Source organism: Capricornis sumatraensis, chromosome X (genome assembly GCF_032405125.1).
Source record: "Capricornis sumatraensis isolate serow.1 chromosome X, serow.2, whole genome shotgun sequence".
NCBI classification, from domain to species: domain Eukaryota; kingdom Metazoa; phylum Chordata; class Mammalia; order Artiodactyla; family Bovidae; genus Capricornis; species Capricornis sumatraensis.
In genome coordinates, this window is record NC_091092.1 from 106,026,492 (window position 1) to 106,098,580 (window position 72,089).

The 72,089-nt window shown below is 40.8% G+C and overlaps 1 protein-coding gene across 1 annotated transcript; it reads right to left on the reverse strand.

The window, feature by feature from the left end:
• Positions 1-23,362: 23,362 nt before the first annotated feature.
• Positions 23,363-56,588, reverse strand: CYBB (cytochrome b-245 beta chain). The gene is made up of 13 exons (XM_068962167.1): positions 56,503-56,588; positions 54,627-54,722; positions 53,142-53,252; positions 46,431-46,515; positions 45,466-45,611; positions 42,854-43,044; positions 38,828-38,957; positions 36,346-36,438; positions 33,410-33,663; positions 31,964-32,126; positions 29,912-30,058; positions 27,308-27,432; positions 23,363-25,871 (listed from the first exon to the last, which is right to left on the reverse strand). Exons 1-13 carry the CDS (start codon positions 56,545-56,547, stop codon positions 25,745-25,747), a joined length of 1,713 nt encoding a protein of 570 aa, XP_068818268.1. The 5' UTR covers positions 56,548-56,588; the 3' UTR covers positions 23,363-25,744.
• Between the last annotated feature and the right edge of the window lie 15,501 nt (positions 56,589-72,089).

Consider the following 72,089-nt stretch of genomic DNA (forward strand, 5'->3'; position numbering starts at 1 on the left):
GTAACTCCTGGGTATCAACCAACATGCCTGGACTTTGAGCTTAATACTGTGACAGGAAGGAAGAACCCTGGGGTTGTCAGCCTTAGGCAAAGGTTGAGTGTATTTTGTACACAAAAAGGACCATGAAATAGTAGTGTTCTTCACAAGTACCCAGTATAACTTGTAGGCATATGGCGGGATGGCACTTTCCAGCCCACCCAATATTAGGTATAATGTTGTTGTTTGTTGTCTTGTTTAGTCACTCAGTGGTGTCCGGCTCTTTGCGACCCTGTGGACTATAGCCCCCCAGGTTCCTCTGTCCATGGAATTCTCCATGTAAGAATACTGGAGTGGGTTGCCATTCCCTTCTCCAGGGGATCTTCCTGACCCAGGGATCAAACCTGGGTCTCCTGCACTGGCAGGTGGATTCTTTACCATCTAAGCCACAAGGGAAGCCCTCATAATACCAATATTATTAGGTACAAAATCAAGAAGTAAAGAAGTGAAGCCAAGGAAGTAAACACAGTCCCTTTTAAGTCATGTTACAAAGTCAGGGCTCTAAAGCCTTGAAAAGTTTTCAAAAGAGGAAAGATGTAAGATGGGCTGACCAGAATTACATTTCCCACCAAAACTTAGAATAGGCTGTTTTATAAACAAAATCTATGCATGAATCTGATTATGTGAAATCTGATCAAAATATCCAAAAAATAACACAACACAGCATAACACAGCATGGAATAAAAGTGAGAACAGCCTTTTGCCAACCCCAAGCCTCTGTTACTTCCTCAGATTAACATATCAATATTTTGGCGTGCATCTTTTCAAACCTTTTTATACATGCCTAATTCTTTTGTGATTTGTCTACAAGCATATCTCAGGGATCTTTCAGTTACAGACCACCACAATAAAGTGAATATCTCAATAAAGCTAGTCACACACATTTTGGGGTTTCCTAGAGCATATGGGAGTTTTCTCTACATTATATGATAGTCTAATACACGTGCAAATAGCATTATGTCTAAGAAAACAATATACATACCTTCATTAAAAATAATGCTGTTGGAAAACTGGTGCTGATAGACTTGTTTCACACAGGGTTGCCACAAACCTTCAATATGTAAAAAATATAGTACCTGCAAAGCACAATAAAAGAAAATACAATAAAATGATGTATGCTCGTAATAATCCTGAAATCAGAAAACCAATAAACATTTACATTATTATGACATTATATTATGATAATATAGATCATTCAGTTAAGTTCACTCAGTCATGTCCAACTCTTTGTGACCCCATGGACTGCAGCACGCCAGGCCTCCCTGTCCATAACCAACTCCTGGAGCTTACTCAAACTCATGTCCATTGAGTCGGTGACGCCATCCAACCATCTTATCCTCTGTTGTCCCCTTCTCCTCCTGCCTTCAATCTTTCATGGTCTTTTCAAATGAGTCAATTCTTCACAGCAGGTGGCCAAACTACTGGAGTTTCAGCTTCAACATCAGTCCTTCCAATGATTATTCAGGACTAACTTCCTTTAGGATGGACTGTTTGGATCTCCTTGCAGTCTAAGGGACTCTCAAGAGTCTCCTCCAACACCACAGTTCAAAAGCATGAGTTCTGCACACAGCTTTCTTTACAGTCCTACTCTCACATCCATACATGACTACTGGAAAAAACATAGCTTTGATTAGATGGACCTTTGTTGGCAAAGTAATGTCTCTGCTTTTTAATATGCTGTCTAGGTTGGTCATAGCCTTTCTTCCAAGGAGCAAGCGTCTTTTAATTTCATGGCTGCAGTCACCATCTACAGTGATTTTGGAGCCCAAGAAAATAAACTCTCTCACTGTTTCCATTGTTTCCCCATCTATTTGCCATGAAGTGATGTGATCAGATGCCATGATCTTAGTTTGCTCAATGTTGAGTTTTAAGCCAACTTTTTCACTCTCTTCTTTCACTTTCGTCAAGAGGCTCTTTAGTTCTTCTTTGCTTTCTGCCATAAGTGTGGTGTCATCTGCATCTCTGAGGTTATTGATATTTCTCCCGGCAATCTTGATTCCAGCATGTGCTTCTTCCAGCCCAGTGTTTCTCATGATGTACTCTGCATATAAGTTAAATAAGCAGGGTGACAATATACAGCCTTGACGTACTCCTTTCCCAATTTGGAACCAGTCTGTCGTTCCATGTCCAGTTCTAAGTGTTGCTTCTTGATCTGCATACAGATTTCTCGGGAGGCAGGTCAGGTGGTCTGGTATTCCCATCTCTTGAAGAATTTTCCACAGTTTGTTTTGATCCACACAGTCAAAGGCTTTGGTGTAGTCAATAAAGCAGAAGTAGATGTTTTTCTGGAACTCTCTTGTGTTTTCGATGATCCAATGGATGTTGGCAATTTGATCTCTGGTTCCTCATCCTTTTCTAAATCCAGCTTGAATATCTGGAAATTCACGGTTCACGTACTGTTGAAGCCTGGTTTGGACAATTTTGAGCATTACTTTGCTAGTGTGCAAGATGAGTGCAATTTGAGCATTCTTTGGGATTGGAATGAAAACTGACCTTTTCCAGTCCTGTGGCCACTGCTGAGTTTTCCAAATTTACTGACATATTGAGTGCAGCACTTTTATAGAATCATCTTTTAGGATCTGAAATAGCTCAACTGGAATTCCATCACCGCCACTAGCTTTGTTCATAGTGATAACTTTGCATTCCAGGACATCTGGTTCTAGGTGAGTGATCACACCATTGTGGTTATCTGGGTCATGAAGATCTTTTTTGTATACTTCTGTGTAGTCTTGCCACCTCTTCTTAATATCTTCTGCTTCTGTTAGGTCCATACCATTTCTGTCCTTTATTGTACCCATCTTTGAATGAAATGTTCCCTTGGTATCTCTAATTTTCTTGAAGAGATCTCTAGTCTTTCCCATTCTATTGTTTTCCCCTATTTCTTTGTACTGATCACTGAGGAAGGCTTTCTTATCTCTCCTTGCTATTCTTTGGAACAGTGCATTCAAATGGGTATATCTTTCATTTTCTCCTTTGCCTTTTGCTTCTTTTCTTTTCACAGCTATTTGTAAGGCCTCCTCAGATAGCCATTTTGCCTTTTTGCAATTTCTTTTTCTTTAGGATGGTCTTGATCACTGTCTCCTGTACAATGTCACGAACCTCTGTCCATAGTTCTTCAGGCACTCTATCAGATCTAATCCCTTGAATCTATTTTTCACTTCATTGTATAATCATAAGGAATTTAATTTAGGTCATACCTGAATGGTCTAGTGGTTTTTCCTACTTTCTTCAATTTAAGTCTCAATTTGGCAATAAGGAGTTCATGACCTGAGCCACAGTCAGCTCCCAGTCTTGTTTTTGCTGACTGTATCGAGCTTTCCATCTTTGGCTGTAAATAATATAATCAATCTGATTTTTGTATTGACCATCTGGTGATGTCCATGTGTAGAGTCTTCTCTTGTGTTGTTGGAAGAGGGTGTTTGTTATGACCAGTGCATTCTTTTGGCAAAACTCTATTAGCCTTTGCCCTGCTTCAGTCTGTACTCCAAGGCCAAATTTGCCTGTTACTCCAGGTATTTCTTGACTTTCTACTTTTGCATTCCAGTCCCCTATAATGAAAAGGATGTCTTTTTTGGGTGTTAGTTTTAGAAGGTCTTGTAAGTCTTCATAGAACCGTTCAACTTCAGCTTCTTCAGCATTGTTGATCGAGGCATAGACTTGGATTACCATGATACTGAATGGTTTGCCTTGGAAACAAACAGAGATCATTCTGTTGTTTTTGAGATTGCATCCAAGTACTGTATTTTGGACTCTTGTTGACCATGATGGCTACTCCATTTCTTCTAAGGAATTCTTGCCAACAGTAGTAGATATAATGGTCATCTGAGTTAAATTCACCCATTCCAGTCCATTTTAGTTCACTGATTCCCAAATGTCGATGTTCACTCTTGCATCTCCTGTTTGACCACTTTTAATTTGCCTTGATTAATGGACCTAACATCCCAGGTTCATTATTTATTATTATTAATTTTGAGCTGAGTTGTGCTAGTATTTTTCCTTCTCTATGGCTCTAATGTCATGTCTATGCTACTAAAAACAAGATATTCCTAGAGTGATGTCTGAATTGATTCTTTTTCCCCCAAAGCTCCCATCAAATGTTTTTCCCATATGCTCAAGAAAATCAGCTGCCCATCACTTTATGTATTTCATCCCATTCATTTATTTCCTGTAGCTTCAATCGAAATACCTGCTCCGCCCCAAATATTCCACAGTCATAATCCTGGGATATTCTTTCTCTGCTCTCTTGGGTTAGAACCACTGCTTTCTAGATCCTATTTCCTCATTTGTTTCAGATTACTTCCTCATTTGTCAAAAAATACAGCCTCAGGTGACTTCTCAAGAAAGAATAATGGGAGGCTAATTTTAGTGTACCTAAACATATGAAAATGTCTTACAGTACTAATTGCCCCACGTCCCCACTAACATCAAAAGTTCAAAATTTTAGCTGTATTGGTCCATATGAGGTAGTATTGCCTTGTGACCTTAATTTGCGTCTTCCTGATGACTAACGAAGTTGAGAATTTTTCATGGCTATTGGCTATGTAGATATATTTTGTTGAGAAGTGACTGTTGAAGTGTTTTGTCCATTTTGAATATCTTTGTCTCTATTATAGATCTGTACAGGTTCTTTATATACTTGAAAAATGAGTCCTTTATGGATATATGTGTTTCAATTATCTTCTCCCCATCTGTGACTTATCTTTTCACTTTCTTAATATTTTTTGACGAACAAAATTTCCTAATTTTATAAAGTCTGATTTTTAAGTTTTTTCTTTTATGGTTAGTGCTCATTATATTCTGTTTATAAAACCTTTGCCTACCCCCATATCATAAAGATAATCTACATTTTATTCTACATGTTTTGTTAGTAACATTTTGCATTTAGGTCACTTAAGTCTATACTAATCTCTAATTTTCTGGTAAGATAGAAGTCAAGGTTTATATGTTTTCATATGGATATGTAATTGCTTTAGCATCATTTATCCTGGAGAAGGAAATGGCAACCCACTCCAGTATTCTTGCCTGGAAAATCCCATGGATGGAGGAACCTGGTAGGCTACAGTCTGTGGGGTTGCAAAGAGTGGGACACAACTGAGCGACTTCACTTCACTTCACTTAGCATCATTCATAGAAAAGACCAACCTTTCCCTTAAGTGAAACAGTACATTTGGTTTACATGAATATAGATTAACTTGATATATATTTATGATTTATATACATTTATGTTAACTTGACTGTATAAACTTGAAAAATATATAGCCTATTTTATATAATATGCCACACTGTCTTAATTATTATACATTCATAGCATGCTAGTCAGTCAGTCAGTTCAGTCGCTCAGTTGTGTCTGGCTCTTTGCGACCCCATGAACCGCAGCATGCCAGGCCTCCCTGTCCATCACCATCTCCCAGAGTTCACTCAGACTCACGTCCATCGAGTCAGTGATGCCACCCAGCCATCTCATCCTCTGTCGTCCCCCTCTTCTCCTGCCCCCAATCCCTCCCAGCATCAGAGTCTTTTCCAATGAGTCAACTCTTTGCATGAGGTGGCCAAAGTATTGGAGTTTCAGCTTCAACATCATTCCTTCCAAAGAAATCCCAGGGCTGATCTTCAGAATGGACTGGTTGGATCTCCTTGCAGTCCAAGGGACTCTCAAGAGTCTTCTCCAACACCACAGTTCAAAAGTATCAATTCTTCGGCGCTCAGCTTTCTTCACAGTCCAACTCTCACATCCATACATGACCACTGGAAAAACTATAGCCTTGACTAAATGGACATTTGTTGGCAAAGTAATGTCTCTACTTTTCAATATGCTCTCTAGGTTGGTCGTAACTTTTCTTCCAAGGAGGAAGCGTCTTTTAATTTCATGGCTGCAGTCACCATCTGCAGTGATTTTGGAGCCCCCAAAATAAAGTCTGACACTGTTTCCACTGTTTCCCCATCTATTTCCCATGAAGTGATGGGACCAGATGCCATAATCTTCATTTTCTGAATGTTGAGCTTTAAGCCAACTTTTTCACTCTCCTCTTTCACTTTCATCAAGAGGCTTTTTAGTTCCTCTTCACTTTCTGCCATAAGGGTGGTGTCATGTTGCTAGTAGGACTATATATTTTCCTTTTTTTGGCCACACCTCATGGCATGGCAGAGAAGGCAATGGCACCCCACTCCAGTACTCTTGCCTGGAAAATCCCATGGACGGAGGAGCCTGGTAGGCTGCAGTCCATGGGGTCGCTAAGAGTCGGACACGACTGAGCAACTTCACTTTCACTTTTCACTTTCATGCATTGGAGAAGGAAATGGCAACCCACTCCAGTATTCCTGCCTGGAGAATCCCAGGGATGGAGGAGCCTAGTGGGCTGTCGTCTATGGGGTCACACAGAGTCAGACACGACTGAAGCAACTTAGCAGCAGCAGCAGCAGCATGGCATGTGAGCTCTTAGTTCCTTGACCAGGGACTGAATCTGTGTCCACTGCCGTGGAAGCATGGAGTCTTAGCCAACTGGATTGCTAGGAAATTCCAGAACTATAAATTATAAATTGGGACAACCACTTTGGAAAAGTCTGGAAGTGTCTATTAAATCTAAACGTACACTACTCAGGGACTTCCCTGGCAGTCCAGTGGTTAAGACTGCTCGTTTCCAATGCAGGGGGCTCAGATTGGTTCCCTGGTCAAGGAACAAGATCCCACATGCCATGAGCCAGGGCCAAAATTAAAAATAAATAAATAAAAATCTGTAAAAACAAAACAAAATAAGACACCATATACTACTCTATGATCTAGGAATCTGACTCCAACATATATGCATATGTCTATCAGAAGATATACAAAAATAATTAGAGCAGCTTTACTCACGATAACTGAAAATTGGAAACAAACCTGAAACAAACCAGATGTTTATTAATGGAAGAATGGGTAAATGAATTTCAGTGGCATCACACAACTGAAGGTAACACCACCATAAAAGAGGACAAACTTCTGCTGCACACAACATGAATGATCCACAGGAAGACTTTTGAACAGAAGGCACAAAACTGCATATACTACAGGATTCTATGAATATGAAATTCAGAGCTTGCAAAAAACGAGTATATATTAGCAGTCAGAACAGTGATTATCTCTAAGGGTTGTGGTATTGACTTTTAAGGGGCATGATTATCTCTAAGGGTTGTGGTATTGACTTTCAAGGGGCAAGAGGGAAATCAGGTTTCTAGAAATGTTCTGGATCTCAATCTGCATGGGGTTACATGGTGCCTACATACGTAAAAAATGGCTCAAGTTGTACACTCAAGATTAGTGTCCATTATACACTTAGCTTTACAAACATTATATAATCAACAAGTGATTTGAAAAAGAAAAAAAAAAGGAAGTCATAAAATATCTTTATTCTGCCTTATAATTGAGTATTTAGCTGGGTTATAGAGAGATCAAACTAGTCAATCTTTTTTTTTCTTTTTTTCTAAAAAATTTTATGTATTTTAGTTGGAGGCTGATTACAATATTGTAGTGGTTTTGCCATACATTGACATGAATCCACCATGGCTGTACATGTGTTCCCCATCCTGAACCCCCCTCCCACCTCCCTCTGGATCATCCCAGTGAACCAGCCCTGAGCACCCTGTCTCATGCATTGAACCTGGACTGGGGATCTGTTTCAAATATGATAATATACATGCTTCAATGCTATTCTCTCAGATCTTCCCACCCTCTCCCTCTCCCACAGAGTCCAGAAGACTGTTCTACACATCTGTGTCTCTTTTGCTGCCTCGCATATAGGGTTATCATTACCATCTTTCTAAATTCCATATATATGTGTTAGTATACTGTATTGGTGTTTTCCTTTCTGGCTTGCTTCACTCTGTATAATAGGCTCCAGTTTCATCCACCTCATTAGAGCTGATTCAAATGTATTCTTTTTAATGGCTGAGTAATATTCCATTGTGTATATGTACCACAGCTTTCTTATCCATTCATCTGTTGATGGACATCTAGGTTGCTTCCATGTCCTGGCTATTATAAACAGTGCTGCAATGAACATTGGGGTACATGTGTCTCTTTCAATTCTTCAAACCAGTCAATCTTAAAGGAAATCAACCCTGAATACTCACTGGAAGGACTGATGCTGAAGCTGAAGCTCCAGTATTTTGGTCGTCTGATGCAAACAGTCGACTCATTGGAAAAGTCCCTGATGCTGGGAAAGATTGAGGGCAGAAGGAGAAGAGGACATCAGGATGAGATGGCTGGACAGCATCACCAATGCAATGGATAGGAACCTGGGCAAACTCCGGGAGATGGTAAGGGACAGGGAGGCCTGGCATCCTGCAGTCCATGGGGTCACAAAGAGTTGGACATGACTGGGCACCTGAACATCAACCAGCTTATAGAACATGAACTGTGTGCTTCCTCCTTGATTTTCTCAAATGTCTCCTTTTTTTCCCTCATGTCAGAGCCCCATCTGTGTGGGGTGGCTCCTTTCTCCCCAGACTTCAATGAAACGTCCCAATGCAAAGCATGACATCTTGTTTCTCTCATGTCACTGAGACTGGACCATAGAGTGCAAAAGCATGGGTTAGAGGCTGGGGGGATGGGAGGAGGGTGATGAAAGGGAAAATCTTTCTCCTCTATTTCACTTCTGGTTGCCAAATGTATGGATGGATTTTGCCCCAACTGACCAATTCTCTAACACCAGCGGGGTGTCCTACAACTCAATTCAGTTTTGACACCCTCTATTAATATCTGGAGTTATCAATAGAATTCACAAATTAAAGGTTCAGTCCCATCTGAAATAGATGAAAAGCATACTTTTTTAACTTGACCCAACTTCCCTGGTGGCTCAGATGGCAGAGCACACCTCTTGCACTTTAATCATTGCTTTAAACTCTGCTTTCAAGGGAACTTAGTCTGAGACCAAATAGAACTCAAAGTTGAATATAACTTGTAACAAAATTATGAGGAGCTATGGAAGTTCAGGATCTTCAAGTCTGCAGTGTTGGTAGAAACTGTGATTCTCTCTACATTATGGGTTAGCTGTGTTTTGATTTGTTTGATTGTGCTTTGTGTAGGCTGTTTCCATTTTGCTTTAACCTGATATTCTGAAATTTTGTAACACTGTGTCTAGATGTGGAGATTTGCTTACAATGGACTGGTTTATTCAGTGGAATCCTATCCGCATGATAACTTGTGTTATTTAGCTCAGAGAAATTATCTTGTCTCTTTGATGATTTTCTCCCACCTGCTATCCCTGCACTCTTTCTGGAATTTTCATTAGTTGGATGATGTTCTACTCTTTTTAGTCACAGTTGTCACTATTCTCTTCCTTTATACCTGGTATTTCCAGGTCCCTAAACCCTCTGGCAGTCCTGAATATTCATTGGAAGGACTGATGCCGAAGGTGCAATACTTTGGCCACCTGATGTGAAGAACTGACTCATTTGAAAAGACTCTGATGCTGGGAAAGATTGAAGGTGGGAGGAGAAGGGGACGACAGAGGATGAGATGGTTGGATGGCATCACCGACTCGACGGACATGAGTTTGAGCAAGCTCCAGGAATTGGTGATGGACAGGGAAGCCTGGTGTGTTGCAGTCCATGGGGTTGCAAAGAGTTGCACACGACTGAGTGACTGAACAGAATTGAAACCCTCTGGCATCATTCAAGACAGGTAGGCATCTTCCTGAGCATTAGCCTCCTCTTCACATAATTCTGGTTTTGGTTTTCTTCATCCCAGTTCATGAATTACCACTTCCTTGCCAATTACCCAGCTTCTAGGAATATACTGAAATCTTCTATCCCTTGATGGCCCTCTTTTATTCTTTTTGCATGGGTTATGCTATTATTATTTTAAAATGTACTTTATAAGTCTTGGGAGAACGGGGAAGAAAATTACTCAGGGTCAGTTCATCTCGAACTGGAAGTGTCTAAATTTTTATTATGTAGTTGAATCTGTCTTTTCCATGTGACTTGTGGGTTTCGTGTTTTTTTCCCTAAGTGCTAGGCATGCTTTGGGTTCATTTTCCCAGTTTAATTTTCACTTAGAGAAGAGCTTACCATTCTCTGCCATCTGAAAGCAATCAACACCACCTGCAGCAGAGCTTTATCCAGCAGGTCAAAACTTCCTCATTTCTGAAAATAACTAATTTTGTTTTTAAATACCAGTAAAAGAAAACGAACAGTAAAAAAGAAAGATTGGTAGTGCATCCTGTATTTTTTAATTTTCAGCAGATTTAAGGCATTATTTTCAGAAGAAGAAAACTATTTTTCTTCTTTTAATGTCTTACATATCACGTAACTTTGTTTTCCCCTCCCCACTTTGAAAGCAATCTAATTCTGTATTTTTTTCTTTAATTATAAACAAAGTTTGCTTTTTAAAGGAAAATCTACACAAGTTTTCCTTGTCTTTCTCCAAGAAATGTGGACATTCCTATAGTGGACAGGGATACACTAACTATACAAAACCCACATTAGACATAACTTGGACATACTAATAGTGCAAAACTTAAGCCATCTAGGAACACCCTGAAATGAGTCATTTTCAATGTCTGAACTTTCCAGATAACTGAAAATTTACCCTTTAAACAGAGACAAAAATCTTAACCATTGTGCATGTGCTGACTAACATGATTTAACTCTTTTTTTTTTCTTTTTTTTGAATGGAGTAGAGCTTCCTTGGTGGCTCAGATAGTAAAGAATCTGCCTGCAATGCGGGAGACCTGGGTTCAATCCCTGGGTTAGGAAGATCCCCTGGCAAAGGGAATGGCAGCCCACTCCAGTATTCTTGCCTGCAGAATCCCATGGACAGAGCAGCCTGGTGGGCTACAGTCCATGGGGTCGCAAAGAGTCAGACATGACTGAGCAACTAACACTTTCAATAAAAACATCACTGCCATCACACAGGATATTGTGTCAAATTGTAGGCTGTAATTAATATTCTCCACCCTTTAGGTTCTGGCAAGTACAATGACCAGAGAAAAAGCTTGGTGTATATAGCATGTGTTGAATATGAATGAATGAATGAAGAAATACAGTACAAAAAAAGGAATACAATACAATGATGTCTTTATGTTTTGTTGAGGTATATGGACCTCTTTTCCCCTACACTAAATGACTCCAGATTGCTATGCTTCTGAGTTTTTGACTCTGCTGTAGCATGTCTTTCTTTGCCCTTTCTTTAGGTTCTCAAATGTCACTTGATACCACTCTGTCCTGTTGTTTTTTTGTCATTGAGTCGTGTTCAACTATTTGCAACCCCATGAACTGCAGCACGCCAGGCTCCTCTGTCCTTCACTATCTCCCGGAGTTTACTCAAATTCTTGTCCACTCAGTCAGTGATGCTATCTAACCATCTCATACTCTGCTGCCCTCTTCTACTTCTAACTTGCCACTTCTCACCAACTATGGATTTTGGACCAAGATCACTAAGCTTGTTATGGCAAGTATGAAAATGCTCTGAGTGAATTTCAGATTGGCTTGGGCAGAGTAATATGTACTGCTTGTGGATTTTAGTTCTATTTTGGTGGCTCATACACTTCCTCCTGCCCTCATCCCCAGTTTTTAGTTCTGTTTCAGATAGACTGTCTGATAGCTTGTTGCTGCATAGACAGGACAAGGTGCTATCTATTGGGTTAGAACTGTCTAAAATAAACTACCTGTATTTTCTACATGGCAACACCTTTGGGATCCATGATCCCAGGGATTTTCCAAGCAAGTATAACTCCACATCAGTCATGATAATTCAGAGGATATTGTGTTTTTACTCAAAGTAAAGCCAATGTGTTCTTTATGGTAATCCCCAGAAAAAAAATTTCTCATGCAGTGTCAACAAGTATATTATCACCTTCAACTCTCATCCTAGACCTGTCTAGTCAGCAGCTTTGTCATGTAACAAATTATTCTAAAGTTAGAGGCTTAAAACAAGAACTTTTTTTACTATTTTCTATGCATCTAGAGGTCATTTGGGTGATTCTGCTGATTTAAGCTGAGCTCCCTTAAACATACACAGTCAGTGGTGGGTTTTGCCTAAGAAGTTCTGTTAGCCTTGGGCCCTTGTATGTCTGGCATCTCGGCTGGCACTACTAGGCTGGATCTGTTCTGTTCTCCACACTTGACCTTTGAGCAAGCTAGCCTGGGCATAGTGCCATGGAAAAGGCAGAAGGGCAAAAGAGAACAGAGAAGCAGGCCAGGTTTCTTGAGGCCTAGACTGCAACTCACACATCAATTTCACTGCATTCCACTGGTCAGTGTCAAGTCATAAGGATAACCGAGGTTTAAGGGGTGAGTGAATAGACTCCTGCTCTTGCTGGAAGAAACCGTGAAGCCACATTGCAGAGGACATGGGTACAGAGAGTAGCGGAAACTCAGGGCCAGATGGCAATCATTGGAAACATTTACTTTTTTTTAAGCAAGGAAAAAGAATCACTCCATTTTATTATAATATTCCCTATTTTGTTTCACTCCTTCTAATTAATGCTGGTATCATCTAGTGATGTTTCAATTATTTTTCCCCTATTTCCATCTCCACATTCTTTGATATACAATATCTTAAAGAGGAAGACTTCTTAAAATGCATTTTTCTGCCAAGCACATGGAAGGTAAAATTTGCTGAATGGTTTCTACAAAGGAAAAAGGTGCAAAACCTCATATTCTTAAAAGGAGGTTGACAGTAAAATTACGTCGTGAGTTGGATGTGGTCAAACCCACTGTTGCCTTTGAGCTGTCAAGTGACAGGCACAGTGGTCCTAGAAGAATGGAACAGCAAGTGATAAATGCACCAGGAAGCTGACAACAGAGACACTTGACTTGAATATTTTAGCCATGGGTGGGTGCTGCTGAGCTCCCAACTGAAAAACAGGATCATCAGAGAGGTCTGCTGAACTTCATTAGCTACATATGGAATAATTACTATGTGAATTGTATGCTCTGGTGATTTTCAGCCAATACAGGCACATTAACTATTCCTGGGAGATGTTTAGAAGCATGATTCTTTTTTCTTATCAACAAATGCAAGGAGATCTGAAATTTCCTCTGGAATCTCAGGAAAGATAAAGGTGGTTCATTCCTTCTGCCCTGAATTTCCCTCCATCTGATGTGAAAGAGGGATGTTTCACTTCTTCTGTGAGTGGGAGGGCTAGTGATTTTTATTGTTACTTAATTGGGAATTGCATGACTCGAAAGAGGAAGCAGTGTTTAGCAAGCAAGTGATTTAATATAATGGTAAACTTGGTGATTACTTAATATTCTCATGTGATTCTAAAACTTAAGATTTTTGAGCCTCATTTTTTTTTAGTATAAATCAGATTTTACTGTATTTGGAGTAGTCTTCTCTGAAGGATGAAGTTTCAGAATGTAATATTTTGGACTGTTTCCCAAAGTCAGACAGCTAATAGTTCTCAGAGTAAGATCAAGAAAATAAACTCAGAGAGGCCACTATTCATGTATTATCTTTCTTGGTACCTCCTTTTGTCCACAAAATAGTATATATCAGGACTGAGTTTCCTCTTCTACTTTATAAAGTATCCCAATTCCTTGAAGATTGCAAATCTGTTGGTATTAATTATTATTAACTGGAATATCCAATTCCTGAGGCTATTTTATTTCCCAACCATCACCACAGGATAATAAAGACTACAGTTTTTAAAAAATCTCAGGGTACCTGGTTGATCTTTTGCCTAGTATTTAGAAAACTCTACGGGTCATATTTTTGCCAAGAGAATGCACTGGTCATAGCAAACAGCCTCTTCCAACACAAGAGATGACTCTACACATGGACATCACCAGATGGTCAATACAAAAATCAGATTGATTATATTCTTTGCAGCCAAAGATGGAGAAGTCAGCAAAAACAAGACCGGGAGCTGACTGTGGCTCAGCTCATGAACTTCTTATTGCCAAATTCAGACTTAAATTGAAAAAAGTAGGGAAAACCACTAGACCATTCAGGTATGACCTAAATCAAATCCTTTATGATTATACAGTAGAATTGACAAATAGATTCAAGGGATTAGATATGATAGAGTGCCTGAAGAACTGTGGATGGAGGTTCATAACACTGTACAGGAGGCAGTGATAAAAACATTCCTCAAGAAAAAGAAATGCAAAAAGGCAAAATGGTTGTCTGAGGAGGCCTTACAAATAGCGGAGAAAAGAAGAGAAGCAAAAGGCAAAGGAGAAAAAGAAAGATATACCAATTTGAATGCAGAGTTCCAAAGAATAGCAAGGAGAGATACGAAAGCCTTCCTCAGTGACCAATGCAAAGAAATAGAGGAAAAGAATAGAATGGGAAAGACTAGAGATCTCTTCAAGAAAATTAGAGATAGCAAGGGAACATTTCATACAAAGATGGGCTCAATAAAGGACAGAAATGTCATGGACCTAACAGAAGCAGAAGACATTAGGAAGAGGTGGAAACATTATGCCAAGTGAAAGAAGTTAATTACCAATGACTACATATTGAATGATTCCATTTATAAGAAAAGCCCAGAATAAGCAAATTCAATCCATAGAGACAGAAAGTAAATGGATGTTTGTCTAAGACTGGGGAGATTAGAGGGACATGGGGAGTGACTGTTAATGGTACAGGGCTTCTTTAAAGGGTGATGAAATGTTTTAAAATTGACTATGGTGACAGTTCCACACTCAGTGAATAGACTAAAAACCGCTACAGTCTACACTTTAAATGGGTTAATTGTATGGTCTGTGAGTTACAACTCAATAGAGCTGCTATTAAGATAAACAGACCAGGAGAAACTGTAACATACTGATCTTGTCCTTTAGAGTTTTAATATTCAGGATTCTTTTGCATGATTATTATTTAAGAAAATATTGCACTGATACTAAAAAATATATATAAAAAAAGAAGAGGCAGCAAGAATATACAGAAGACCTGGATAAACACCATGGTGTGATCGCTCACCTAGAGCCAGACATCCTGGAGTGTGAAGTCAAGTGGCCCTTAGGAAGAATCACTACGAACAAAGCTAGTGGAGGTGATGGAATTCCAGCTGAGCTATTTCAAATCCTGAAAGATGATGCTGTGAAGGTGCTGCACTCAATATGTCAGCAAATTTGGAAAACTCAGCAGTGGCCACAGGACTGGAAAAGGTCAGTTTTCACTCCAATCCCAAAGACATGCAATGCCAAAGGATGTTCAAACTACTTCACAATTGCACTCATTTCACATGCTAGCAAGGTCATGCTCAAAATTCTTCAAGCTAGGCTTCAATAGTATGTGAACTGAGAACTTCCAGATGTACAAGTTGGATTTAGAAAAGGCCGAGGAACCAGAGATCAAATTGCCAACATGTGTTGGATTGTAGAAAAAGCAAGAGCATTCCAGAGAAACATCTACTTCTGCTTCATTGACTATGCTAAACCCTTTGTGTGGATCATAACAAACTGGAAAAGTCTTAAATAGATGGGAATAACAGATCACCCGACCTGCCTCCTGAGAAACCTGTATGCAGGTCAAGAAGCAACAGTTAGAACCTGGTGTGTAACAATGGACTGTTTCCAAATTGGGAAAGGAGAATGTCAAGGCTCTCACCCGGCTTATTTAACTTATATTCAGAGTATTTAATGCAAAATGCCAGGCTGGATAAAGCACAAGCTGGAATCAAGATTGCCGGGAGAAATATCAATAACCCCAGATATGCAGATAATACCACCCTTATGGCAGAAAGTGAAGAGGAACTAAAGAGCCTCTTGATGGTGAAAGAGGAAAGTAGATAAGCTGGCTTAAAACTCAAAGCTGGCTTCTTCCTCATGCAATTTTATTTCATAACACACACACAACAATATTGACAATAACTGGCTTTTTCTGACAGAAATCCTTTATGAATAAAATAAATATCAAAAACATGGATTTCATAAATATTATTGAATCACTTTGAAGCCTTTTCTCCAAGCAAAATAATTCCATTTCTTAATAGGTCCATTCTAAACTGAAAATTAGGTTATGGGATAAATAGTGACGTAGGAGGCTTCCCTGGTATTGTTTGTTTGTTGTTTTAGTTGCTAAATCATGTTCCAATCTTTGCTACCCTGTGGATTGTAGTCCACCAGGCTAGTTTGTCCACAGGCTTTCCCAGGCCAGAATACTGGACTAGGTTGCCATTTCCTTCTCCTCAGGATCTTTCCGATCCAAGGATCAAACCCGCCTCTCTTGTGTCTCCTCGGTGGTAAAGAATCTGTTTATCCATGCAGGAGATGTGGGTTTGATCCCTGGTCAGGGAAGATCCCACATACTGCAGAGCAACTAAGCCCGTTTGCCACAACTACTGAAGCCCTAGCACCCTAGAGCCCTTCTCCACAACAAGAGAAGCCACCACAATAAGAAGCCCTCGAACTGGAAATAAAAAGTAACCCCTGCTTGCCACAACTAGAGAAAGTCCACACAATGCAAGGAAAACCCAACACAACCAAAAATGAATACATAGTGGCGTAGGAGAACCCAGCTTTCTAATCTCCTTACAAAGATTAATGACTGGACACTTCCTGAACAAAAACAGCTCTGGGAGACATCTGGAGTCCACTTAGGAACTGTTAGCGACACTGTGGAACAACAACAAAAACTCCTGTGAATCATCACATAAAAAGAGAAGAAAAAACAAATTCATTTTGCCCACATCATTCCCTGCCACCACCCCCCTTCCCAAGCAGGCATTGTTCAGGGCTAAGAAGGAACCTCCCAGTTAGAAAGAGTTGCCCTCACCAGGAACTCACCCCTTCCCTAAGAGTGGGGTGAATGACAGCTTCCTTGGGTTCTTGGGACACTGCAGGAAGGTTCTGCTTCAGTTTCACCCCCACCCCACTGGCCAAATTGAGAGGTCAATACAGCCGGCTACGAACCAGGAGAAAACGCAGAGGCTAGCTGCTATTAGCAGACATGCAGTGGGAGAGAGTGTGGTTCACGGAGACCCGCTCTGCAGAAAAACTCTGCAGGTTTCTCCATTGATGAAGGCAATGGCCAGCACACATGCGTGGAGGCCCTGCTGATGTCTCCAGCCTTTGCCCCACAGGCAGTCTGTTCAGTGATGCTTAACACCTGAGTCTTGCTCTGCCCCCTACCCTAGCACTGCCACCCCACCCCCACCGGAAGCTGGTCACACCTGCAGGCACTGAGGTCTGGGTGGCTGGGCAAGTGTAAGATACCAGCCATCCGAGTCCCTCCCCACCTCTACCAGCGCTGTGGAGTCAGGCTCACAGCCAGCCTAGTGCCCACCCCTCGGTGACCCCACTGCCAGGCCTGCCCTGGGAGCGAGCTCCTGCAGCTGTGCACCTGCATACCACTGGCTTGACGCCAGTCATTGGCCTCTGACTGCAGCCTGCAAGCTGGAGTGTGCATCCCTGGGTGAGTGCTCAGCCATGGGTGAGTGCACCAACAACCAGGGCCCCCACAGCAGCTTGGGAGCTGGGATCTGGCCATGTCGTCACTCGCCAGCACCACCCTGCCCACCTGTACCTAGCACCTCCAGCTTTGCTCCACGCCCCCAGCCTGAACCCATCACCAGCCTACACCACAGTGTACACCCTGCGGGGGAGTGTCTGCAGCTGCAGGAGAACGTGTCAACAGCCAGATCCCCAGCAGCTACTAGAGGGCACATGGTTAGACTGGCCCTTGCTACCAGCCCTGGTTCCTACCCCTGAGTGTGTCTGCAAGGAGCCTCCTCCACTGCATGGGAACTGCAGCTGGCTGCCACAACCAAGTGTGTGTATGCCACCAGCTCTGGCCATCCCCACTGCCTACACTAGCTAGCAGAACTGGAGGTACTCTTTAGCAGCCACTACAGAATCCCTCTCCCCCATTCAGTACTCACCAAGGACTACACAGTTTTCTGTACTGTGGAGTCCAGCGGCCCGAGCTGAAGAGACATCGCGTTTCCCCAGACTGGGTGCTGCAACATACCCCCAAGCTCGGGACCCTGGACCAGGTGACACAGAGTCACCATATGATCCAGTATGCCCCTCCTGCAGGTAAATGGTTTCCTTCCCTAAACTCAGTTCATGAAGTCTGGAAGAAGTAACTGCTTCTTCAAATATGCTGACACCTATTTGAGGCTATGGGAATGATGAAGAATCAGGAAACATGCTTCCACCAAAGGGATATAGTAAAATTTCAGTAATTGGCCTCAAAGAAATGGAGATCTAGGAATTGTCCAATAAAGAGTTCAAAATAATTACAGATGCTCAGAGTGCTACAAGAGAACGTAGATAAACAACTTAATGATATCAGGAAAAAATATAAGAACAACATGAGAAGTTCAACAGAAAGATAGAAAAAAAAGAAAAAAATAAACAGAATTTTGGGGGCTGAAGAATACAATAATTGAAGAAGTCAGTATAGAACAGCAGAATTTAGCAAACAGAAGAGAGAATCTTTGAGCAAGAAGAGAGACCAAGTGAAATTATCCAATAAAGGAGTAAGAAAAAAAAACATGGAAAAGGATGAAGAAAGCCTGGGGGATTATGGGACATGATAAAAAATCATGTATACACCATTAGAGTTGTAGAAGAGAGTCGGAAAGGAGTAGAAAGCTTATTTAAAGAATAATGACCGAGAACTTCCCAAACATGGGAAGAGATTTAGACATCCAAGTTCGTGAAGCTAATGTCACCTAAAAATTTCAATCCAAAACAATCTTTGCCAAGACACGTAATAACAAAACTGTCCAAAACTGAAGACAAAGAATTTTAAAACCAGCAAAAGAAAAAAAAATCTCTCATGCAAGGGAACTTCCATAAGGCTATCAGTGGACTTCTCAGCAGAGACCTTGCAGGCCAGGAGAGAATGGGATGCTAAAAGATGCTGAAAATTCAAGATGCTGAAAGAAACCACCAGCCAAGAAAACTTTAGCCAGCAAAGTTGTATTTCAGACTTGAAAGCAAGGGCTTCCCTGGTGGTCCATTGGTTAAGAATCTGTCTGCTAATGTAGGGGACATGGGTTTGATCCCTGGTCCAGGAAGATCCCACATGCCACAGAGCAACTAAGCCGTGTGCCACAACTACTGAACCTACAAACCGCAAGTCCTGAAGCCCTTGGGTCTAGAGCCTATAGTCTGCAATAAAAGAAGCCACTGCAATGAGAAGAAGCCTGCACACTGGAGCGAAGAGTAGCCTCTGCTCACTGTAACCAGAGAAAGCCCATGTCCAGCAACAAAGACCCAGCACAGCCATAAATAAAATAAATAAATCTTAAAAAAAAAAAATCGAAGGCAAAATAAAAACTTTCCCTAGCAAACAAAAACTGGGAATTTCTCACCAGTAAATCTGCCCTAAGAGAAATGCTGAAAAGAGCTCTTCAAGCTTGAAACAAATGTATGCTAATTAGATGTGAAAATAAGACAACACATTGGTAAAGTAAGCATGAGGTTAGATTCAGAATACCTTAACACTGTAATATAGTGATGTGTTCACTACTTAACTCTAGTATAAGGGTTAAAGGACAAAAGTATTACAATTTGTTTAGTTATACAATATAAAAAGATGTAAATGGTGACAAAAAGAATATAAAAGGGGGTAGTAAAAAGAGGTTTTGTCTGTAATTAAACTGAAATTATCACTGTAAGGTAGACTGTTTTATATATATATATATATATGTTATATGGGATCCCTGGTGGCTCAGACAGTAAAGAGTCTGCCTGAAATGTGGGAGACCTGGGTTTGATCCCTGGGTTGGGAAGATCCCCTGGAGAAGGAAATGACAACCCACTTCAGTATTCTTGCCTGGAAAATCCTATGGACAGAGAGAGGAGCCTGGTGGGCTACAGTCCATAGGGTCGCAGAGAGTCTATGTTGCCCGTAAGACTCTCACTTCAGCTTTAAGGACACACATAGACTCAAAGTGAAGGGATGGCAAAAGATATTCCATGCAAGTGGAAACCAAGAGAGCAAGAGTAGCTATACTTAGATCAGACAAAATAGACTCCTAGGCAAAAATGTTAAGAAGACAAAGACAGTCATTATATAATGATAAGGGAGGCAATTAGTCAAGAAGCTATAATAATCATAAATATATATACACCCAACATCAGAGCACCTAAATGCATTAAGCAAATACAGATCTGAAGGGAGAAATAGACAACTATCCAATAATCGTAGAGGACTTCAATACTCCACTTTCAACAATGGATAGGTTATTCAGACAGGAAATCAATGAGGAAATGAATCTGAAACATACTTCAGACCAATAGAACTAACAGACATATATAGAACATTTCATCAAACAACAAAGAATACACATTCTTCTCAAGCACACACAGAACATACTCTAGGACAGAGTAAATGATAGGTCTCACAGAAGTTTTAGTAAATTTAAGAAGATTGAAATCATGAGTATCTTTTCTGACCACAATGGTATGAAGCCAGAAACCAGTAACAGGAAGAAACTGGAAAATTCACAAATATGTGGAAATTAAACATGTTCCTGAACAATGAATGGGTCAAAGAAGAAATCAGAGTAAATCAAGAAATATCTCAAAACAAATGAAAATGGAAGTGCAACATGTCAAAATGTCTGGGATACTGCAAAGAATATATCTTAATTATTCTTACCACAGTAAAGCAATTGTAATTATGTGACAGGATGGAAGTGTTAGTTAAGGCTATAGTGGTAATCATTTTGCAATATATAAATGTATTGAATCAACACGTTGTACATCTTAAACTTACACAATGTTCCGTATCAATTATATCTCAATAAACCTGAGAAGGGGAAAGAAATTGGTAGGTTATTGAGGTTTAAGATATTTATAAAATATCTAGTTTTATTAAGAATCTAGATATTTGGTAACCATCATTATAAAAATCAATTTTCAATGTGATTTCATCAATGTATCTTAAAATGACTGGGTGAAAGACGATTGGAGAAAATGATATTCATATCATCAGAAGTATTCCCCAAATGTTAATTACTGATTACAAAAGTAAAGTAATATCTTTACATTTATAACAGAAAAATCTGGTGGTCAAACTTAATACCACTAATAACAGGACAAACTGATAATACCTACCTCCCAATGCAATGCACTAAAGATACAATGTCACCTATACATAGGCTATATAGTAAATGATAGTTTTGTATTGGTGTTAAATTTCTTGGATTGATTCATTGCACTGTGCTTATATAACTGAAAGTTGTTCTTTGGAAGAACATTCAGTGAATCATGTTGCTCACTTTAAATATCTTACAATTTTATTTGTCAACTATACCTCAACAAAGCCTAAAACATTAAAATAAAGTAAAAATTAGCATGAATCTGGTTAATCAATATTTCTAAATTAAGTTACCAAGATACTTAGATAGTAAAAACCAAAGGTTTATACACTACAGTTACGCAGCTCTTAGTGCATTATCTGTACCTAGCACAATAGCACAGAGACGGGGGAGCCTGGTGGGCTGCCGTCTATGGGGTCGCACAGAGTTGGACACGACTGAAGTGACTTAGCAGCAGCAGCAGCACAACAGCTTTAAAAAAAATCTTTGGCACTTATACCTTGTCTAATCTGCTAGCGTGGCATAAAGAACATGAAATTTTTAGCTAGAAATATATGGACTTAGTTTTGATCCAGTTTCCCAGTAGTTGTGGGATAGTTTGAGCCTATCAGTTATTCTCGCTCAGCTTCAGTTTTTTTTAATCAACAAAACTGAGATAAAATAGCTACCTTGCTAAGAGATGAGGGTTCAGCTCCTGGGTTGGGAAGATCTGCTGCAGGAGGGCATGGTAACCCACTCCAGTATTTTTGCCTGGAGAATCCCATGGACAGAGGAGACTGGCAGGCTACAGTCCATAGGGTTGCAAAGAGTCAGACACGACTGAAGCAACTTAGCATGCACGCACACAACTACCTTGCAAAATCCTGAGGGATTAAAACATTTGACATAGTAGAAGGTGTTTATTAAAGATTAGCTGTTGATGTTGCTGATGTTTGTTTCAGTTAATGACCTTTCCCTCCATGGCAGCATTTGCTGACCCCCACAGGAACATATGCCCACACCTCTATACCTTTCCTAGATGGGGGGATCATAATTGGTTGACTCATTTAGAACAATGACCAACACAGAACCATGAGTGTATATCTATTCACAACCTGATTTGATGGCACCTAACTGCAAAGTTAGGCTGGAAGAAGCACAAGCTGGAATCAAGATTGCTGGGAGAAATATCAATAACCTCAGATATGCAGATAACACCACCCTTATGGCAGAAAGTGAAGAAGAACTAAAAAGCCTCTTGATGAAAGTGAAACTGGAGAGTGAAAAAGTTGGCTTAAAGCTCAACATTCAGAAAACGAAGATCATGGCATCTGGTCCCATCACTTCATGGGAAATAGATGGGAAAACAGTGGAAACAGTGTCAGACTTTATTTTGGGGGGCTCCAAAATCACTGCAGATGGTGATTGCAGCCATGAAATTAAAAAATGCTTACTCCTTGGAAGGAAAGTTATGACCAACCTAGATAGCATATTCAAAAGCAGAGACATTACTTTGCCAACAAAGGTCCATCTAGTCAAGGCTATGGTTTTTCCTGTGGTCATGTATGGATGTGAGAGTTGGACTGTGAAGAAAGCTGAGCACTGAAGAATTGATGCTTTTGAACTGTGGTGTTGGAGAAGACTCTTGAGAGTCCCTTGGACTGCAAGGAGATCCAACTAGTGCATCCTAAAGGAGATCAGCCCTGGGATTTCTTTGGAGGGAATGAGCTGAAGTTGAAACTCCAGTACTTTGGCCACCTCCTGCAAAGAGTTGACTCACTGGAAAAGACTCTGATGCTGGGAGGGATTGGGGGCAGGAGGAGAAGGGGACGACAGAGGATGAGATGGCTGGGTGGCATCACTGACTCGATGGGCGTGAGTCTGAGTGAACTCTGGGAGATGGTGATGGACAGGGAGGCCTGGCGTGCTGCGATTCATGGGGTCTCAGAGTTGGACACAACTGAGCGACTGAACTGAACTGAACTGAACTGCAAAGTTAGAACCTAAAAGATGAGTGGAAATGAAAAAAAAAAAAGAAGTTGCTATACTAGGGCTTCTTTGCCTTTGAAATTCTATCTGCAATATCAGGTGATACTCTCTTGTCCATTTCCTTGTACCAGTGTTGTGGGTGTCACCCGGATATCAGTACAGAACTCAGTACTTCGTTTTCCCTACTCAATCCAGAAATTGTGCCGTGTTTGACATGTCATCTACGAAAACACAGAGAATCTCAATCCCACTGGGGCAGAGAAAATCTATGCCCTCTAAGTCCATCCTTGAATACGAAGATCAATAACACAGACACAGAGAGAGCTCATTCATTTTAATAATTGAGTGCAATTTTGATAGTTCTTCCCAAGAATTATCTCCCAGGGCCCCCCTCTCCCAAATTATTCACACAAAACATCTACAAGTATTCAAATTAATAAACACAATGTTGCAAAAGCAAAAGAAATAAGAAACTCCTTCATAGCCTTGAGATTAAAAATAATGCTTAATCGTTCTCTCACTAACTGTTACTAAATACTAAATACTAAATGCTAAAAAGGCTGCACGGGCAGCCGGTGGCTGGGGAGCAGGAAGGAAGCTCTTATAATGACAAGCGCATTTACACTCATTTTTCATCTTATAACCAGGATAACACAGGGCGTAACTCTCTGGGTGTCAAAAATAGAAAACCCTGGAGAGAGATTTTCAGAGCAACAAATAAAGTTGGTTTTACTTATGCCACATAGGGAGCAAGGGCCCAGATTCTCAGACTCCCTGTAACCCTCGTCCCCCTTCTGGCTCGCACTTTGGCATAAAGAAATGAAACCACAAACAAGGAGCCTGAGTCATAGCAATAACACAATACAGCTTTGTTGAATGAATAAACTGATACCTCAGGTGCAGTGTGAATGGGGCAGACCTAAGTTTCTCTTTGAAAAAACAGTCCTGGACATTATGGGGAAATGACCTTCCCAAAGCAAGCCTGACTTGATGCCCTCAGTGCCCTGGGCATCCTGGGGACCCAATGGAACAACTGAGTTCTTTCTAGTTCAGCTTGGTCCCCTGAATAGGTCCACTCAGCATCAAATTTGTGGCCAGAATTTCAGATTCAATACCTTATGTGATCAAAATAAAATGAATATGTGTATGGCTCCTGCAATTACATTCAATACATACAAGACTTTAAGAAATCTGGGGTAGAAAGTGACCCCCTTCCCCTACCCTTCCCTTTTGCCTTTTTTTTGTTTTTGGCTTTCTCTCACTTTCCTTCTATTGTCTTCCTCTTTCCCTCCCCTTTCCTCCTAACCTGGTCTTCTGCCCTTCCCCTCTGCTCCTTTCTCCTTCTTTCTCATTATTAAAGTTGATTACTTCTAAATATCTGTGGCCGCAGAGAATATAACAAATAAATTTGTTTTTAGTTTCCAGAAGTAGGAGCAGTTACATTAAGAGTGATTTAGAGATTCTTGAACTCATGAATATCTAGAATATTCTATTGGATATGAATTCAAAAGCTACATAGTAAGCTAGGGATTTAGTTTCTGGGATGTAACTTTTATTATCATGATGATAGAAGGATAAATCATTAGTTACAGCAGTAAGATCAATTTTCCATGTGTATTTAAAAAGATCAATTTTCCATGTGTATTTAAGTAAAACAAAGGGTGGATGCTATTTAAAGCAGCTGTCAGATACATACTTGTCACAATTCTTAATTTCAAATTCACAAGTGCTGGCTGGAGAGGACCGTTTTGGGCAATAAATTAGTTTGCATTTCTTTCATAGCATCAGGAACAGGACTAAAGGAGCCAGCCAGAGTTATGAGAGGAGTTTATTTCTCTGCCTCCATCTCCCTTTGGTGCAATGCTTCAAATAAGAGTGTTTGGACAGGACAACCTATTGGTTACTAACCTTAGCCTGTTCTGTACCCTTAAGAGAATGAGGCTTATTTGGTCAACTAGAGTATCAGAAGTGATTTCCTCAGATAATACTGTTTAAGGCTTTCAGTTGATTCTACCTTGGCACTGTATGGTTCTAAATGTCTTTTCATTCATTCATTCAGCTACCTTTCAATGAGTATCCACTCTCTGCCAAGTATCAGTGTAAATGGTGGGTCATATATATATCCAGTCAGTCTAATATTCTTTTTTAGGAGAAATCTCTGACCCAGTTAGGCTGCTGTATTGGTAAACTGGAGGATGTCGTCACTATTAAGTGATGAATCATTCACAGGATAAATTATCTCCTATTTGGAACATTTCCTTCAATAGAGCAATATTGATAACAAAGATGACACAAAAGGGAATATGAATAACTATTCCCTGGTTCGCTTCTTCTTTGGGGGAGTATGCAAACCAATTTCCAGGCAACCTGCTATTGCTGAAAGATCACCAAACCTAGAGTCAGATGGCCTAGAGCCAGTCTCAGCTTTAATCTTAGGGAGGCTACTTCACCATTTTGAACCTTTTTTTTTATCCTGAAAACTGAGTCTGAGAATCTTTGCCCTACCTTTCCTGGTATTACTGTAAAGGGAAAAAACAAAATGAAAAAAAAAAAGTTTATATAATTGCTCTGAAAACCATAAAGCTCCATACAAATGCAAATTTATCACCATTAAAAATCTCTGACATTCCTTTCAGGGAAAATCATCACATCATAGTTCCTTTTTCTTTTTTAAAGGAAGGAACTTATATTATCCACTAGCATTACTTGGTTATTCAGTGGTACAACCCACATTTATTCCTCATGGAAGAGACCAGTTAGAAGTTTTCCTTGTTGAAAATGAAATGCACTCCCCTGGGGCCAGAGTCGGAGTTGGAGATGCACTGCTTATTAAGGGTGTCAGCCAAGGCTTCCGGTCCACAGAGGAAGACTCCTATTCTGGTACTTTTGGGGAGAAACAGAGAAAGAAAAAGACAGTTTTAGGCTTTGGGATGGGATCAATTACAAAGCACATGGGGAGATTTCCTACTGATTTTAGGCCTCAGAGCAGAGTCTCCTCAGCTCCTTTATCTTTCCACAAATGACAGAGTTCAGGTGACCCTTGGAAGGGTGGCTTGGTCCTGTTTATGGGGGCAGCTGGCTACTTCAAAAGGCAGCTGACTTTATTGAAAAAAAAAATGACATTCAAGCAAGATTTATGGAAACTTCTACCACAGAGAAAATGGTGGTGAATTTGTGAGCCTGTGGTCTACTTCCTTTCGGGGCTTTGTGTTCTCAAACACTCCAGCATCTTTTTTTAAAAAAATTATTTTTGACCACACCATGGGACATGTGAGAGCTTAGTTCCCTGACCCGGGATCGAACCACACCCTCCTGTACTTGAAGCACGGACTTTTAACCATTGGACCACCAGGGAAGTCACTCCAGTGTCTTAAAATCAGGAACAAACCCACCTTAGGAACAGCAACTCTGCTAACAACTTGGTGTGGCTTCGTCCTTCAACTTTTTAGACTCTAAAGCCTTATTCCTCTAGCTGTGGTTTCAGACCAGAGCCCTGGTGTCAGCTTTTCAAGAATATATATTATTGAAGTAGGTCAGCTGTGTTTTTAAATTGTTATGACTTCACACTTTTTTCAAATCTGCCCTAAAATATCTGTTTGGCTTAAATGTCAAAGCTGTGATGATTTGTTCTTTGATGTAACTGTATTTCCAATCCTTGTTCATGTTAAGATTTCAAGAAAACTCAAAAAGCCATTCAAAGCCAAGAATGCAGATTCTTGGGCCCCACCTCACATATACTAAATCAGCATTTTAAAAAGCTCCTCCAAGTGATTTACATGTTCATTAAAGTGTAAGAAGTAATGACATAAAGAGTGTATTTATGGTGATTTCTTGAGTTTTCCATGTGTTCTAACAAGATAAAAGATCTCTTCAAAGCTTCATAATGACTAAAGCTTTAGTGAGGGCAGGAAGGACCTGGGGTATCTGTCAACTTATGATCTAGGACCCAAAAGCTATACATGAAAATGGGGCCAGTGTCTCCTCAGTAAACAATATAAATCTTGTTGAATTAATAGAAGCAGATACATGAGTGAAATTTAGGAGATAAAAGCAAAGAATTGAGTTACAGGCCTACTTGGGGGCAGCAGGGTTCAGAAAGTCTGAGGTGGGACCTGGGACTCTGTTTGGAACTCATCAGTCAATGTTGGGTGTGATTTAAAGACTTCTTAAAGTGAGAGATACTTAGAACCTTTTATGAGTGTGAATATAGTTATCTAGATATTTTAGCTTCCAGAATATATAAATTTAGCTGTGTTTGGGAGCTGCTGCTTTACATAGACTGTAAGCCTCAAGAACACTCTGTTGGGGAAACTCCTTACTTGGGGTGTTGACTTCCAATGGTCTTGAACTCGTTATCCCAGTTGGGTCGTCCATACAAGGTCTTTTGTTTCAGGCCTGTGATTACATCTTTCTCCTCGTCATGATGCACTGCAAAGTGACTGGCCTGCAGGAAAGGACACGAATTTGAATTCAGAATAAAGAGTCATGCTCTATAAACACACACAGATAGACTAACATATCCCACAAACCAAGCTCTAACTACCCAATCTAAATGTACATATATGAAGCAAGGCATTATGCCAGAAGCTAGAAGGTCAACAACACTGAACACACTGATTTCAAGCCATTTATAGTCTAGAAAGGGAGACCTTGAAGTAAAGAGGTGAGCAATCCTGTTTGTAGACTAAGGTACCACGAATGTCATAGAGGAGGCACAAACATCTCCATGAGAACAAAGAAGGGAGGACAAGTGGAGGATATGAGAAGGTCTCAGGGTGGCAGCATTTGAGCCGGACTTTAAAGTGTGGGTACGATTTAAATGCTGTTTCACTGTTTTTCTCTCTGCAGTACATCTAGCAGTCTGTCCTGAATATACTCCCACTGTGTTGAGAGAATCACTAAGAATTAACACAATCATAGATTAAAATACACTCATATTTTGCTAATGTAATAAGACATCAAACCAAGCCTAAAGCTATTAATTGTGTGTGTAGGGGGTGGGGGGGTTGCTTTCTGTTACCATTCTAGAGAGCCTCAGTTTGAACCACAGGTATTTTTTAGTAAAAACGGTTAATTAAATTTAACAATTAAATCAGATTTTAAATTTACTGGACAGGGGATGGATAATGGGGATGGAAGAGGTTAAGAAGGGTGGTTTCCCTGGTTTAATAATCCTGTAGACACAAAGTTTTGCAAAGAAAAATAACTATTTTTCAATGCAAAAAATTTTCCACTGGGAAAAAAAAGCTGGCTTTTGAAAAAAACAGAACTGCAGAGCAATTTATATATTATACATTTTTCCCACTGGGTTTCATTTTTATCAAATTCTGTTGTTTTGTCTTTAAATTGCAGAAGTGACATCTTAAAATCACTTTTTCTAGAGCAGCAATTTTCCTGGTCATGTGGCCCGGGACCTATGTTTGTGGGACCTGTGGGACCTATCGGACCTACAAAACTTTCTGAAGACTTGGAGAATTTATAATAGGCAATATGCCAAAACCTGAATGAGAAGTCAGTTTTCACAGGGACAAGGTACATGTGAAAAATGTCTCTGATGAGGAGCCATTGTATGGGTGTGGCCAGTTGAGCCAGTGACCAGAAACTCTTGCCTTAGCTCCTCACTCAGGAGGACAGTTATGCTTTTTCTGGGCCAAGTTATTAATGTTTGTTTATTGAGAAACACATTATCCGCTAGGAATCATTAACTTGTTTCTAAGTTTCTCAGTCTCATCACTTTAGACATTTGAGGCCAGATAGTTCTTTGTTGTGGGTGGTTGTCTCGTGAATTGTTATCTTATCAATACTTGTAGCTGTAATTGTTTTATCCATTGAAAATTCACAATTTCATTGCTAAATGTCTCAGGAGGGAGTCTATATACATATGTGTACTACACACATGGATACATATATACATGCATATATCACCTTCACTAGATATATACGGATTTATTCACAAACGATTATCATGAACTACTGGAAGTGGCTAAGAGTGCAGGTCCTGGAGCATTTATTACTTGGATGCCCTTGGACAAATGACCTAAGCTGTTCTGGGCCTTGGCTTCCCTATCTATAAAATATGGATAAGAATAATAGCTACATAAGCTACATAAGGTGGTTGTGAGGATTTAATTAGACAATCTATGTAAACACTAAGAAGAATACTTGGCACAAGCATATGCTTAAGAATTGTTACCAGTTATTATGACTCCTTATTAAATGTATTATGTATATTATAAAACATACATAATACAAATTGAAGAAATATATACCCATATATATGCATGTATATTTATGCATGTGTATTTATGGGCTTCCCAGGGGGCTCGGCAGTAAAGAGTCTGCCTGCCAATGAAGGAGACCCCTGGGTGTGGAAGATCCCCTGGAGTAGGAAGTAGCAACCCCACTCCAGTATTCTTGCATGGGAAATCCGAGGGACAGAGGAACCTGGCGGGTTACAGTCCATGGGGTCACAAAACAGTCGGACACGACTTAGTGACTAAACAACAGCAACATACATATGGATATATATATACATATACATACACACACACACACATACACACACACACACAGAAAGAGAGTGAGAGATAGCTAATATTATCTTTTCTTCCCGTAACCCAGTGGATCATCTTATTCACCTGGTTCAATACTCCTGGTGGGGGCATTGCTCTAACAAGGTCAGAGTCGTGGCTCTGACTTCTTTGTAGGCTCCCTAGCTTTGACCTGTCCCACAGATACCAGCTTTGAATTTAGTCTCAACAGTCTGAACATATGGGCATACTGAGTCAGAGTGAATGCGGTGGATCACCTGAACCCACTGACGATTCTTAAAACCTGTACACAAGCCACTCCAATAGCCAAGGGGAAGTCGGTAAGCCCTGGGTGCTATGGGAGAGACCTGAGATTGGGGATCTTGTCCTTACCTGAGACTCATCCCAGCCAGTGAGGTAGATATTGTAGCTGAGGAAGCCCGTGTTGTTCTTCTCCTGCATCTGTGTTTCCAGCAGCTGCAGCAGGTCCGCAAACCACTCAAAGGCATGTGTGTCCCGACACAGCCAGTAGAAGTAGATCTGAGAGGGGGACAGACCGTGAAGCAGGTTATTTGCTGTTCAGTCATTCAGTCATGTCCAACTCTTTGCAACCCCATGGACTGCAGCATGCCAGGCTTCACAGTCCTTCACCATCTTCTGGATTTTGCTCAAACTCATGTGCATTGAGTTGATGATGCCATCCAACCATTATATATATATATATAATTTTTAAATTGAAGTATCATTGATGTATAGTATTATATAAATCACAAGTGTATAGTAGAGTGATCAATAATTCCAAAGGTTATACCCCATTTATAATTATTATAAATCATTGGCTATATTCCCCATGCTGTATATCCTTGTAGCTTATTTTATTTTTAATAGTTTGCATCTTTTGATCCTCTCCCCCTATGTTGCCCTTGCCTGTCTCTTCTCCCCACTGGTAACCACCAGTTAGTTCTCTATATCTGTGAATTGAGTAGATCATATTTAAATAGAGACCTATCAGCATTGACATATGGATTTCTACCCTCCCACCTTCCACTTTTCCCTGTTGCTCAGGATGCCTAGAAACATAGGTTTTCAGAAAACTCTAGATATTTGACAAACTAGCTCGCATGAACCTGCTCTGGCCTTTACATAGCAGCATAGTAAATAAACAGCTTGTTCGCAGAAATCTGTAGCTTAAGAAGAAAACATGAGCCCACCATGCGCCCTCTGGGGCTGCTCTTGCCCTCTCAGAATTCCTCACTTCCTTGGACTCTCCTTTCAGAAAGATCAGTAGGATGTTGATGAGCCATGGTTGCCACCATGCAACTTCCCTGCCTGCTACGCCAGACACCTTGGAGTTCTAGGGGAAAAAGTAGTTCTACCCACACCTCCTTAACATTGAAAAGAGGGAAAGGGAGAATGAAAGTCAAAGTAAGCTCCACGTGCCTATTAGAGGTTCTCTCTCAGGAAGATCCCCTGGATAAAGAAATGGCAACCCACTCCAGTATTCTTGCCTGGGAAATCCCATGGACAAAGGAGCCTGCTGGGCTACAGACTATGGGGTCGCAAAGACTTGGACACAACTTAGTGACTAAACAACAACAGTCATTAGAGTGACTCAAGCTTTATTAAAGATGTCGTTTCTCAGGCAATGAAACCCAACTTACATGGGACCAAAAATTCCCCTGGGACTTTACTCTGAGGAGACAGCCATAGAAAGTAAAAAAGTAAAAGTGTCATGAAAGGACATGTCTCCTGTCCTCCCCCTGCAAATAAATGTGGGGGAGAGGTGACTGGAAATGGAATCTACCTCAATATCTAACATAAGATGATAGAAAAATTATTCTATATCCTCTCAATGGAACATGAAGGACTCATCAAAAATGATTATTAGCAAGCTTGTGACAACACTGAAAAACACTATATGTTTTCAAAAGAGGGGGACATGAAATTGTACATACTCAATATATGCAACTTTCTAAAAATATATAAACAAGTGGAAAAATGTTGGAAGAGAATTTACCAAAAGGAGAATTACTGGATTGGGATTGTGAACACTTTAGCTCTCTCTTTTCTGAATTTCTAGTAATACCATGCAAATATGGTATATTACTTTCAATAATAGGCCTGGTTCTATAGAACCACATTTATATGTTTGTTTGGTGGTGCTGCGAGGCTTGTGGGATCTTAGTTCCCTGACCAGGCATTGAACCTGAAACCCTTGGCAGTGAAAGTGCTGAGTCCTAACCACTGGAACACCAGGTAAGTCCCAGAGACACCTTTAATTTATCAAATAGCCCTTTTGTGAGAAGCCTGCCTCTCTGAAACCACCCAGAACTTGTCTTCACTTTGCCTGATCTCTGCCAGCCACTGCCCTGACGGCTCTTTGAAGCTTCACTTGGCAGAGTGTGATGACCAGTCCAAGCTCTCTGAAAAAAAGAAAGAACCTACCTTTTTGAGCCTCAGATTTGGGGCTTTATTGCAATATTTGTACCAGACCGACTTGAGGATGGATGCAAACGGCGTAACCCCGATCCCTGCTCCCACTAACATCACCACCTCGTAACTGAACACGTCCTCACTGGCAGTGCCAAAGGGCCCGTCAACAGCTACCCTGGAGGGAAGTATGGGGGGAGATGGTTACACAGATGTCTTGCTCTTCAGAGGCGGAGGGGGCACACATTATCACTGGGGGTGTGCAATACATCACTTCAAACCGGGACAATGTATTGATGATGTGGCACTTTCTTCTGTGAGACGGCTTTCAAGTAACCAACTCAGTGTGAACATTGGGGTGGGAAGTAAGAAGAGAAATTTTTAGCTAACTGAAAATATGCGTTAATTGTCAGGGGTATTTTTTCCTGTACCTCCCTTCACACATCAAACACATACACACTCACATACACACTCACACACACATGTCTGTGTTTTGCCAGGGCAGCCCATACTTGAAATTCTTGCACATTAAAGAGAGAATTTTCCATGCTATAATATCTTATGAATTTAGTATCTCCACTTTTCATTTGTCTAGTCATTGAGTTATTTGACCAACTTTTCTTCAGCATTTACTAAGTACCTGACACCATGTTAGGCATGTGGGAAGAAGGAGGCCAACTGAGTAAGATCTGGCATGCATGCATGCTTAGTCACTTCAGTCGTGTCTGACTCTTTGCGACCCTATGGACTGTGGCCCGCCAGGCTCATCTGTCCATGGGATTCTCCAGGCAAGAATACTGGAGTGGGTTGGTGTGCCCTTCTCCAGGGGATCTTCCCAACCCAGGGATCGAACCAGAGTGTCTTATGTCTCCTGCATTGGCAGACAGGTTCTTTACCACTAGCACCACCTGGCATTTCCCCTCAAATAATGTATAGCAATTAAATTTTAAGTATAGCTTTGATTGAAAGTTAAAATACCTTGACCTTGACCCTTACAAATGTAAAGGCATTGGGGAATATTCAGGATTAACATATGATTCAAATATTTTATATTTTACATAAGATTTATACAGATATGCATAAACAGCTTCCCTGGTGGCTCAGATGGTAAAGAATCTGCCTGCAATGCAGAAGACACAGGAGACCAGGGTTCGATCCCTGGGTTGGGAAGATCCCCTGGAGAACTGAATGGCAACCCACTCCAGTATTCTTGCCTGGAGAATTCCATGGACAGAGGAGCCTGGTGGGCTACAGTGCATGGGGTCTCAAAGAGTCGGACACGACAGACTAACACTTCACCACATGTAATATGGGGAACACAGAGATCGTTACCTCTGTTTGTAGAATCCGTGTGTTTTGTCAAGACTCAGGGGCTACTGGAGTAAGAGATGGGAGAAGCAAAGCTATTTAGTGACATATTTTCCTGAATGCATGCACCTTTGTAACAGGCACTCTACTCACTTTGGTAGTTTCCAGGCATCTTGAAACTCCTGCTTATCACAGCCACAAGCTTTGAAGAGTCCCTCTGTCCAGTCCCCCACGATGCGGATATGGATGCTAAAAAAGTCTTCTTCGGGGGCAGAGGTCAGGGTGAAAGGGTGCCACTCCAGCTTAGACACCACAGGACACTTGACGAAAATGTATTGGCCCACCTCCATCTTGAATCCCTTCTTCTTCATCTGGAGCTCGATGGTTTTGAAAGGGTGAGTGACCACCTATGGAAATAAAACATGTCTCTGGAAATGCCCCTTTCTCCCAGTACTTGTCTTGTCAGTGTCTGTATGGATAAGAGGCTCAGCTAAGAGGCCCCACCCAGGTCCCTTCTTCAGGGCCAACAGAGTAGTTCTTCCAGCAAACGAATCTCTTACTGGGAATAGCCCTTGGCTGTAGCCAGTGGCCCACAGTGAGCTCTGATGCAGGGACCCAAAGGCCTGGCCCTTGTCCTCACTTTCGGACAACTCCCAGGGGCCATCCCAGCTCCAGCACTTCCTGTAGGATCAGCTGAGGCTGCAGTTGCAACCACTTTGACAGCCACCCATTTCCTTCCCCCAGTCCTGCCTTTTTTTCTTTTACAAGTTCCTCTCCTGAGAACACGCCCTGATAAGCCTTCTGCATGCAGTTCTCTGTCTCTGAGTCTTGGCTAGGGAATTCAACCTAAGACTCCGGCTTACTGTGATTTTTTTTTTCCCTCTAAGAAATCAAGGCAGTGGCTAGAAACAGGAAGAAGAGATGGTTTCCTACTCAGCCTTCCTGTTTCCCCAGGGGGATGATCAAGAGCCTTAGCAGCCAGACAGAGGCAGAAGGCGACCCCGTTGACAGTTATATAGCAACGTCCCCCAAACTAAGCCTGAGGTGCTGGCCTGTCTTTGTCCCAAGTCCCACCTTGAGCCTGCTTGATTTCATGCATTGTTTCTGTTTCTCCCTACTTGGGAAGTACACCATTCATCTCTCCCAAAGCCAGGCCCCACCCACCCATTGTTCGTTTTCCATGTACCTGAACGTTCATAATAGCTTTGTTTGCAATAGCAAAATAATTTGGAAACAGTCCAAATGCCCATCAACTGGTGAGTTGGTAAATAAAAATAAAAATAGAACACAACAAAATGCTTTCATTGTAATATGCTGTTTCTGTGATGATTCCTGAGATCTTAGAAGGTCTTTATATGTACAACAGAAAACAAACCAAGGGACATCAAAGGAAAGGAAAATCAATAGAAGCAAAAGAGCAGTCTCCTAATGTTGAGTAAGGGGCTTCTCTGGTAGCTCGGTGGTAAGGAATCCACGTGTGACACAAGAGACACAGGAGACACTGGTTCAATCCCTCGGTTGGGAAGATCCCCTGGAGGAAGGCATGGCAACCCACTCCAGTATTCTTGCTTGGAAAATCCCATGGACAGAAGAGCCTGACAGGCTACAGTCCATGGGGCTGCAAAGAGTTGGACACGACTGAAGGGACTGAGCACAATGTTGACTGATACTGCTGAGCTTTACTTTTCATGACTGAGGAGTAGGAGAATGGGAAATCCTTTTAAGAAAAATTGTCAAATGTTTCCAAAATTTGTGATTCAAATATAACTTAAACGACAAGGCTGCAACCCATAGACCTTCATCACTGAATTAAGGAGGTGTAAAGCTTCATTTTGAAAACAAAGATTGATGAAAATGACTTTGAAAATTACGCTGCTCACATTGCAATTTTGTGTGGTGAACATGATTTTTACCATATTGCAATGTTGCCACCACAGGCAACACTGGGATAGGAGGGAGTAAAATGTCTTAGTGGACAACACAGTCACAAAATACTTTTAGATAGTACTTCGTTTCTTACCTGTGTTGACATGAGAAGAAAATGGATATTCATTTTATTCACAGGAAGACAAGTTTGCCTTAGAAATAGGCCTAGCAGAAATACTTGTCTGGTTAGTTCATTTTAGTCTAGTAAGGGAAATTTTGTGGTTGCTCTTTTTGCTGATCTGTGGGCTTTTTCTCATACAATATAAATATCATAAAAGGAGAACTGTTGTGGCTTCCTATATTTCAAGATCTCCATTGCCAGCTGGACTACGTTCCTATGACCTTCCATAGGGGTCCAGAAAGAAGAGGTAGGTGGACAGGAAGGTTTTGTGTGTTTTGCAAAAGCAACCCGAGGTAAACTTTGGTAAATACTTTTTGAACTGAATTGAATTCAATTTTATTTGATAAAAATAGTCTTGTCTGATGTTTCCTGAAACTATAAGGTAATTCTATTTTTATTTATTTAGTTAGATATTTATTTATTTAGTGATAAGAAGTGGCATCGACATGAGGGGAATAAACCACTATATATTTGAAGTTACCAGACTCAACTCTCAATGAAGTTTAGTTAGCTTACTAAAGACTTTGAGGATGTTACCTCTGATATTCTGTTACTACATACAAAGCACAGAGGAGGAGGCAAAGAGGACCTGGGGAATGATCTCTATGTCAGTAAGACCTGCCCTGGTTCCCTGATTCTTTCAGCATCTGAATATTTTAAGGCTCAATAAATGACCTTTGTGACCTTTTGAACTCATCTCTTTGCTTCTTTACTCTTAACTAATCACATCATCCCTCATGCCTCTCCCCTTAACACACACACACACACACACACACACACACACACACACAACACAAATTCATTTACATAAAATATTTGCATTCATTTTTCAACAGGAAATGTTAAATTCTAGTTTCCCCAATGAAAAGGTCCAATCATTTGATTATCAGGCTAGGGGCATTGAAACAAACCATAGGTCATCGCTCTGCCCTAAGCTGAATCAAAAGAAACCAAGTAAAAGATAGCTCTGACAGTGTTGTAAAGAATTTGGGTAGACTTGTCCATGATATAGTTAGATAGTCATTCCTAAGCCAGTGCCTACCTTGGTGATGACCACCTTCTGTTGAGATCGCCAAAACCGTACCAACCTCTCACAGAGATACAGGAACATGGGACCCACTATCCATTTCCAAGTCTGTAATCAGAACAAACAATGAAAAAAGTATGTGTTAAGGGGTGGTAGTTAATAAAAGATTCACGGGGACAAAACATTTTAGAAATGCAATTAACATTTGTGGGCTTGTTTAAATATTTGATATTATATTAGTAAATTTCTTCTATAAAAGAATGCATGAAAATACCTAAAGTTAAAATAAATTTCTGAGCCAGTAAAAATGAACATTCTCTTTGGTCACATTGGGGAACTATATCTACAGTATGAAACTCTCCCAAGAGGAACTGCCCACAAGAATGGGATTTCCTCCTATTGTTGCAATAGGAGTTGTGAGAATCCTACAGCCGAGTAAAGTTGGTTTTGGAATTAACGTTTCTCTAAAGGATAGCATTTCAAAAACATCATATTTTTAATGTAACATTGCAATTACTTTCTCTCAGTCACGTAGTCAAAGCTTGATTCGTCACAAGATGAGAAATTTCATGTAAGAATTTAGCTGTTTCTCCAATATTCTGGCAAGTTCTCAGAGCAATGCACTTGCTGAATAAGGACAGATCCAGAGATTTTTAGCTTTTTCTAGAGTCCCCTCTTGTCAGAATCTGCAATGTTTCAGACCACTGGAATTACTCTGTGGCATTGTTGGCTGTCCAGAAATATTTAGACCAAACAGATCCATCCTGGGATTCAGTCAATTAGGTTCCTAGTTGAATATCTGAAGTAGCAAAGAATTTTAGAAGGTGATATCATCTTAAATACAACATTCCAGAAGGGATTCCAAGAGGGGAAGAAACCTCAGAGGACTTTCCATACTCTCACTAATGATCTTCCTATGAAAATTTTTAAGAAACTTATTGTTGGAAGTTGAGAGCACCCAAATAGCCCTATCTCCAATCAAACTTGAAAAATATCTGCCTGGAGGTCATAAATTCTCTGCTACTGGCCTTCATTTTCATGGGACAGGTTTTTCAAACCATCTAGCATTATCCATCTATTTCCTGGGGGTCACCTGGGGCCACATTGAATGGAACCAGGTGTTGGACATCACCTCTAATCTTCCCAGAAACCCAGGAGCATTTCTGAGGTAGGTGTCTGCTAAGGTAGTAGCATTCTGACTCCAGGTGTCTTCAAGGAAATGTGCCTTTCCCAACTCAGAAGAGGATCTGCAATACAGTTCCCTTTTAATCCTTTCTATTGATGTCTCTGGGCTTCCCTGGTGGCTCAGCAGTAAAGAATCCACCTGCCATGCAGGACATGTGGGTTCGGTCCCTGGGTTGGGAAGATCCCTGGGAGAAGGAAATGGCAACCGACTCCAGTATTCTTGCCTGGAGAATCCCATGGACAGAGGAGCCTGGTGGGCTACAGTCCATAGGGTTGCAAAGAGTCGGATGAGACTGAGTGACTAAAACAACAACAACAACTGATGTCTCTATGTAGTGGGGGTAGTTCAGTGATGTGTCTGGTTACTTTCATTAATAAGTAAGGATGCTGAAAGATATTAAGTCCTCTAGATGCTGTTTCTAGAGGAAGAGTACTCCTATATTAGGAGAGTAGGGAAAAAGGAAGGAGAAATGGGATGGTAAATTTGCATTTATATTATACTGTGTTTAAGGACACAATTAATGATCCTTTTCAGAAGACCTATACAAACGTTGATTTTTGCTTAGTTTTACACCAATAGCTGACATAATAACCAATAATGTGTATTGCTTGCCAATGGGGGAAAAGGTATGAAAATCATAGGGTTCAATTCTCACTCTATAGAACAGAGATATTGAGAATAAACAAAATGGAGTTCTTGAGAGTTCCCAACAAAAGGGAAATATTTTAGCATCCTTTCCCTTGGTCACCCTTGCCACACTCCTGCTCTGCCATGAAGTGCCATTGGGTGTTGGCATGAACCTAGCTCTCCAGTCTCCTTTATTCACAGACAGGACCTCCTGATACCTAATGGCAGCCCTATGTACCATCTCACAAATTTCCACTAAGCTCTGAAAGCTGGGTAGAAAATCTTATTTCCTGGTATCTGAGGAGGTTCCTGGCTCCTTATATTATAAATCATTATCTGAGCTTTCCAATTCAGCTCAGGATGGAATCCCTCTGAAAATCATTAACTGATATTATCATGGCCATCATATCCAGAAGAGATGGAAGTTCTTGAATCCAAATGCACTTTAAAAAAACAATACTTTTCCAAGTTTTATATGAGGATGCTCATATCAGACTAATGTAAAGGTTACTTTTCAAGAACTAATTCTAGACAATTAGCATAGCAGAAAAACACTGGATACTTAACCTAGCAGTTCCATGACATTCATAATGGACAACTCTATGACATTTGTATGTATTTCTTAGATGTAGTTTGAAGATTATTGGTAATGAAACTATAATAGCAACAATGGGTTGTACGTACCATAGGAGGGTTCCCAGAGAACTCTGGGATTGGACAGTTCTTTATTTTTCCCCACTCTGAGATGTTTTGATAACAGTTTCTTGGTTGGTGTTTCAACAAACTCTCTGCAGTCTGCCCACGTACAATCTGCCTGAGGAGGAAATGTAAGTCTTGACCATTTAGAAATGAGACATTAAGTTCTTAATTTTTTGAGATCTGGACATGTTTTTAGTATTCTAATATGGGTCTTATACTTCTGATTTACAAGCAATATCTTATTGCCTCCTCCCAATAGATTAGAGGAAGGGAAAAATGCATGATCTTTAGCAATAGAAAAAAAATTATATGGGGACTTCCCTGCCAGTCCAGTGGCTGAGATTCCAAGCTTCTACTGCAGGGGATGTGGGTTTGATCCCTGGTCTGGGAACTAAGGTCCCACATCCCACATGCTGCACAGCATAGCCAAAAAAAAGAGAAAAAGAATAAAAAGGAAAAACATGTATGATGGCACAAAGGATATTTATATGTAACATTACATCTACAGGGTAAGTTTTGGATCATCCATACATGTTTTCTGAAATGCAACATTTGTGCTTCTGTTTCAAATATTATTCTCATTTAGAAACAAAAACAGAAAAACTGCAAATCTATGAGAGCAACTGCTGATGGGTACAGGGTCTTTCTGAAAATTAGAACAAGATGCCCCGCCTCTTTGAGTACAGCCCTAGAGGCAAAGAGTTTGGCCAGCAGAGCATGGACTAATTTCATTCCCATTGGCCAGGTACGCTTGTGTAGTTGACAACCCATACAACCATCTACAGTAGCCCTGAGGCTTGGTATAGATCCTTTGTTTTTTCAAAATTGTCTAAATTAAATCAAAAGGTTGAAATTCACTTGAGATGACTTTGTGGAGATATGCCATTCTCACAGACATCAACACTGATAGTATGTTCCCTGAAATGCTCAGAGCCCATTCACTTCAATAAGTATTAATTGAGCAACTACTATAACATAAGACAATGCAGGTTGAGTAGGAACTGGTGGAGGGAGGCACAAAGTTGAAAGAGTCAGGTCTCTGGTCTCTAGAAACATAAATGGCAAGGTCTTCAGAATCCTTGCCTGGAAAATCCTATAGACAGAGGAGCCCAGCGGGCTGTAGACCCCATGGACTACATGGGGCATGACTGAGTGACTAACACTAACATTTCAAAATATATAAGATGACACATAGAAGGCCCTTTGTAAAAGTTTGGGCCACTTGGTATATTCAGAGGATGTTTTACTTCAAGGTCATTAACCATCGCTTTCTATCCCTAGGTCCTAGGGAAGAGAATTACCATGTGTTGAGCATCTGTCATGTGCCAGGTATGGGAAAGGCACTGTACACAAATTATTTCAGTTGGTTTTCATAACAGGCCTGAAACGCAAGCAAGCACCCTCATTTTACATATGTGGACCCTGAGGCTTAGAGAAACCAGGTAACTAGAAGCAGAATGATTTGGTGAAAGCAATTCTGGACCCAAGCCAGACAGCCTTGATTTCACATCCCACATCCACCCCTTGCTAATTTAGTGGCAAATTGGGCAAGTTATTTTACTTGTTTTGAGCCTCAGTTTCTTCAGCTGTAGGATAGGCATGTGCGTGCGTGCTAAGTCTCTTCAGTCATGCCCGACTCTTTGTGAGCCTATGGACTGTAGCCCGCCAGGCTCCTCTGTCCATGGGATTCTCCAGGCAAGAATACTGGAGTGGGTTCCATGCCCGCCTCCAGGGGATCTTCCTGACCAGGGATTGAACCTGCATCTCTTATGTCACCTGCATTGGAAGGTAGGTTCTTCACCCCTAATGCCACCTGGGAAGCCCATAAGATAGGCATAAGTACCTCATTAAAAGTTTATTTTAGGAATCAACTGGCATGATGCATATAAGACTCCCGCACAAAGTAATGATCCAACAAATGATAACTATTAGAGTTCTTAATGCTCAAGATCACATGGGGAGTGATAGAAAAAAAAAATCTGACTTTCTTCTCTTCTCAGTGCCAAGACTGGAAGTCAGAAAACCTGCATTTTAATCCCAGTTCAGCTGCTACCTAGCTATGAGACTAAGAATCAGTCAATCAGTGTAAGTGGCAGATTTTCCTCAGGTGGAGAACAGGGAACATATCTGTCCTCTGCCTGCTCCACAGTAAGATAAATATCTGTGAGGGACTTCCTTGGCAGTCCAGTGATTAAGTCTCTGCACTACAAATGTAGGGGGCACAGTTTCAATCCCTGGTTGGGAACTAATATACCACATGATCCATGGCCAAAAAAAAAAAAGAGATACAAATCTATGAATCTATACAAATGTAAAGTGGTGAAATTACTCAGCTAGAGAGGGGAAGAGATTAATTTTTTTTCTCTAGGATTCTCTGAAAACAACTGGATGATGACCGAGTTCCATTTAAAGATACTCATTGGTTTAAGAGGGTTTTCCAGTAGTCATGGATGGATGTGAGAGTTGCACTATAAAGAAAGGCGGGAGGAGAAGGGGACGACAGAGGATGAGATGGTTGGATGGCATCACTGACTCGATGGACATGAGTGTGAGTAAGCTCAGGGAGTTGGTGATGGATAGAGAAGCCTGGCATGCTGCAGTCCACGGGATCACAAAGAGTAGGACATGACAGAGCAACTGAACTGAATTGAAAGAGTCTTTGTCTATGCTGATTTTTCAGTGCTTAGAAAGGGATGACTGGGGGTCAGGGTCTGCAAGTTGATCAAGAATGCACATGAGGAGAGGGAACTATATTCAATATTTGGTAATAAACCATAATGGAAAAGAAGATGAAAAAGAATGTATAAGTGAGTTATTTCGCCATATACCTGAAACTAAGATGACATGGTACCTCAACTATATTTCAATAAAACATTTTTTAAAAAGAATGCACATGAGGGGTTGCCACAGGCTGCTTCTCTCCACCCTTCCCCTTTTCATACTCAAGTCTCAGCCACTTCTAGGCTGACTTGACTCAGAGCAGAGTCACTGAGCCTTGAGCACCTACTTCCTCTACTCTTAGTTATATGCAGCCCCGTACCCACTGGGGAACTTCCCAGGCCTGCTTTTGCGTGCAGGTGGGAGAATCGGCTAGTGTGAAACAGTAGAAAAAGGAAGCCTGGTATGAAACAGGGGTCCCAATAAGGCAAACTCTCTCAACCGCACATCCAGGCACTGAGTGTCTCTAGGACAGATTCATCGCTGCCTGCCTTAGCCCCTCTGAGTTCCAATCCCATCTAAACCACTGATAAACTGGTGATGGCTTGGCTACATACTGGGTTCGCCAAAAAGTTCATTTGGGTTTGTCCATAGGATGGTACAGAAAAAGCCAAATTAACTTTCTGGCCAACCTTGTACTTAAACTTTTTCTGTTTCCTTGTCTATCATTTCCCCAGTAAATGAGGACAGTAAGAGCATGTCTTCCTTTTACAGGTTAAAAGAAACATGCCTGTCACAGATGCTCAATAGAAGCTAGGTCTTCCCTTTATTATGTTAGGATGCTTGAAGGCAATAACCATGTGTTTCTCATTCTAGTATTCCCCACCGTGTCTGAGATTGGCCCTCATATACAGTAGGTAATCAGTGAATGATTGGCTTGAATCAAAACTCATTGAACTACAGCAGACCCTTTCACCTGATGAATCATTACCCTCCCTGGTTTGGGAGTTTGTCTAATTTATGAGGGATTAAGCCGTGGGAAACATCATTGCAGACGTCCAAGACTCTACCAGCACTCTCAGCATGCTTTGTATATGCTTGCAAAGATGTTCAAAACTTTGGTGTATTTTTCAAGTTTGCTATAAATAACTGCACTATGAATAGTTATGAGTCGCATACCAGAAACTAAAGTGGTACTGAGTGGTTTTTATCAAAGTGACTTCTGTTTTCACCTCTTATTCTCTCAACAGACAGGCTGATCACACCAAGACAAGGTCACTGTGCCTCTAACAGAACATCATGTCTGGGAACTGAGGGGCATAAAGTACTTGGCCTTGGAGTTTAAATACTCACTGAACTCCATGGATGGCGAGACCAATGAAGAAGATCACAAAGAGATGGTGTGTGTACCAAAACACTTCAAAATAAGACCTCCGGATGGTTTTGGTGGAGGACGTGATAATTAATATCAGGCACAGTGTAATGATGACTCCGGTGACGCCTGCCACCCGAGTCACAGCCACATACAGGCCTCCTTCAGGATTCTGTAAAATACACAGACACAGACAAAAACACACACACATTATTTGTATGCTCTCAGATGCAGGACTCCCTATCTATAGAGTGTCCAATGAACAGGGAAATAGGTATGTTCTTTCCTTCTTTAAATAATCCTAGCCATCCCTCAATAGGGTGGTATAGACTTTGAATTGTTGTTGTTTAGTTTCTCAGCTGTGGCTGACTCTCTTGCGACTCCATTGACTGTACCCCACTAGGCTCCTCTGTCCATGGAATTCTCCAGACGAGAATACTGGAGTGGGTTGCCATTTCCTTCTCCAGGGGATCTGCGTGACCCAGGGATCAAACCCATGTCTCCTACACTGTCAGGAGGATTCTTTACCACTGAGCCATCAGGGAAGCCCATATAGACTTAGAATGGATAGTTCCAAACTAAAAGTCTTACATGGTTGAGGTGTCATAGGAAATATCAACTGATATACAGAAGTAGTTCTCAGTATCAGAAGAAAGGACATTTGTCAACTCTATGTCCTAAAAGGGTCAGAAGCTCTTTTCCTGCTTTGATTTGGAAAGTGTCATAATGCTTAGCTTGTAAAAGTATTCTGGGCATGCCACATCTTAGGCTATGTTCCTCCAAAGCAGATCCTGAGATGAGGATTCATGGGTAAGTGATTTTGAAAGAATGTGCTCCTGAAGAAACTGGTAAGAGAATGGTTAACAGGACAGGAAAGAGGAACATGTCAAGTCAAATAAGGGTGTTGTTCAGTGGCTTAGTTGTATCCCATGGACTGCAGACCACCAGGCTCCCCTGTCCTCCACTACGTCCTGGAGTTTGCTCAAATTCATATCCATTGAGTCGGTGATGCTATCTAACCATCTCATCCTCTGCTGCCCCCTTTTCCTTTGCCTTCAATCTTTCCCTGCATCAGGGTCCTTTCCGAGAGGGTGATTTTGGGCCAAATCTTCAGCCTGATGCTGCAGGGAAACTGCAGAGGGTCAAACACATCTCAGTGTTTATCCTGACTAGAGGCAAAGAAGCTGGGTTTTTATGGCCCAAACCCATCAGTTATTGGTTAAGACCAGCTCAGCGAGATAGCTATCTAGGCCCTTTCAGATCTTGGAGCTTGTGGAGAAAGGGCCTCCAGTAGCCCCAGGGCAATCCTCTGAGGAAGAAACACAAATACAGGCAATTGAAAATGGAAGCACACAGAAGGGCAGGGGAGCACAGACAACAGAAGCGTGATCTGGGCCCAGCACTGCAGTGTCAGCTCACTTGATATGTTTGCAGTGCCACCTCTATGTATCATGGTATAAATAAAAGAAAAGTCATCCAAGACATCACACAAAGAGAATTCCTATTTTATTTGATGCTGTTTAATTCTGTCCCTAAATAGATCACATTTTTAAATATCAGCCTGAGGATAAAGATTTCTGCAAAATTAAAGGACTTTTTTGGAATCTAAACAGACAACAAAATGTGTTTAGAATTCAGTGTATAGTGAGTGATTTGATTCAGATATCCTACCCAGCCACTGGGCACATGAAAATGATTTTGACCTTCTCCCTCTGAGTGTAGAAGGCTCTAGCAACTACTGGAAGGGAAGAAGTCCTTGCCTATGGATGGCCCATATGGCTGCTGCTGGAGCAATGAGCAGACAGAGGCCACCTCTCAGATGTTGTAAGCAAGGAAGAGGAAAAGCATTGCTGATGGGTATCAGCTGGTGGCTGAGCTGGTATTAACACCTCAGCCAGAAGCTTCCCTATTTCACATAAACAGTTTCATAGAACACCAACATCAGACAAGGTCATTCTGTGACCTTGTCATTCAAGACCAGTCAAGACAAACACATGCGTGACTGCTGCTTCTTAGACTATTACAGACTTAGCCCCATTCTTCTGCCTCCTAGAAAAAAATTATTAAGATACCTAATGCTGGAACTATCCCCAATTTTGGACTGAATCTGACCCAGAGCAAATGCTTGTTTTCTGAAACCCCTCCCAAATCATCTGACACAAATCCCACAACAAGCCTTTCTCAACATCCTCCTGAGAAACCCCAGATTTCCTCAGAGTGTGAGGTTTCTTTGCTGCAGTAAGTAATAAACCCAAGTTCGTTTGACTAGACGATGTTCCTGGCTTTCTTTGACTGCTGGGCCTTGTCAAGGATAAGCCTGAGTTGCTCCAGGCTTCATGTATACTCGTTCTTACAGGTGAGTTTAAGAAACTGGAAAACATATCGTGACCTTCCACATTTAGCTCAGGAGTATGGGAGGCATTTTTTTTTTTGTGCCCACATTCTTAGAACCTACAGACCTGGCCCTCTGATATAGTTAGTCTACTTTTGTCATTGTTGCTGTTCTGATCAAGTGAAATTGTTCACTCACTGAAATCTAATCCTCAGTTTTAATAGTCTAGAGAACATCTGAATTAGGAAATTAGAGGCTTACCTTGATTCTTTGTCGAACAAAATTGAGGTAAGTTTCACCGGGCTTATCTCCAATGTCAGAGAGTGCTATTGAATAAGGATCAGAATTGTTGACTCGGGCATTCACACACCACTCCACATTAAATAGATGTGCAATGGTGTGAATTGCTAAAGAGGGCAGAGAAGAGAAACAAAGAGGGTGAGTGGTGTACATAATTTTATTTGGAGCTGAGTTTCTGGCTACAGTCCCTGTGTGTGTGTGTGTGTGTGTGTGTGTGTGTGTGTGTGTGTGTGTGTGTGTGGTGCTCAGTCACTCAGTCATGTCTGACTCATTGTGATCCCATGGACTGTAGCCTGCCAGGCTTCCCTGTCCATGGAATTTTCCAGGAAGAATACTGGAGTGGGTTGCCATTTCCTGACTCTATGATAAAGTAGTGGAGATTTGATAAGGATCCCTTCTTACACCAACACCACCTTCTTAATAATTATAATAATAAAACAAAATATTTAACACATATAAATACATGAATACTATTATATATACACATATATAAAAATAATAAAAATAAAATGTCTAGCTCATAATGTCTATCTTAGATTCTCAATTTATGGGCTATGGTCCTTGTAGAGTTACTGCAAGAAATCCATGAATCTATATGTTCAACCAAGTATTTTTTTAAAAAATGAATGAACAAAAGCTCTTACATGTGAACTAACAAACAATTTTCACATTAAAAAGTGTGCAAAAGGGGGAGTGCACTGGGATTTTATCAGAAGAGCCTTAGGGGATAACGTTTTAAGACTTGAAGGAATAAATCCTAATGTTGGGATGGCAGAAAGAGTGTTGAATATTTTTTCTAACATAACTCGTTCAAAAAAATATCTCAATCTACCTGCAAAGGCTGATATTTTATTTTAAAAGTATCTTAGAGGGAATACTCTGGTTCCAAGTTTTCTTTGCAGTCTCAAATATCTGAATGAACTTACCAGTGTGAAGTGCAATCATCCATGCCACCATTTTATGAAAGGTGAGGTTCCTGTCCAGTTGTCTCCGAATTCTTGTTGAGCAGCACTTTGGATTCAAGGGAAAAATAATTATTGTTAACAAGAAAGTTTTCTCTGTGTCAGATATTAGACACATCTTTTCTCAGTTAGTTGTTACAACCAATTCTCTTATAAAAAAAAAAAACAAAAAAACACACCCTATATCATACTACCCATTTGACAGATAAGAAAACTGAGGCTCAGATAGGTCAAACAGCCAATGAGTAGTATGGTTGGCTTAAGCAATGTTTTAGGTTCTCATACTATTAACACATGTTTGGGAACACATGTAAGAATTAAAGATTTTAAAATTAAAAAAAAAAGATTAAAAAAAAAAGAATGAATGAAAAAAAAAAGCCTCTCATGGAATTCATTGCTTAATTGTATAAAATATGAATTTGGACAGAAAGCATCTATGTAGCTTCTAGTTCAGATTAATTTATTCAATAAAGAGAGGATATAGAAATTTTATAAGGACAGGGATGCCTTCAAAGATCTGAAGGTCCAGTGGGGGCACAGACAAATGAACAGTTCTACAACAAGTGAATAGTTTTAGAATAGCACCCTTCCAGGAAATACACACTATAAGAGGTAGAAAAGTGTCTACCTGCACATGTTGATAGAGACAACAAAGCAAGGGAAATCATTAAAACAATCACAGCAAAAATAATAATAGCCAAGGGTATTTACAAAGAGCTTGTGCAGAAGTGTTTTACATGCATTGACTCATTTCATTCTTACATTAATTCTATGTGGGAGGTACCATTATTTTCACCACATGACAGGCATAGAGAGGTTACCTTCCCCTAGGTTTCATAGTTAATAAGTGACAGAGTTGGCTGGGGTCTAAACCCCAGTTCCCTGATGCTAGAGATATCAACAATCTGATATTTCATACCTTTTATGATTACTTTGGCATTACAATGGAATTATGGCCAATTGGTTAGTGTAATTTTCTTACAAACGTATGTTAGAGGCTGTGGGTTTCAATGCTTCAATCTGGATTCAGGTCATCACCCGAAATAGAGAAAAAACCCTGCTTTTTGTTTGAATCAGAACTTTGTTTTCCTGAAAAGGGGTCAAGTGCTCGCTCTGGCTGCTTTGTTTCCAAGGGTAGATGTACTGGCATATAGATTCAGAAAACTTTTAAGGAGACCAAAGAGAAAAAAAACCCCAAAACAAAACAAAAAACTTAGGTATTATAAATAACTGGTTCTAAACATGTTTAATTTCAATACAGGGGTATTAAATATTTGACTTACTTATTTTTAATCAAATATTCTGGTTTTATAGAAAAAATAAAATTACATGGAAAATTGTGCTTACTCCACTATCTTGGAGTTAGTTACATTTAGGAAGGGCAGACTGTTTGGATCATGAAAGCAGATTCCTGAAACTGCAGAAATACTAGTAAGGAAGACGCATGATTCCAGAAAAAGGGAAAAAAAAAAACAATTAGGCTTTGTTGAGTGCCTTCTATGAGCCAAGCAGCTTATCCATAATCACTATACCATTTAATATAACCAGATAAATATTACTATTTTCATTTTACAGATAACAAAACTGAAGCTTCCCAGATGGCTCAGTGGTAAAAAATCTGCCTGCCAAGCAGGAGACCCAGGTTTGACCTCTGGGTAGGGAAGATCCCCTGGAGAAGGGAATGGGAACCCACTCTAGTATTCTTGCCTGGAGAATCCCCATGGACAGAGGAGCCATGGGGTTGTAAGAGTCAGACATGACTTAGTAACTAAACCACCACCATATACATTTTATTAAAAGGAAAAACAGAGACTTGTAGTCACTAATGAGTGAGTAAAATAGGGTCCTACTAGGGCACCAATCCCTCATTTTTTTCCAGCCACCCTCTATAATGTGGTCAGGAATGGCAAACACATCCAAAGAGAAGCCATATATCATGATTATACCAGGCTTCCAGATACAATTTCCTCATTGTTTCCTGACAAGGAGGGGTGGTGGTGAGACGGTTGGTTGGGAAGGGAGGGCTTTGCTGCCTGTGACTGACCAGGGCTTTATTCTTCCTTGCTACCATGCAGATACCATTTTTACGCTTTTGAGTCACTTGTGAATTACCACCAGCCACCTACTAATGACCCAAGCTGCCATCATGCACCATAGCTTCTTCACTGAATAACCAGTGACTTCTTTTTTTTTTTTTTTAGAAAAATATTTATCTATTTGGCTGTGCTGGGTCTTAGTTGTGGCATGAGGGATCCTCAGTAGAGATATGCAAGATCTTGTTCCCTAATCAGAGATTGAATCCTGGGCCCCTATATTGGGAGCATGGAGCCTTAGCCACAGGACCATCAGGGAACTTCCACTCCATTGACTTATAATGGAGAGGTCCTCTATTACTGTCAGCTAAAGCCTTGCTCAATCTCAATAAGCTAACATTCAAGTGCTAGGGAGATTACTGAATCACCTTGGCAGATTTCTATGCTTGATTCAAACTGCAAGAGTAAAAAAATTTTAAAAAGTTGAGAAACAGAACTACAAAGAAGTGCATATTTAATGGAGCATACCATTAGCTTCTGTAACATGAGTGTTACGGAAACTTTAAAGTTCTATTTCATGTACACCTGGTTTCACCACAAATGCCATAAATGAATCTGAATTAGATATCTATATGCAATTTGAGAGAAATTGCAAAGCCAGCCTTGACTCTACAGAACTCAGGCAAAGAAGCTGACAGAAACCTGGAAGCATTAGAATATGCGATAAATATGAAGATCACCACTGGATTCGTATAGCACTGCCTATAATTTTAAAATCCATATTTATCTTCTATCTCTTCCATAAAACTCTAAGCTCTCTGAGCTCATGGCTCATCGATGTCTTACCCTCTACTCACTATGTGTCCCCGTGCCTAGCACATAGTTAGCACTCAACAAATATTTGTTCACTGACAACTCACTAGTTGGCAGACTTAGTCAATTAATACAATTTTAAAATATCATTCATATCTGTTCTTACATTTGCATTATTTCATTTGCTTTTTAGCTGAAAACAACAAAGAGAAAAAAAAAAACACCAAAAAACTACAAGACAGGAAGTCTAAGAGCCTTGCCCTGGACATGTTAGATACAGGGCTATGTTGAGAGCCTCTGGCTCTCAGGCGATATAAGGTTATAGAAAAGAGCTCACTCTCTCATGTTTCTGTTTCTTTCTGATCTTCAGACTAGAACTTCCATCCAAGCTGAGGTTGTTAATGTTTCTTTAGGGACGTCTGTCTGCTGAATCCCACCATTCCCCATTTCCCTCAACAGAGCAGGCTCTGAGTGTTTACCCCTATCTTCCCTGGGAAAGGCCAACCCTGGGGTTTTCTTTCTCCAGCTAACCAGAAGGATTATAAAACCAGCTCTAAAGGATTAAGACCATTAGACACTGAAGTTCTGTGACTGTTTAGTTTTCATAAAGGCCGACTAATAAATCCTTGAATCTACAACATCCTTGCCACTTCTAGGTTACGTTATTCAGCCTGCCCAAACATTCATATATTTGATGGACTTCCTAAGACTATAACGGCACCACAAGAGTTTGAGTTTAGGTAGCAAGTGGGAAAGTGAACAGGCTCTGGGGGCACAAACACCTGGGTTGGAACCTCAACACTCTCACTGAATTTCATCCCCATCTCACTGGTCTGACATGCAGATTTCATGGAGGTAAGGTTTATGAAGACTCAGTAAGTGGCAGCTGTTACCGTGTCCAATGAGTCACAGTATGTCTACTCATTTTAATCCCAATCAGAAAAGAAGATTCTTTGCCAAGTTCACATTTCAGGTTGGGAAATCTGGAAGGAAGGACACACCCCATCTATAAAAGAATGTTACTTGCTCCTCATTTTTGAAAAATGCATTCTTTGATGTACAGGTCTCTCTACTTAGAGAGCTGAACTTCTCTGCAATTTGAAGAACAGCCTCATTTCACCCTTGTCTCTAGAAACCCTCATTAGAATCTTGACTCCCTTAAGGTCACAGGAACCCTAAAAGTGGCCATTACAAAATGTGCTGATCATAGCCACAAAACGGCAGTGCAATTTGAGCCGGTGGAGTAACAAGGATTTCTTAACAGGCTGTCCTGCTGAAAACACTGCCTGTTTATCAGGGTTTACTTCCTCTAAATAGAAACTATTTGAACAGGAGGTATTGGGGGAGAATAAAACAGTTACAGTCCCTGAACTTCATTTAGAAAATGTCCAGATGTTGTACTTTACAGGTCGCCCTTCAAGAAAACTTTTCAATTGCCATATGATCCAGCAATTCCACTCCTTGGCATATATCCAGACAAAACTATAATTCAAAAAGATATGCACACCTTTGTTCATAGAAGCACTGTTTATAGTAGCTGAGACATGGAAACAACCTAAATAAGTGTTCATCAGCAGATGAATGCAAAAAGAAGATGTGGTACACATATACAATGAAATATTATTCAGCCATAAAAAAGAATGAAATATTGCCCTTTACAGCAACATAGATGCACCTAGAAACCATCATACTAAGTGAAAAAAGTCAGAAAGAGAAAGAAAATCCCATATATGTGGAATCTAAAATATGACACAAATGAACCTATCTACAAAACAGAAATGGAATCACAGAAATAGAGAACAGACATGCAGTTGCCAAAAGAGGGGAGTGTTGGGGAGGAATGGAGTTCAGTACTAGCAGATGTAAATCATTACATTTAGAATGGATGAACAACAAGGTCCTACTGTATAGGACCTAGGTAGCAAGTGGGAACTATAGTCAATGTCCTGTGACAAACTATAAGGGAAGAGAATATAAAGGAGAATGTATGTATATGTATAACTTAGTCACTTTAGTATACAGTGTAGATTAACACAACACTGTAAATCAATTATACTTCAATAAAAAATAAAACTTTTCCATCAAATGGAGTTCTACCTCCGTGGTTTCTTAGGTTGAGAAGATTATTTTGGAAATCCTTGTGATCAATGTGTTAGTTATGGCTTGTTAACCCTATATTTGTAAATCAAGTGTTGTATCATTCTTAAAGAAAAAAAAATCTCCTTAGGATCAATGTGAATTTAGTAAGACTAGGGAAAAGCGAGATAGAGTTCAAGGCAAGTTCTAATTGTTATTGATAGTTTAGATCACTTTCCTTCCCCCACGGAGTCACTGATTACCAATTAAGATGAACACCTAAGCTATACATTTCAGATCCAAGTTTACTAGCAAAGCTCTAACTTGACCTCAGGTATCTACCATTTAAAATCCTTACACTCTCATCAAAGTAGGTAGCTTGCTTCTCTCCACTATAAATGACTTCTATTTAATAGGTCATTTTTAAAAAAGCTAGTTAATATAAAAGAAACATTTTATTAAAAGGAAAAACAGAGGCTGCATGCATGCTAAGTCATGTCCAACTCTTTGCAACCCCATGAACAGTAGCTCACCAGGCTCCTCTGTCGGTGGGATTTTCCAGGCAAGAATACTGCAGTGGGTTGCCATTTCCTAATCCAGGGAATCTTCCTGACTCAGGGGTCGAATCTGGGTCTCCTGCATTGCAGGCAGGTTCTTTACCACTGAGCTGGCAGGGAAGCCCCCAAACAGAGGCAACTAGTCACTAATGAGCAATGGAATAGGTCCTCCCAGGCATTAGTCCCTAAGTTTGGAAGAGCTACCCTCTGTGGTGTGGTCAGGAATGGCCAACACAGCCAAAAAGAAGCCACAAGTCATGATCACACAGGACTTTCAATATGATTTCTTCACCATTTCCTGTGCTTTATGTCTTCTACAAGCTTATTTTTATCCTTTATGCCCATATCTGATGCCACCTTCTCTAAGAATTCTTTTTTCATCCCCCACACGATCTGATATAATTTCCTTTGCCTTTGCTTGATTCCCTCTAGCTCCTTCTTTGTAACATTTTGTGGGACCCATCACATTTTGCTTTGTATCACATCTGAGTATGTATGTAGATTCCAAGTTCCTTGCTTCTCATCTTTGTATAATAATAAGAAATTTGTATACCATTTTACAGATTACAAAAGTTCTTCCTACATAATCTTTTTTTCTTGCAGCATAGTATATTAGGGGTTCAGTAGACTGTTGACGTGAGGGTGAAAGAGCCTGGGGCATTTAGAAAGCTCTGAACTCCTCAATTCCATGGACCAAACACCTGTCACATTCATTGCATAGTGACTCATGGCTCATTGTTTCCATCTTCTTGGGATATAATCCTCCAAAGAGATTTTCTCTCACTTAAAAATTTTGAAAAACATGACACTATGAGATTAATCCCCAAATTTCACATCAGTCTCATAAATTTCTATATTATATATATATATATAATGTCATATTATATATATCTGTGTGTGTGTACATGTACTTTATTGCTATTGTGGAGGTATAGGTAGATTGGTTGTTTTGTTTTTTGGGGGGGTTTGTTTTGTTTTCAATGTCTGTTCCAGGTTAAAAGGTTGTCTCAGGGAGCTCCATCGACAGATAATATAAAAATAAACTAGAGAATCAAGCATGGCTTGATTGTATAATGAATATTGTACAGTGGTTGGAATTCTCATAAACCCTTAGTTTGCTTTTCCTATAAAAGGGTGTTGAGCTTGATGGCCTTCGAAATTTTGAGGAACTCAAACTTTGTAAATTTGGTTCTTACCGCACTGGAACCCCTGAGGAAGGAGAGCAGATTTCGACAGACAGGCAGCAGAATCAGCATGCAGTTGAAATTCAGGCAGGCTGCAGGGGCTCTGGCCAGGGCCAGCGCTGACTGGAAAGGGCAGGATGAAAAGCAGGTGACTCCTGTGAGCCCAGAACACCCTCCCCCATCTCATTCCGGCCCCCCAACCCCCAGGCTTCCCAGCAAGCATGAGGACCACACTCCAGAGACATCAAGTTAATCTGGGAACAAAGGTTCTTCAGAACCAAAGATTTATTTTTAAGGCTTTGCTCCTCACCCAACATTTTTTTATGAACATTTTCAAACACAAAGAGAATCTGAAATAATTTCACAATGAATACCTGCTTATTCATCTTCCAGATTCTACCTTTTACATTTTATGAAGCTTGCTTTAGCACATGTCTATTAATCTATCCATTCATCTGCCTACCTCTGTATCCATCAATGCATCTTATTTTTGATGCATTTCCAAGTTGCAGACATCAGTTCACTTCCTCCTAAATAGCTCAGTATGCATATCATTAATTAGAGTCCAATATAGAAACTGGGAGTTTGTAAAGAAGATTTTCTTAGCACTTAGACTAACCTCAACAGTAATTAAGTTGGTATGGTGTAATGCTTTGGCATTAAAACTGTTCCTTGCAATGCCTAAAGAAATTGCATATATGTAATTAAATATGGGGGGAGGAAAATGCAAAAGGAAATCATCCTTTTCAGCATCAACCTGAATAAATTAACAATTATAATAACATAGTATAATTATATGCTATAATATGTATGCATATGATGCATAATACATATTATAATTAGTATCATTAAGTAATCAATTTGTGGTTTCAGCATGATGTAACAAATGACATCCTCTGAGGCAGCCCTAATTGTAATTATTTAATTTTTGATGAAGAAGAACTCTGGCAGTTCAAGGAAATTGAGAATGCTTATGGACACAAGGAAAGGCAGGGGCCTTTGCTCCGCCAGTCTAGTCAACGGATGTGACCTTTGGGCAAGTTCCTCAAAGGCTCCATATGCAGGGAGAGGCTTATTTCCTGCAGATTATTTCATAACATGTCACTAGGGCTTTTCATGCAAAAATGTAGTAGGAATCAGATGATTTAGAGAATATAGAAAGTCTCACTTGTGCTACCTGTGTCACCCTGGATGGATCTCTTCAACCTGGCCATCTATTCCAAAGTCAGTATTAGATTTCTCCTTTAAGCTAAACAGGTGCACAGTAGTTCTTGGGAAGGGAAGGTTGCTGCTGGGACCTTCTGCCACCCTTCTGTTTGTCCCACACTGGAAGACCTAAAGACTCTTGATCAGGGGGCTGCAATGGAGGGACTGAGGCCGATAGTACCGTTGGGTTGGTCAGAATATTTCTTTAAAATGTTAAGAGGAATAGGAACAAGAATCTCTGATTAAACATGGGAGCCAGTCAATACCATGGGATATGGAACTTATACTTACCCCAAGAAGTTTTCGAGTATAAAAGAACTTATCTGGGATATCATAAACCCGGTAGTACCAGACAAAGAGGAAGACGTTCATCCCCAGCCATACCAGCTGCACAAATAGAAATGGTTGCATGAAGTTTTCAAGTTTCAACAGGCAAATTTCACACCAGGTTGGAGTCAGACCAGGGTCAAGACTTCCCCACGGACCAGCTCTTTCCTGCAAAGGTGTCTCTGCACTTTGGTAGTAACCTTTCCACTCTGTCTTGTCCCCTGTGATTGTTCTACTACTTGGCCACTATGCCGTTATTATCTGTCTATCTCTTCTTGTTTCTTTCTCCTTCTCTTAAGTTGATAGATGATAGCAAGTGACTTGAAGGGAAAGGAATCTGTTACTATGCTGTCTCTCACGCCAGGAAGACTCTGTTCGATTCTCAGTTCTCACAGGTGGAAGATCTCCCTCCATCACACAGCATCTTGCCCTAGTTAGTGGGAATCTCCTCAGCTAAAATGGCAAGTCTTTAATTCTACTTGATGAATTTTGCTTCAAGTGAGCATCAATGAGGGGATGACTGTATGCTAAGTTGCTTCAGTCGTAGCTGACTCTTTGTGACCCTATGGACTGTAGCCTGCCAGGCTCTTCTGTCCATGGGATTCTCCAGGCAAGAATAATGGAGTGGGTTACTATGTCCTCGTTCAGGAGATCTTCCCAGCCCAGGGAATGAACCTGCATCTCTTGTGTCTCCTTCATTGGCATGCAATGCAGGTTCTTTTCCAATAGAGCCACTTGGGAAGCCCAAGGGGATGAGAGGCATGGGATTTATTATTATTATTATTATTAAAAGGAGATTCTTCTAGACTGCATGTTGATTTCATCTCAAGCACTGACTGCATCCAACAATGACTCTGCCCAGTGCTCCACCTTCAGGTCCCCAGTGGCTATCTTTTCTTAATTGAGCTTTCAGTTTATTTAATGTCCTTCAATGCTGGAAAATAGTCTCTCTTTACAAAGAAGAAGGTGCTAAAGCCACTTCTCCATTTCCTAACTTTGTCATGTTTACTCTTGATTTCCAAGCTGTGTCTTCACTTTCAAGTATATGAATGCATAATTTAGATGGAGGTCATTAAACTGTGGTAAGGGCTAAAAGTATAATTTGAACTTAGTTTCTATAGGAGTCATCTGTTCTTAAAACAGAAATGAGAAGTCATATTTACTTCATGACAAATTCTTTCAAAAATTTCATTCATAGGTGTCCTTTTAAAAAATCAGGATAACACTTTCATTGGCTACTGGAAAAGCTACTTCTAAATCATGTTTCTATCTTACCAACCATCTGTGATTGCTTTGCTGAGATCACCACCTTAAAATAATAGTTAATATTTGTTATGTTAAAAACTAAAGAAATCAACATGTCTATTAGAAAATTACCATATCTTTATTTAAAAGTTGTTTCTCATGATAGATTATATTAATTTATATATAATTATGTGTAATATATATCATACATACATTATACACATATATCTAGATAGTTTACTTCAATTCCTTTTCCATGACTTAAATTTGCTTCTAAGTAAACATTGTAACCACTTCATATTCAGGGATTGTAATCATGAAATGTCTTCTACTCCCACTGTGAAATGCTGGCTAATTTAATACTTCTAAAAAATTCCAGAAATAAACTAGGTAAAGTGAGCCACTAGATGCATTCCTTCCATGAGTAAATTTGGAAGAATGGACTCATTCTGTATCCATCAGATGGATGCATGTTCACATAAATAAGTTTCAACACAATTTCTCAAACGGATGAAATAAAGCTTTGCTCTATTTTCATTTTCAAGAGACTTAGACAAGTTAGAGAATTTGTAATTTCTTTCTTATTGGTACTTACAATGACAAAGATGGAGATGCCCTCATTCACAGCCCAGTTCCCCATGGTAGCAGAGGTTCAGTGCCTTGAGTTTGCCTTTCTTCTCTGCTATACTTCTTCTTCCCATGAGGAAATGAAAATAGCAGCCTTGGGGCAATATGTTTCCTTTTCTATTATCAGAAATTAGCTAATCATTGGTCAACTGAAAAGCTTGTTTTCATAACAAATTTAAATTTTTAAACCACAAAAAAAAGACAGAAAAAAAGTCTACAATGATCCAATCACAATTAAACATAGTGAGAAATGAAACTAATTTCTACAACTGAGAGACAAATAACAGTGTAATTCATAGTGAATTACACAGTGAATTAATTTTTGGACTGACTGGTTAGCAAATGGCAATTTTTAAAAAGTCACCCAACTGGCCATGACTTCATGTTAGGTAAAAAAAAAAAAATGAGATAGATGTGATCTTTTTTGATAGGCTGGAGAAGCATTGATAATCTTACTGAGAAAAATAATAACAATAGTGATGGCTGATATTTATACCATGCTTACATTATGCCAATTTTCTAAGATACATATGTGTGTATGTGTATGTACTTATATACACACACACACATATATATAAGTCGATACACATCTATGTGTGTGTCTACACACAAAGACACCCATATACACACATGTATAAATTCAGTGAAAGTGAAAGTGAAGTCGCTCAGTCGCGTCCGACTTTTTGCGACCCCCTGGACTGTAGCCCTCCAGGCTCCTCTGTCCATGGGATTCTCCAGGCAAGAATGCTGGAGTGGGTTCCCATTTCCTTCTCCAGGGGAATCTTCCTGACTCAGGGATCGAACCCAGGTCTCCCACATTGCAGGCAGACGCTTTAACCTCTGAGCCACCAGGGAAGCAGTATGTAAATAAATTAATTTGATCTAATATTCTACCTTATAAAGCAGTTTCTATTATTATGATTACATTTACAGATGAGGAAACTGAGACCCAGAGCAGTTAAGTTACTTGGCCAAGGTCATACAATTAGGAAACTGTGGAGTTGGGATTTGAAAGCCAAGTAATTTGGCCATACTTTGACCATGATACCAAAATAAGAAAGCCTGACAGTGGCAACCCCATCCCAAATCACTTACAATACAACTATGGGAAAAGAAAACAACAAACAGGCCAAAATGTTTGGATGGCCGTAGTAGTCCCAGGTTCACAGGTCATTTTTCTAGGCAGGGTAGATAAACAGGGTCAGAAGAAGGGTATGTTCGAGGTGGTGGATGTCAAAAGTCAGATTTAGCATCCCCCTCACCCCCGCCTGACTCCCACCCAGTCTTCAGGACATGAAAGAGACAAGGGTAGGGTGGTAACGCCACTATGAGTTCAAAGTTGACTAATTGCAACAAGGTGGTTGTAGAACAGCTAGAGTAGTGAGGTAAAAGAAGAAACTGGAGGAGCAAAAGGGAAAAAGAAGAAAAAAGAGAGAGGGCTGAACTATTTGGGTTGGTGTCTACTGAAGCACTTGAGACAACCTGCAGAATTGTGACCATGAGTAAAGTAATTATTTTTCATCTTTTAATATTTAAGGAAAGGTACTCAACTGTGACTTTCTGTGTGGCTCTTGAATCATGCGTAACCCACATCAAGGACAGTCAGCTTCATGGTTCAGTTACACACAGAGATGAATTCAAAGAAACACAGACAATCAATTATGTGTCAGTAATTTGCTTCTCTGCTCTGGGATCTATTCCTCACCCTTTCCTTGTTCTGTTCTGTTTTAGAGAGAGTTGTATTTGCCAGGCTCCTTGGCCCACTGGCTTCTGGCATGTTCAGTCAAACTGGAGGATGAGGAGCTGGCGAGGGGTCTCACAAGTGCTTGCCTTTAACCAGAAACTACAGCTCCCACCAGTCAGCCTTTCTCCCTGTGGCCTGAGCTCCTGCCGGCCATCATCACTATAGGTTCAGCTCCTACCAGATGGCCCTTGCTTCTGGGCTTGAGTTACACCAACTCCTCCCAGGTTCCCTCCAACCCAGAGGGCAGTCACCACTTCCTGTAGCTGTTAATCTTTTTGTTGCCTCTGCACCCACATTGGGATTCTCCACTTTCACGTCATCCATGTAACAAATCCCTGGTGTGAAATTCCCTCTGTTGAAACAGGGTGGTTTCTGTTTTTCTGACTGGACTTTGCCTGATACAGAAAGTAATTCAGACCTGTACTCATTTTCTCATGGAATTAAAGAAGTGAGGCATGTATGCCTAAAGAGGAATAAAATACTTTAAAATCTGAGCTCTCTTTTCCTGCCACTCTCAAACTCTTCCACAGGGATGATTCCTGCTCCATCAGGGTCTTTGAAACTTATCAAAGTAGTCCATCGACAGATGAAAGGATGAAGAAGATGTGCTATATAAATACAATGGAATATTGTGCTGTGCTTAGTTGCTCAGTTGTGTCCGACTCTTTGTGACCCTATGGACTGTAGCCCACCAGGCTATACAGTCCATGGGATTCTCCAGGCAAGAATACTGGAGTGGGTTGCCATACTCTACTCCAGGGGATCTTCCCAACCCAGGGATCAAAGCCAGGTCTCCTCCTCTGCAGGCAGATTCTTTACCATCTGAGCCACCAGAGAAACATATTACTCAGCCATAAAAAGGAAAGAAATTGGGTCATTTATAGAGACGTGGATGGCCCTAGAGTCTGTCATATAGACTGAAGTAAGTCAGAAAGAGAAAAACAAATATATATTAACGCATATATGTGGAATCTAGAAAAATGGTTCAGATGAATCTATTTGCAGGGCAGGAATAGAGATGCAGATGTAGAGATTGGACGAGTGGACATGGTGGGGTGATGGGATGAATTGGGAGATTAGGACTGACATATATACACTACCATGTGTAAAACAGATGGCTAGTGGGAACCTGCCATACAGGGAGCTCAGCTTGGTGGTCTGAGGTGGTCTAGGTCTTGGTGACCTATAGGGGTGGGGAGGGAGTGAGTGTATGTGTGAGGGAGGTCCAAGAGAGAAAAGATATATATACACACATATAGCTGATTCACTTCATCATACAGCAGAAACCTATACTAAATTGTACAGCAACTATATCCCAATTAAAAAAAAAAAACACAAAACTTGCCAAAGTCTTCCCCTCTCCACCCCTCTCCGCTTCTCTCTTTCCTAACCTACTGACTCATCATCCCTTTACCCTACCTATCTTAAACGTCAAGTCTCTCCCACATTTTGTCATCTACCTCCCAAGGACCATGCTCTGCTGGGGCAGCAATTGCGAGGGGACCATAGATACTCATATACTAGGAAATAATGCTCCTTGAACATTTCCTAACTCCTTTCCCCTCCCTCCACAGTTTAAGAAGAAAATTCAAAAACGAAAGAATATTTTTTTGGGTGATCAACCATTCCTTCCTATGGCTTCTTTTTTCTCCTTTATAAAAGTAATCACAGGGCTGTGAGTAGAGATGTCTTGAGAAATTTAAGAACCTCAATCAGTTTCACAGCTGGAGGAAGAGAGCTCAGTTGCAATGAAGAGTAAAATCTTTCTTTTATAGCAAGTAACTTCCCTTTTGAGAACACTGCTCAAGTTAATTTCAATGTGCTCTGTTCTTGAAAAGACAAGCAGAAAGTTTGATAAAGGAGCAACAGGTATTGGTTGACTGGTATTGACTGGACATGGAGAATGAAGAAAATTGAACCTCTATGCACCAGCTAATAGTTTATCTTCTCCCAGTCACTTGGGCTTCCATTGCCTCCTAAGCTGTTAGTGTCAAGTTAGACTGTGATGAATGCAAGAAAGTGTTCAACCCTTCTAGCAGGCAGTAATGACAATGACCAACACCATCAGCTTGTGATTGAAATCCTAGACACCTCTTGTGGAGGGAAAAAAGAGAGACACAGCCCCATGTCTCTAGGAGATCCCTAGATTTTGCATTCTGAGTATAATTCTTTCCCAATTTGTCAAATTAAAAAAAGTATGTGAAAATGAAAGTTGTGCAGTCACGTTTGACTCCTTGTGACCCCATGGACTACAGCCCGCCAGGCTCCTCTGTCCATGGAATTCTCCAGACAAGAATACTGAAGTGAGTAGCCATTCCCTTCTCCAGGGCATCTTTCTGACCCAGGGATCGAACCTGGGTCTCTGCACTGCAAGCAGATTCTTTGCCGTATGAGCCACCAGAGAAGCTTTGTCAAATTAAAAAAAAAAAAAAGTATACTAAAGTTATTTCCAGAAGGATGTATGGAATGGCGAAGAAAGGCAGGTATGTTACTGCACCAAGATTCCTGAGAAATTCATTCCTGGTAATGATGAAAAATGGATTACCTCTACTGTGCAAGCTATTCTTTTCAGAACTACCATGTTCCCACTCTCTATGCATCCGTGAGTTACGTGGCTCCACTTCCCTTGCTTAAGGATGACTAATGAGAGGACTTCATCCTCCTGGAAATAGTAACTGTCTCAGGGATGGGCACTTGACCCAAATGAGGCCAATGAGAGTTCCTTTTGCACAAGGAGGGAATTTTTAGGGTCTATGGAGGTGAAAGAGCGAAGCTTTTCTTTGTTCTTTGTGACTATGCATGTCTGCTGCTGCCACTAACCATCTCTACTACTTTGTGCCAAGAAGCTGCATAAGAATCATGCCAACACAAAATCAGATCAGAGGTTGGGGAAGGAGTGAGAGGTCTGGAGACAAATATAACAGCATTTGCTTTCTGGGTCTGATCTACCTGAGGCACTTGGATATCTCAGTTATTCTTACAGATTGAGTTCCCTGGAAGTACATTCCAAGTTGGAGATTAGTGCTGAGGAGTTTGATCTGAGAGTGTCTTTGGAGGCATGCACCCACGTAAAGGAAAAATAAGAAAACAGCAGTGGGCAAAAGGAGAAGCTGAATTATCACGTGGTCATAAGAAGGCCTCAACAACCCTGTGGGGAGATATGAAGCTGGGATGACTGGATGATCTTGGGCAAGACAGTTGGTCTTCACTAAGACACTCCCTGGAGGTGTGGACAGCAGGGGAGTAAGTCTTTCACTTTTGAAGTTGCCACATTATAGCATCCAACCCAGTTACACAAGCCATAAATTCCTATTTTTAAGGGGAAGAAAAAACAGTTTGAGTTGGCTTTCTACCACTTATACCTAGAAGGGTTCCTACTAAAGCATGTTGTAATGGAAACCACTTTTATTCCATAACCATAGTCTCAAAGGTTAGTGAAAGTTGAATAAGGCTGCTGGAATGGGATCCAGATATTTTATTTCTTGTTTGAAGGAGAAAAAAGAGTAAAAGAAGAGACAGGGAGGAAGGGGTAATTTACTGATGTAGGTGATTAGAGGCATTAAGAACATGGTTTTACCTGATATTTTATTTATTAGAAAGTGAAAATGTCTGGTGATGAGGATTTAAAATTTAACTCTTTAGATTGTGATTTGCATACATTTATTCACAAGAATTGGAGAAGGCAATGGCATCCCACTCTAGTACTCTTGCCTGGAAAATCCCATGGATGGAGGAGCCTGGTGGGCTGCAGTCCATGGGGTCGCGAAGAGTCGGACACGACTGAGTGACTTCACTTTCACTTTTCACTTTCATGCATTGGAGAAGGAAATGGCAGCCCACTCCAGTGTTCTTGCCTGGAGAATCCCAGGGACGGGGGAGCCTGGTGGGCTGCTGTCTATGGGGTCGCACAGAGTTGGACACGACTGAGGTGACTTAGCAGCAGCAGCAGCAGCAGCAGCAGCATTCACAAGAATAAGGAAGAATGAGGAAAGCTTACCTATTTTCTCTCACTAATCACTGATTTGAATTTAAAACTTTCAAGGATGCTTCCTGAGTAAATAATTTTTTTTCTTGAAAAAAATCTATTTTTACAGACTTTAGCTACGTCCTAACAATAGCTAACATTTGTAAAGCATTTTACACATGCCAAGTGCCTGATGTGCTTTATCTCATTCACTTTTCACAGTCACATTATGAAGTGTGCAAACTTAACATATCCATTTGAAGTAGTACGAATATTGTGTGTTAATCGCTCAGTTGCGTTGGACTCTATGTGACCCCATGGACTGTAGCCCCCAAGGCTCCTTCGTCCATGCAATTCTCCAGGCAAATATACTGGAGTGGGTTGCCATTTCCTTCTCCAGGGCATCTTCCCGACCCAGGATCAAACTGAGGTCTCCTGCATTGCAGGCGAGTTCTTTACCATCTGAGCCACCAGGGAAGGTATTGCCCCCTGCCCCAGCCAAAATGTCTAAGTACTGATTCCCAGAACCTATGAATATGTTACTTTACATGGTTAAAGTAACTTTAACTTTGCTTTGAAGACATGATTGAGTTAAAAATTTTGAGATGGGGAGATTATCAGGATTATTCTGAGTAGGCCAATGTAATCCCAACGGCCCTTATTCGAAGGAGGCAGGAGGTTCAGATGCATTGAGAGAGGATGTGAGGGATGAACCAGAATTCAGAGAGCAGAGAAGATGCTATGTGGCTTACTTCCAAGATGGAGGAAGAAGCCCTGAACAAAGGAATGCAAGGAACACAGCTCTAGAATCTCTAAGAGGCAAGGAAACAGATTTTCTTCTGGAGCCTCCAGAAGGAATGCAGGCCTGCTGACACCTTGATTTTAACCCCATGAAAGGGATTCCAGACCTCTGACCTCCAGAACTGCAAGAAAGTAATTTTGTGCTGATTTAAGCCAGTCATTTGTGGAAATTTGTTACAGCAGCAATAGAAGACTCATATCCCTCTTTAAAGACCAGAGATAACAGCAGTGAGGAGACAAAGTAGCTTGCCCAGAATCACACGGCTGCTTGATGCTGGAGCTGAGATTTGAATGCGGGCAGTCTGATGCATCACTGCTTATTCGCACCTCCAGAATCATTTTGTAAAGCTAGGTCTTCATTGTCAATAATAAAATAATTTATTTTGGAGCATCAGCTGCTGTCCCAAGATCCCTGGATTGGACTCTGCTATCTTGCTGTTAGTTGGCAACACATGGCTCTCCCATCTAGGACTGACCAGAATTGCCCTTGACTTCCAGTCTCCTTCTGACAGTCTAGATACTGCTGATGGTTTCCTGCAGTAACCACTGGCATGCAGAACTGGCTCCACCCAAGAAGCCTGAAGGAGTCTGTTGAGCCACAAGGGTGACTCCATACAACCAGTTTCTGCCTACTTTACCCTGACCTGAAGCAGGAAAACTGTTTCTGTGTTTCTGCTATCACTTTTCCTTGCCCCAGGAGGTATCTGAGCTCTTATAGCCCCACTTGCAGCAGTTAGCAAGGTTCATTCTGGAGAAGATGTTAATCAGTCACTTCAGTGTTAGCTGGGCTTCCCAGGTGGCTCAGAGCATGGAGAACCTGCCTGCCAATGCAGGAGATGCAGGTTCAATCTCTGGGTCAGGAAATCCTTGCCTGGAGAATCCCATGGACAGAGGAGCCTGGCAGGCTACAGTCCATAGGGTCGTGAAAAGTTAGACATGACTGAGCAACTAAACATCATCATTGTCATCACAAGTGTCAGCCACATGAGAGAGGCAAGTGTCAGTTCTTGTAGGACAACTGGCATTGAAATAGGATTCTCTCCAAGAGAAAAAGCATCTTCATTTCACGTGAGCCTGAGGTCTAGTTCCCTTGACAATTTCACCAAATAATGTCTAGCCTAACAAAACTATTAATAATAGGGTCTGACTGCTTGCTAAGGAGAAACTGAAGATATTTCAGGTCAATATTTGTAGCCACATGCAAAAATCTGTTAAGATATATAATCACAGTACAGTTGTCAAAATTAGGAGACACAACACAAATACAATGTTATTGTATAATGTACAGTTCATGGAGTTTACCAACTGCCCTTTTTGTGATTTGTTGTTGTGCTCTGGAATCTAGTCTAAGATCATGTATGGAATACAGTTGTCATGTATCTCTGGGCTCCTTTAATCTGGACCAGTTCCTGAGGTTTTATTTGTTTATTTTTCCTGATTGTGGCATGTTTGAAGAATATAGGCTGGTTATTGCATAGAATGTCCCTCCTTTGAGGTATTGCATTTGTTTATGAGTAGACTCAACTTATGCCATTTGGGTGGGAATATGCTAGAAATGGCAAGTGTCCTTGTTAGAGCATCACATCAGGGAGGATGTGATGTCAGTCTGTCACATTGCTGATGATGACCTTACTCTTAGACAACACACAGAGAAATCTTTAAGAGTAAATGTAGGCCATTCATTTTCAAATGGTTTAAAAACAATAACCATGATTGTGGAAATCTGACAGAATGGTAATAGCTGATAAATCTGGGTCAACAGCACGCTGGGTTTCTTTGTCCTGTTCTGATAACTCTACTGCAGGCTTGACATCATTTTTAAATAAAGCAGCTTAAAAATCTGACATATTAGAAGCTGTCTTCAGTGTGTACAGATTGCTCTGGCACTTGGGGGCAGCATTGGTTTTGGGGGGGGGATGCTGCTTTTTGTGAGGGAAGGTACTTCAATGGGCTTCTTGGTGATTCAAAGGCATTGCCTGGTCAAGGGGTTAGAGGTAGCATCAGAGAAAAGCTAAGCTGCTTAGCATAATACAACAAAAGGATGATGTCCTTGAGTGAAGAAACTTACAGTGTTACCTTGATATGAGGCTTGCACTGGGGACCATGAAATAGCATGTCCTGGAGGACAGAAGTGTTTCTCACGGAGATGAGTAACAGGCCCAAGAACAGAACAGAGTCTCTGGCCCAAGAGAGGACATGGGCAGGATTTCCCTAGTAGCCCAATGGTTAGGACTTCATGCTTCCAATGCAGGGGGTGCCAATTTGATACCTCATCAGGGAACTAAGATTCTACATGCCTTGTGGCATGGTTTTGGGGGGGCGGGGGTGGGGGTGGGGAAGTCATCTAATTTTAAAAAAGAAAAAGAGGACATGGGCAATAAGGAACTTTCCTGTTCATGGTAATAATTTGTAAGAACGGGGCCACACGATAATGACTGTTGGTTTTCCCTTTCCTATAATGTCATTCCTTTATGTTGTTCCTCTGTCTCCACTACAGCTGATAAACCAGCACGACATAGCATCAGTCTTGAATTAATGGTCATCTTGAGGGATAAAGTGGAAGCTGGCCATGTGGTGAAATAGACTAGGAGGGCCTGAGGCAGCAAGGAGAAAAAAAAATGATGAGATGATCAGACGTGAAAGGAAGAGTAGGAGACAATCAGGAGGATGCCAACAGTCTGAAAAATTCCTGGAAATATTTGGGAAAAGACACTGGACTTCCAGGCATTCTCTGGCGTTCGAATTGTAGTGATTTGGCTGTTAAGAAGAAGAAAATTGCAGAACTCCGGAGAACGTGAGCATATATAGGAAAGTAGAGTTCATTGGCCACAGGTGGGTCATGTACAATAAATGGCTAAAAAAATATGCTTGAGTGGTTTATTCAAGTCCAAAGGAAGAGTTGGTGTGCCTACCTTCTACTACAACAAGCACCAGGAAAATAATGATTTTGTTAGGCAAAGTCATCCCTTGCATATGAGGTGGATCAAGAATGAGAATATTCCTCTGTGTGGACTTTCAAACTTTGCTAATTTAGGGACCATGTGTAAAAATAAGAAGGCAGGTAATGACTATTTATTTGATTTTAGCACAGTGAGATTATTAATTTGTGGTTACTTGTGAGATTTACTGCACTGCTTTCTTGATACTGAGATTTCAGGAATTTAAAAAGTCTAAGAAGCTCTACAACAAGAGTTCAAATGAACCATGAAGTTTTATTTTCTCACTGATGTGAGAAGACATCTGCACACACTGAACTTGAAACTACAGGCTAAAAATGTGAAATACTGTTGTCAGTTCAAGGAAGTGAAGATATTCAGACACAACTCAGACTGTTATATAATTCAGAGATCACATCTATTTCCCTTATTAAACTTCCCTGGACCCAAAGGATTCATGATTTTGAACAAAGGCAAACATTTTTGTGGAAATGAAACCACAATTTTAAAAAAGATTTGATGACTCTGGATGATAGTTAACATTTATTCAGTTGCCTTAGAAATTTAAATGTCTTTATCTATACACATATAATTGGATAAATATCAGTCCTGAGAGTGTGATTCAGTTTTAAAAGCATTGATTGGCTTAAAAACAACACATACCCATCAAAGCTGATAGTGTCCATGGAAATATGTGGCTCTAGATACTAAAATTCTCATAAAATATCTAGCAATATGGTGCAATGATGAACAATGTTTGGGTCTTAAGTGACTGTATAAAATTGTAATTATTAATGAAATGAAGTGAAAGTGTTAGTCGCTCAGTCATGTCCAATTCTTTGCGACCCCACGGACTATATCCTGCCAGGCTTCCCTGTCCGTGAAATTCTCCAGGCAAGAATACTGGAATGGATAGCCATTCTTTTCTCCAGGCGATCTTCCCAGCTCAGGGATTGAACCGGGTCTCCTGCATTGCAGGCATTCATGAAACAGCTGAAATCAAAGAGGCACCATGAGCAATGCAAGCTCAGAGTCAAAATGAGGTACTCTCTAACTTGATCCATTTCCCCAGGATGGTTTAGCCTGTTAAATACCAGCACAACAGGCAGTGTTTTCATTACTCTCAAGATTTTCTTAACTCCCTTCTCCTCCACTGCCTCCCAACATAGAGAATGAAAACAAAAACAAAGAAAAACAAATACAAGGTCTCTGGAAGCTCCCAAACTTCCTCGCAAGTAGGCTTTAAAATATAATCTTCCAGGACTTCCTTGGTGGTCTAGTGGTTAGGAATCCACCTGCTAAAGCAGGGGACAGGGGTTCGATCCCTAGTCCACGAAGATACCACCTGCCCATGCAGTGACTAAGCCTGTGTGCCACAACTACCAAGCTCATGTACCTAGAGCCTGTGTTCCTCAGCAAGAGAAGCCACCACAAGGAGAAGCCCACACACCACAATGAAGAGCAGCCCTGCTGACTGCAACTAGAGAAAGGCTAGCGCACAGCAATGAAAACTCAGCATGGCCAAAAAACAAAAAAATATCTTCCAGGAGCATGGAAGATAAAATATTACAGGGAAAAAATTTCCTTTTATTGAAAACCTGTAATAATAATGAAGTCAAGGATGATGTCAGCGAAAATGGTGGTTTTATGGACTGAATTCGGTCCCTCTAAAATCTGGGGGTGGGGGTGGGAGGGAGGCTTATGAAGGAAGGAATTATTATACAAATAGCTGATTCACGGCGTTATACAGCAGAAATTAACACAACATTCTAAGGCACTATAATCCAATAATAAAATTTTTAAAAATAAAAAATAAAGCTTATCTGTTATATCCCTAACCCCCATTGTGACTGTATTTGGACTCAGGGGCTTTAGGAGGTAATTAAGGTTACATGAGACCACGAGGATGGGGCCCTAATCTGATTGGACTGATGTCCTCATAAGAAGACTTTGACACTAGAGAGCTCTCTCTTCTCTCCTGTGTGCAAGAGAAGAGTCCATGTAGCATACAGTGAGGAAGTAGCAAGAGAAGCATCACCAGAAACCAACCCTGATGGCACCTTAAGACTTCTAGCCCCTTGAACTGTGCAAAAAAAAAAAAAAAATCACTTATTGAAGCCACACAGTCTGTGGTATTTTGTTTTAGCACCCTGAGTAGATCAATACAGGCAGAATAAGGAAATCAGGGAGGTTGTCCATGCCCAGAATCATTGAAAAACCTGGGGAAAAACTGTCAGCAGAAACCTCATCAGAACACTGGATGATAATGAAATGTTTACAGCAACAAGTGAATACTTAACTAAGAGAAAGGCCATGAGAACACAGTAGGATAGCTTTGTGGCATTTTAATATACCTTAGTCCCATCCCCCTCTGCAGGATGGCAGTGACTTTGAAGACAGCAGCCTGCGTTCTCCATTGTGGGTACTTGGTTGTGGAGGGACCAGAGCTGACCTTAACCCCAAGGACAGCATTTGTGTGTTTTGATTGGTCTAGGGGTTCCATGAAGGACTGGCACAAGTGCTTGATTTTGTTTTCTCTAAATCAGAGCTGTCTCAGAGTGGAGGAGGGGTCATGCAAAGATCCTCCCTCAAAAGCACTGAAAGAAAAGCCACTGTGACCTGGGGCAAGACATAACCACTGGGGCAAATGACAGAAACTCTGATAGCCTGGCAGGAAAAGCTGGGTAGGACATTCTTTGGGGAATAAAAGTTTTGACAAGCTGCCTTGTAGACTGGGGAAACTAGAAGGCCACATTCATGTCCAGGGAAGGATGCATGCTCAAAAAAGACCTGAGAAAACTATACACTTCTACATATAGCTGATCTTTATGCTCCAAGTGAGTAGGAAGTGAAAATTTAGGCAGAATTGTAAATGGTATGACTGATGTATGAAGGATTATCCCAAGAGGGAGCCATTCTTCAAGGACCTGGAGAGTATATTTTTCTTTCTTTCTATTTTTAAAAATTTGACTCAAGGCATTTAAGGAAATCTCTGTTCAATGACTAGCTGACCACTGAGCTGATGGAACAGAGACCTCATATAGCATTCATTGCAAAGAATACAGTCTTCACAAAAGTAGTTTAGAGAAGTCACTAAACAAACAACTACAACCCAAGGCAAGCAACAACAAATCCTGGAAGTGAGGCAAATAATCTAAATTAGTACAGGATAAGATTCAAAATGTCCAGTTTTCAACAAAATATTATAGGCATGTAAAGAAACAAGAAAGTATGGCTCAGGTGAATGGATAAAGAAGATGTGAGCTATATATATTGAGGTAGAAGATAGATGGGCCCCAGGCTGAACACTTTCTCCTCTGTGGACAGAAATTCCATAACAGCAGAAACTCCATCAAAGCAGGATGATGGAGGATTCTGGGCCTTGCCAAGATAAGAGATAAAAGACAACATATTTCTCATTCTTGAAGTCAAGGAGACCTCCCTGACTACACATACACAGAAAGGCTCCTTGGAGGTCAAAAGGGAGGGGGTGTTGTCACCTCATAGTAAGTGATTCAACTACCCATATGCCTCTTTGCTGGAATCCATCTTGGCTGAGAGAGGCACACACACACACACACACACACACACACACACACACACACACACACACGGGAGGACCCTGAGACAAACCAAATACAGACTCAGGACCAGACAAAGCAAGATGACTGGTCAAAGGAAACCCGGAAGAAATGCCCATAAAAGTGATTCAAACTACTACAAGGGTGCGACTCAGCGACTCTCTCTGAGCCTGCCTGTGTGTTTAACCACAGGCACTGTACTCTATTTTTCCTCCCAATAAATACTTTACTTGTTTCACTACTTTCCATCTTTGTGGGAATCCTTTTCTGCACAGCCGAAGGGCCAGGGCTTTGTCACTGACCAATCTCTGGCTGGAAACCCAAGATCTGCTTCAAGCTGCTGCAGGATGATGCCACCCTAGATCAGTATGTTGGTGGTCAAAGGGTAAAAGTGCCCAGTTATATGAATCAGTTCTGAGGATCTAATGTACAGCATGGCGACTATAATTAGCAATACTGTATCATATACTTGAAAGTTGTTAACAGAGTAGATCTCCAACATTCCCATTACAATAATTAAATGTTAATTATGTGTGATGACAGAGGTGATAACTAACTTTAAGATAACTAATCTTAAACTTATACATCATTGTCAATTATATCCCAATAAACGTGGGGGAATAAAAAGATATGATCATCCTGGGGTAAAATGGGTCCTCAATTCAATCTGACTAGTGTCCTTATAAGAAAAGGATGTGTGGGACTTCCCTGGTGGTCCAGTAGCTAAGACTCCACACTCCCAATGCGGGGGCCCGGGTTCGAACTCTGGTCTGGGAACTAGATCCCACATGCTGTAACTAAGCATGTGTGTCACAACTAGAGAAGACCATAAACACCAATGAAGACCCAGGACTTCATTATTCATAAACAATAAAATTTTTTTTAAAAAAAGGAGGTGAAGACACAAGGGAAGAATATTATGTGATGACAGAGGCAGAGATTGAATTGCAGCCACTGCCAGCCTAGGGATGCCAAGAATGGCTGGCGACTACCAATGACTAGGGAGAGGTGAGGAAGGTTTCAGAGAGCACATGAATCTGCTGATAACTTGATTTAGGAATTCTCACTTCCAGAACCAGGAGACAATGAATTTTCGCGGTTTTAAGCCACTCACTTCGTGGTACTACTTTGTTCAGGCAGTCCTAGGAAATTCACACATGCTCCCTGTAGAGAAAACAGCATGTTCCAAGGCCTGGAGGCAAGAGAGAGAATGACTCGGTCAGATACCTGCAAAGAGTTCAGTGTATTTAAAGTCTAGAGAGAGATGTGGGTCATGCCAAGAAATGAGGCTGGCTAGATAAACAGGTAGGGGCCAGATTATGCAGGAGTTTGTAATTTATCCTAAAGGTAAAGAAAAGATTCATTGAACGGTTTAAAGAAGATGGGTAAGATGAGCAGATTTATGTCTTATAAGAGTACTATGACTTCAGTAGGAAATGGACTGGAAGAGACCACTGTAGGCAGGAATAAAAGTGAGGAGGCCACATAATTTGTCTAGATGAATATAATAAATTAGCTACTACTGTTTAATAAAATGCCCTAAACCCAGTGGCTTAAAATAACATGCAATATTATTTCAGCGAATTTGTGGATCAGTTGGAAAACACTCTTGAGAGTCCCTTGGACTGCAAGGAGATCCAACCAGTCCATCCTAAAGGAAATCAGTCCTGGGTGTTCATTGGAAGGACTGATGTTCAGGCTGAAACTCCAATACTTTGGCCACCTGATGTGAAGAGCTGACTCATTGGAAAAGCCCCTGATGCTGGGAAAGATTGAAGGTGGGAGGAGAAGGGGACGACAGAAGATGAGATGGTTGGAAGGCATCACTGACTCAATGGACATGAGTTTGGGTAGGCTCCGGGAGTTGGTGATGGACAGGGAGGCCGGGCATGCTGCAGTTCATGGGGTCGCAGAGAGTCGGACACAACTGAGCGACTGAAATGAACTGAACTGAACTGAACTGATAGATGACTAATCTAGGCTGGGCAAGTTAGGAGTCAGCTGATCTAGAATGGGCTTGGCTGGTCATGGTTCCACACCCTGTGTCTTTCATCCTCCTCCTAGGAACAGTGGGCAAACCTGGACACTTCCTTCTTATATGGATGTAAGTTGTGCAGGAGAGCAAGCCCAACCAGACAGGCTCTCTTTCAAGCCTCTGCTAACATCCCATGGAGCAAAGCACACCACATGACTGACCTCAGTTTCAAAGGGGAGGAAATACATGTCATCCTTTGATGGGGGGAGCTGAAAAGTCACATGACAAAGGCTGTGCACATAGGGAGGGGTGAAGAGTTGAGGCCATTAAAGCATCTTCCCTGTCACGTACGATTCTATCCATCATGATGTCAGAGTGGCCTCCAAGTACACCACCAGGCAAGTTATATAAGAGGGCACAGCAAAGAAAAACCCGCTGACCATATGAAAAAGAATATATATGTTTATATTATATATTTATATGGGCTTCCCTGGTGGCTCAGCACTAAAGAATCTGCCTGCCAATGCAGAAGATGCAGGAGACATAGGTTCAAT

What these genes read in the sequence shown, in the direction of transcription:
- CYBB (XM_068962167.1), bottom strand. Translation starts at nt 56,547, where the DNA reads ATGGGGAACTGGGCTGTGAATGAGGGCATCTCCATCTTTGTCATT. An exon ending in ATACTCGAAAACTTCTTGGG is followed by an intron (nt 53,253 to 54,626) that starts GTAAGTATAAGT and finishes TGCCCTTTCCAG; the next exon opens with TCAGCGCTGGCCCTGGCCAG. An exon ending in GATGATTGCACTTCACACTG is followed by an intron (nt 45,612 to 46,430) that starts GTAAGTTCATTC and finishes TGCCCTCTTTAG; the next exon opens with CAATTCACACCATTGCACAT.